This window comes from Heteronotia binoei, chromosome 13, assembly GCF_032191835.1.
Source record: "Heteronotia binoei isolate CCM8104 ecotype False Entrance Well chromosome 13, APGP_CSIRO_Hbin_v1, whole genome shotgun sequence".
NCBI lineage: Eukaryota > Metazoa > Chordata > Lepidosauria > Squamata > Gekkonidae > Heteronotia > Heteronotia binoei.
The window spans coordinates 36,127,789-36,198,851 of record NC_083235.1 but is presented as its reverse complement, the minus strand read 5'-3'; the positions used below and the strand labels follow the sequence as shown (position 1 = coordinate 36,198,851).

Genomic DNA, 71,063 nt, shown 5'->3' with positions numbered 1-71,063 from the left:
GGAGGAGTCTGTTTAAGCTTGCAGAATGCAAAGTGTACTTGCTTGTATTTAATTGTCTCCTTGGTCTTCTGAAAGTCCAAGAATAGATGAGTATCAAAACCAACATATTGTAAAATATATAAATATTTTACAATAAATAGTTAATTAACATTAATTATGTTTACTTGACCCTCATAACAAAATCTTTCATTGTCTCCAGCAATGTTCAGGCTTTTGCAAACAAGTAGGTACAGTTGGCAGGTCAGATGCTGACAATACTTCTTGACATGTTCTTGCAGTTTTAATGTGATGAGAAATACTTCTTACATGTCAGTCTCAATTTTAGTGATAACAGACCACAGTTTTTTGGGAAGCAGTTCTACGCAGGGCTGTAAAAATATATTCAGAACCTAGATGCATTGCAGATCCCCCCCCCCCCCAACCTAGATGGGAAGGTGCTCCTCACAAGGGTGGTGGGATACAGAGGAAATATATGATGTCAATGCTGCTGCCTTCTGATATTGAACTGAGACCTGGTTGAGTGGAGAAAGGAGAGGGCTTACACAACTGTGCCTGCCAGAGTTCTCTGTACAGTAGGAAGTCAAGCATGGTGGGCAGAAGGATGGAGCTACCACAGTCTAGTGAGATTCAGTTTCTGTTGGTGTACTAAACCCTCTGCTGCCTAATAGTCTACTTGTTTGAGCTACAGGCTGCTCCTTGTGTGTATGACCCTGAGGGTGTTAGTTTTGGGTGATACAACATCCATGTTGTGGGGTCATTGGTAGGAACAGCTCAAGGTTTCATAGCTGCCACAGCAACTGGGGTCTATCTCAGGTGATTTTTGGTTACATAGCTCATCATATTCCTGATTGGGTGTTTGAAGCACAGTTGGAGTAATCTGATCTAGAGAGGGGATAAATTAGTATTACTCCATTTACCCTGTAAAGTTTAGACTCAAGATGGGGCTCAGCTCCTGAGGAGTGAGAGGACTATTAGGGTGACTCGCTCCCAGAGAAGGATGGATCCAGATGTTTTCTTGTCACCTGTTAGGGATTTTCCTTCTGAGATGGTTAACTGTTGGCTCAAGGAGCTAGTGGACCCCTGAATACACAAACCCTTTGTGCTCTAGATGTCATTGCTCTTGGGCACTCTCTCCCCCTCACTTCTCCACATTTAGCCTTTTGGTTTGTACCACAACACAGATTTGGAGCACCAGATGTGCGACTAGAGCCATGGTGGATGGAAAATTGGGTGGAATCCAAATAAATGTAGATTATTTATTTAGTACATTTTATCCCACTTTTTCTCCAGGAAGCTCATGAAAGCATACAGTATTTTGTGCCTCTCACTAGATCAGTCTGGGAGAGAATGATTGGCCCAGAGTCACTCAGCAAACTTCATTGCAGGATGGAGACTTGAACCTGACTTTCATAGACTGATCCAGCACTTGGGCTGCTATTCACACACAGCCCACTTGAAAGTCTGCTCTGCATGACTGAAAAAGGAATACTTCTTTGCTACCATTGTGTTTGCTACCATTGCGTCATCCAGTGATCCTGTTTAAGGCTGTAGGAGGCTTGTTACATTTGGAGCAATGGGAAAAATTACAGCATCCTCAGCAGAATCCTCAGCTTGCTAGGAAGTTTGTAGGTGAAATCACAATCGTTTTGACCTGGGCTCCATTTTAACAACAGAAACAGGGAATGTTCCCACGATTTCAGCTTGTCAGAATTCGTATGGATACTTATCTATTAATTGTTCCTGAGGATATGGACAATATTCTTGGAGAAGTGCAGCCTGCTACCTTCTACCTCAATAATTGTCCTTCATGGTTCATGAAACTGGCCAGGACTGTCTTGGCACAATGGATTATACCAATTATAAATAGTTCCTTGGAAAAGAAGGAGTAATTCCATCAGCTTTAAAGCAGGCTATTATTAGACCTTTATTGAAAATGCTTCGTTTGGAGAGCACAGATCTCAATAATAATAGAGTGGGGTCAAACTTCCCTCTTCTAGAAGGTTCTAGAAAGGATGGTTGCCAGGCAACTCCATTTTCTTGGATGAAACATTATCTAGGTCCTGTTCATTCTGGGTTCAGATCAAATTATGGTATAGAAATTGCCTTGATTCCCCTGTTCATTGTTTAGTTGGCCAGTCAACAGAGGCTGTTGGTTCTCACGGGTTTCTCTGTGCCCTTTCATACTACCAACCATTGTATTCTTCTGGACTGATGTATCAGTGCTGTGCTGGCTGTGTTTATGCCTGGAGGGTAGGTCCCAGAAAGTGGTATTGGGGGACTACTGCTCAACCTTATATGAGGTTTGGCAAGGATCCATTTTGTCCCCTTTGGTTTTTAATCTCTGTATGAAGCCACTCAGAGAAATTATCGAGAGAATTGGAACAGAGAAAGCCCTGTCACTTCTTTTCAGCAAAAACTGAGGGAGTAAAAATGCTGAACTAGTACCTATAGTCAGTAAATGAATGGATCAGGGAAAATAAATCAAAACTTAATCCAGAGAGGAGAGAAATGTTTTGATGTGGAATAAAGATGACGGAGGTATGCGTGTTTCACTTGTTTTTAATGGGGTTACGTACTTCCTGAAAGATCAGGCTTTGCAGGAGATTTTGGTCTCTGCATTGTCCCTGAATAGGTAGATATCTGAAGTGATCTGGTCAGTAAAGCTGCCAACCTTCAGGTAGCACCTGGAGATCTCCCACTGTTAACAGTTGATCTCCAGACAACAGAGATCTGTTCCCTGGAGAAAATGACTGCTTTGGAGGGTGGACTGCATGGCACTGTACCCTGCTGATGTCCCTCCCCTCTCCCGAACCCTGCCTTCTCTAGGCTCCCCCACAAAAAATCTCCAGGTATTTCCCCACCTAGAACTGGCAACCCTACTGGGCAGCCATTTACCAACTAAGACTAGCCCACTTGCTGTGTTTATTCCTGGAAAAAGCAGACCTTGCCTGAATCTTTCAAACCTTGGTGACCCTTAGGCTGCTTCCAGACTGGAAAAAGTGCCTATGCTGTAGAAGCAGCAGCTGGCAGAATGTGGGATCAAGCGGACATGGTGTCTGCATACCCTTTTTGGTGCCCACTTGCTGCTTTCCCTGCCCCTTGTGATATCAGTCAGCCCCTTGGGTCAATACGGAAGTGCCAGGGTGATGACCATCATAGGCAATGCCCCCCTTCCTCTTTCACAGCTGAGCTGCGGTGCTCAAGCACCATGACTCAGCTGTGGGAGTGGGGGGTGGGGGGTGGAAGAAACCAGTTAAAGGGCTTGAAGGGAAGGGGACTGCTTTGCCTGCTGCCTGAATCAGTTGCGGGAAGAGTGTTCCTACAGCCACCCTGCACTTTCGCTTTTGACCCAGGTGGAAGGTTTTTGGGTTTTGTTTTTTTTTTAAATCCCATTCAAGGGAAAAAGTACAAGTTGTTCCTGGAATGGGTAGGGCATTGTGTGGAAGCTTCCCCCCTCCCCCAACAAAAGCTGGGGCATACAGCTGGCCTCATGGGGCAAAATCCTTATATGGAAATGGAGCCAGATAAGATTTATTTATTTTTATTGATTTATTAGCATTTAGTCACCACTCACCCAAAAGGTTTCATGGTAACTTGCAACATTAAAACCAACAAGGTAAAACAACATAAAAACAAATAACAAATATAAAATATTATTTTTAAAAATGACTGTCACCTTACCACTATTCAAACAGCCCAAGTATGTGATTACCCTCCAAAGGCCAACCTGTAATGTGCTCTAAGTGGGGCTTCCCTGGAAGACGGCTCAGACACCTCAAGTTGATCCAACATGTGGCCCCAAGTGTCTTAACTGGGATCCACCATGGAGATCCTGTAAAGCCAGTATTGTCCCACCTATGCTGCTTTCCATTTTTTTCCCTCCTGGGACCAATTCAAGGTGTTTTTCTAGACAGCAGCCTCCATCGGATGTGTGAAGTGGACTGAAATGTGACAGGTGCTGTGCTCTATTTATGAGGTGGCAGCCACCTTAGCTGCTGCTTTCTGGAAAGCTATGGAGGGGGCATTTGTGTAAGAGACCCATTGCTTCCTTCATAATTCAAGGACTCTCTAGACATATTCAAGCATAGAGTAGAACATAAACCAGTGAGCATGCAGAGTTAGCAGAAAACATAATCACAGAACACCCAGATAGATGGAGTGCTAAAAGTAAATGCCATACAAAATGGGATTAAATCTGATTTTTCAGATTTGGCATCCGGTGCCCATTCTAGATTGCAGTTCTGTCCTGATCTGAAAGTAAAATGAAGCTGCCTTCACAATTTCTCTCTAGGACGTAAGAACATAAGAGAAGTCATGTTGGATTAGGCTAATGGCCCATCCAGTCCAACACTCTGTGTCACACAGTGGTCAAAAAAACATCAGGAGGTCCATCAGTGGGGTCAGGACACTGGAAGCCCCCCTCCCACTGTTGTCCCCCAAGCACCAAAAATACAGAGCATCACAGCCCCAGACAGAGAGTTCCAACAATACGCTGTGGCTAATAGCTACTGATGGACCTCTGCTCCATATGTTTATCCAATCCCCTCTTGAAGCTGCCTATAAGAACACAAGAGAAGCCTCTCTTTTTGGTTTCTATGAGGAGCTTTGCAATATTTCTGTACCTATCTCTGTCGCTGATTAGAATGACTTTAGGAAGCCCTTCTCAGACATTCCCATGTCACATTACTGACTGCAAAACCGTTCAGCCTTGCCTTTGAAGTTTGCTTCCTTCCTTGTTGGGGAGCCCTTGGGTTCTATTTAGTCTCTTTTATTCTCACAACACCCTTGCAAAATTGTTAGGCTGAGAGGCAGTGACCTGCCCAGGAGGCTGCATAGCTAGGCAGGTATTCGTTTCTGGGTCCACCATGTCCAAACGCAGCCCTTTGCTCACTGCACCTGGTGTTTTCGTAGCCTGGTTCACAGTTGGAGCATCATTTGCGTTGCGCTGTGTGTTCTGCTGGTAGCAGGTTGGGTGGGGGAGGGGGAGTCCTGTGGAGAGAGAGGGTAAACCAGTGACATATTCCTATCTCTGGGATATTGGGCCGGAAGGATTAATTAGCTAATGATTGTAATTGATTCTAGAAATGCAACTGCAGAGTAGGCTGGGAGTAAATGTGTGCGAAAGACTCTGTCTAAACCACAGCACCAAACACCTCCCACCCACGCACATTTAACCGGCAAAGAAAACATCTGCAACCTCGAGAGGGGAAATTCCAGATGCAGCATTCATTACACAGTCAGCCGGGGGTGGATGGAGTGGTTCCCCTCCATCGAGGCATCCCTTGTTGTATGCGTGGCTGTTAAAATCCTGTATCCTCGGAGATAGTAACGGAAATTTAATAACCTGCCCTTAGAGGCATCTGCTCCAGGAGTAGGTGGGTGGAATGAGAAGTACAGCTTCTCTAGTCTTTTTCAAGCCTTTCACTTTTCTGTTACAAGCTCAGTTGTGAGCAGTGTCATGGAAGCAGCTGTGGTTTCTTGAGGCATAAATAGGTTTACAAAAGAAGGGCTAAAAAAGATCTGCTACAACCAGTCTGTTCTATAGGCTATTCAGAGAGGTTCAGCTGAGCTAAACAGGCTGATGGTTGAAGAGTATGTATCTGCTCCAGTGCAGATGTAATATATAAGTTTTCCTTTAACTGAGGTTATGGGGAACAGCAATGGAGTTGTGGATTGTCCCTGCAAGTGAATACCTCCCCCACCCCAATACAATCCTTGTGCCTGGTTTGGCAGAGAAATTAACCGTGCTTAATCTTAAAACATTTTGGTAAATACTGGTTGCATTATTTATTTAGCACATTTTTGTCCTGTCCTCCTTTCAAGGGCAGTGTACACCATTCTTCTTGCCTTCATTTTATTCTCACAACAATCTTGTGAGGTAGGTTAGGCTGAGAAAAAATGACTGGCCCAAAGTCACCCAGCATGCTTCATGACATAACAGGTATCAGAACCTGGGTCTTCCAAATCCTAACCACTACTCTACATTGGCCCACACTTCCTCTAAGATAATTACAGATGGGTAGCTGTGCTGGTTTGCTGTAGGAGAGCAAGATTTGAGTCCAGCACCTTAAAGACTGACAAGATTTTGCACTGATCTGGATAGCCCAGGCAAGCCCGATCTTGTCAGATCTCGGAATATATTCTTCAAATATATTAGAAGCAGGAAACCAGCCAGGGAGGCAGTGGGCCCTTGGATGACCAAGGGGTAAAAGGATTACTGAAGGAGGATAGGGAAATGGCTGAGAAGCTGAATGCATTTTTTGCCTCCGTCTTCACTGTGGAAGACGAGAAGTGTTTGCTCGCTCCAGAACCACTAATTTTGGAAGGGCTGTTGAAAGACCTGAGTCAGATTGAGGTGACAAGAGAGGAGGTCCTACAACTGATAGGTGAATTAAAAACTAATAAGTCACCAGGTCCGGATAGCATACATCCAAGAGTTCTGAAAGAACTCAAAGTTGAACTTGTGGATCTTCTGACAAAAATATGTAATCTTTCATTGATATCTGCCTCCGTTCCTGAGGACTGGAAGGTAGCAAATGTCACCCCCATCTTTAAAAAGGGTTCCAGAGAAGATCCGGGAAATTACAGGCCAGTCAGTCTGACTTCAATACCGGGAAAGTTGGTAGAAACCATTATCAAGAACAGAATGAGTAGGCACATTGATGAACACGGGTTATTGAGGAAGACTCAGCATGGGTTCTGTAAGGGAAGATCTTGCCTCATTAACCTGTTACATTTCTTTGAGGGGGCGAACAAACATGTGGACAAAGGAGACTCAATAGATGTTGTTTACCTTGACTTCCAGAAAGCTTTTGATAAAGTTCCTCATCAAAGGCTCCTTAGAAAGCTCAAGAGTCATGGAGTTAAAGGACAGGTCCTCTTGTGGATCAAAAACTGGCTAATTAATAGGAAGCAGAGAGTAAGTATAAATGGGCAGTCTTCGCAGTGGAGGACGGTAAGCAGTGGGGTGCCGTAGGGCTCAGTACTGGGTCCCATGCTCTTTAACTTGTTCATAAATGATTTAGAGTTGGGAGTGAGCAGTGAAGTGGCCAAGTTTGCAGATGACACTAAATGGTTCAGGGTGGTGAGAACCGGAGAGGATTGTGAGGCACTCCAAAGGGATGTGTTGAGGCTGGGTGAGTGGGCGTCAACATGGCAGATGAGGTTTAATGTGGCCAAGTGCAAAGTAATGCACAATGGGGCCAAGAATCCCAGCTACAGATAGAAGTTGATGGGTTGTGAACTGGAAGAGACTGACCAAGAGAGATCTTGGGGTCATGGTAGATAACTCACTGAAAATGTCAAGACAGTGTGCGATTGCAATAAAAAAGGCCAACGCCATACTGGGAATGATTAGGAAAGGAATTGAAAACAAATCAGCCAGTATCATAATGCCCCTGTATAAATCGATGGTGCGGTCTCATTTGGAATACTGTGTGCAGTTCTGGTCACCGCACCTCAAAAAGGATATTATAGCATTGGAAAAAGTGCAGAAAAGGGCAACTAGAATGATTAAAGGGTTGGAACACTTTCCCTATGAAGAAAGGTTAAAACGCTTGGGGCTCTTTAGCTTGGAGAAACGTCGACTGCGGGGTGACATGATAGAGGTTTGCAAGATAATGCATGGGATGGAGAAAGTAGACAAAGAAGTACTTTTCTCCCTTTCTCACAATACAAGAACTCGTGGGCATTCAATGAAATTGCTGAGCAGTCAGGTTAAAACAGATAAAAGGAAGTACTTCTTCACCCAAAGGGTGATTAACATGTGGAATTCACAGGAGGTGATGGCGGCTACAAGCATAGACAGCTTCAAGAGGGGATTAGATAAAAATATGGAGCAGAGGTCCATCAGTGGCTATTAGCCACAGTGTGTATACATGTGTGTGTGTGTGTGTGTATAATTTTTTTGGCCACTGTGTGACACAAAGTGTTGGACTGGATGGGCCATTGGCCTGATCCAGCATGGCTTCTCTTATGTTCTTATGTTTAAGCAGGACTGACCCTAGCAAGTATTTGGATGGGATACCTCCAAAAAATACCAGAGTTGGGAGGCAGAGGCAGGCTATTTGGCCACTTCTCTGAATATCCTCCATGCCCCAGTAGGAATTGCCAGAGGTTGCCATGACTTCCAGGCATGGGCATGCATGCGCACACACAAGCGTGTTCACAAAAAAGAAGAAAGAACAAGATTGCCAAGATTTTGAGAAGCAAATCTCCCTTTATCAGTTGAAGGGAGCTCTGACTCTCGAAAGCTAGTTATACCTTTGGAATCTGGTTCTTCTCTAGGTGCCACTGGTCTGTAATCTTGTCGTTCCTTTAAGAGGCTCAGAATGGCATACGGAGTGTTCCAAGACGGTTCCGCAGTCACATATTTGCCAGCCCAGACTTGTGATAGAACTACATCTGGCACCTTCAGATCTTTGATTTTTCAACTACAAGGTTATATAAATAGGTGTGGCAGAGATATGCAAAGAGATCTGGGCCCGCAAACCTGAAGGCAGCCCTTAACCTACAGAAACTCTCCTGCCAATGAAAAGCTGTGAGGAATTTGCCCAAGAAGTTTATATTCCTGCCTTCTGTGGTGTTCCAGGATGCTTCCTCTGCTCTCCCAGCCATGTTCTGACTAGACCTATCCCTGCTTAGCTTCAGCAAACTTACAGCATTGCGTTCTCTCAGGCCATGTTCTTAAGCTTCAGGGGTGTTAGTAAGGCATTCTAATGTGTTGTCTCAGCTGTCAGTTAAGACTCACTACAGTTCAGTCCTCCTTTCTTGAAGACAAAAAACATTTTTGTGTAGATGGGCATTTTGGATTTTCTTTATTTATTTTAGTAGTGGTAATGTAGATTGCTGGGGATCTCCCCTCCCCCCTCAAGTTTATAGCTTTGTTTCTTTTAACAAGCTGCCTCAAGTTGCTGTTTTATGGTTAGAAAGTGAAGATCGAAGTTCACTGCACACGGAACCTTACATTCTGAATAAAACTTTGTTGGTCTTAAAGGTGCTACTGGACTCCTACCTTGTTGTTCTGTTGCTTCAGACCAACACAGCTGCCCACTTGAATCTATCAAAATGGAAGGAAAGCTGTCTCTAGTTTTGGAATCTGCCTTGTGGAAACTGTCGTGGTATGAATTTGATTATATTCTACAAAGAGTATAAGACAGACATTGTATGATGAAGGATAGATAGGAATTGTTAAAAAGTATTCCTGGATTCTATTTTGTAGTTAGAGGCTGCAGATTTTTTTTTTTTAAATGTTGTACAATCTTTTTCATTGGAACAAAGTTTGAGTCCTACGGTACCTTTAAGACCAACGAAGTTTTATTCTCAGTATAAGTGTTCATGTGCATTCACATTTTTTTCTATTGTTGTTACTGCCTCTGAGCTTGATGGAATGGGATATATGAGGGGTTTTTTAAAAAAAAACCCTTACCAGTATGTCAGTGAGTACATACACGCTCAGTTGCAAAAGACAGCCATGGTTTGACGTGCACATAGACCACACCCACCCACATGGATGAATTGATTCATGCACACAGTGTTTATTCAAAAGCACACAGGCTCACTGAGTCAGGAGTGCCAATATGCGTTTCTACACATCATCTCAGTTGTAGACACTGACACACCCTCATCTTGACACACCACTTGGATGACTTTTATTAAACGGAGGCCATGCTACCTACACACAGACGCATAGCTAATAATAGACAAATGTATATATCGTATAGATGTATGCATATATGCATAGAGATAGGAAATTGGGAAGCATGGCATTATGTATATTTTCCCTGGAAATCCACAAAGCCCTGCACGGCCTTGGACCCTCATACCTGCAGGACTGTCTTTCTTCCTATGTTCTATCATGACAGCTCTGCCCATCTGTTCAGGGCCATCTGCAGGTGTCACTCTGCAAATGAATAAGATCAACAACTGCCTGTATCCATGCTTTCTCTTCTGTGCTCTCCTACCTTGTGAAACCGCTTGCCTGAGGAGGTCAGGAACTCTACTATATTCCTGTCATTCTGTGAATTATGTAAAATGGAGTTGTTCAGGAGAGCTTTTTCTATGAAGGTAATTGGCCTACACTCTGATGGAGTCCCTATGGAAGCCTGGTTCAGGTAGCTGTCTCACGGTTGACTCAGCCTTCCATCCTTCTGAGGTCGGTGAAATGAGTACCCAGCTTGCTGGGGCTAAAGTGTAGATGACTGGGGAAGGCAATGGCAAACCACTCAGTAAAAGTCTGCCAAGAAAATGCTGTGATGTGACATCACCTCATGAGTCAGTGATGACTTTGTGCTTGCACCTTTATCTTTTATGATGAAAATGTACATTAAAAAGACACTTTTTGAAGGGAAAAGGACTTTGGATTATAGTACTATGTATAGGAAGGATGTATCATTAGTTTGCTGCACATATTGGTATTGTTTCATCTGTCTTCTACTGCCATAATACCACTTTTCTTCATTATATCCACACTTTGTAACATGTTCAGCATGCTGTGCTCACTCAGATTTTGATCATCCTAATTCTAGTACATAGCTCATCTCATTTGATGTCTCCTCATATAGATAATATTGACCTACACTGTGCTTATTAGATATGTCTTTGCATGGACTGTGTAATTTATAGTATATAGGAAATCTATAGTAGTAGTAATTTAGATTGCAGAGGGTCTCCCTAGTGAACTCTAATCTGGGAGAACCAGGTTTGATTCCCTACTCCCTCCACATGCAGCCAGCTGGGTGATCTTGGGCCAGTCACAAATTCTCTCAGAGCTGTGCCTCTCACGAGCAGTTCTCTCAGAGCTGTCTGTTGTGGAGAGAGGAAGGGAAGGAGATTGCAAGCTGCTCTGAGACTGAGTGAAGGACAGGGTATAAATTCAATCTCTCCTCCTCCATAAATTTTGTTTGCAGGGTGGAGAACCACAGCCACTCGTTGCTCACCTGCTTTTGTGCATAATCCCCCCTCTGCATAACAGTAGGCAGCTGCTGGCAGCTGAGCAGTTGGACTTACCTTTCTGCCAAGAAGGAAAACCTTGTTGAAGAAATAAACAACAGTGATGGGTGTAGCTTTTGCCTAAGCCAAGGAGTGAGCATGGCATATGGAATGCAGTTGTTTATTAAGGGCCAGATTTCCTTAAGCATCCAACTCTAGTTTCAGCACTAAATTACGTTTTCAGAGAGTCACCATCAGCTCCTATTTTTGTCTCCGAAGAACAAATTGCTAGAAGAAGCAGCTTAGCAGAACAGGGAGCTGAGCTCTTTGGACAATCAAACCCTGACTTTATGTTCAAGGCCCATTATTCTGCAAAGACGTGTATGAAGTGTGCCTTTGAATGGTATGCAGCGATGGGTTTGTGCATGCAGTCCCAAAGAATTTGAGTAGGATAGTGATTTTTTCTGCAGCTAGTTAGATGAATGGAATTTGGATGTGTAAAATTGCAGTCTGCAGCGATTGTGATTAATCCCTTCTTGCGTGCACATCTGAACTATCAGGGCATAAACCCTGTTGAACTCACTGGGGCTTCTTAGATGTTTAGTGAGCTGGCTACATTCATAAGAATATTTTAATAGGATCGCCAACCTTCAGGTTGGGACTGGAGATGTTCGAGAATTACAATTGATCTCTGGACTGCAGAGGCCAGTACCCCTGGAGGAAATGGCAGCTTCAGTGGGTGGACCACCTCAAATCTCCAAGGATTTCCCAAGTTGGAGCTGTCAGCATAATTTTTTGCACACAACTGCTGTGGAGCCTGCTGTCAATCTGGATTTGTGGCAAACCAGCTCACGTATGCAGTTGCTGTTTAATAAAGGAAAGTGCGCAGATTAAAAAATAATACCTAGCAACCTCATTTAAAAGAGGATCAACTCCTTCAACTTTCAGTGTACTCAAAAGGAGGAGGTTGTACAAAATAACAGTGGCAAGGAGTGTTCTTTAATGTGCTTTTTGAGTGGTGTTATTGTGATGAACAGAAAGAGCTGTTGCTGATGCCACCCAAGTGCAGAAAGAGTGTGTCACGTAAAGTGTAGTCCTGTTTCATAAAGTTGGAACAGCCCCCTTCCAGTTTACTGATAAGATTCTCCACTCAGTTCCTTGAAAGATAGCTTGTCTTCCATTGCCAGTCTTTCCCACAGGGGACCATGAGGTGGATTATGCAGGGAGTTCTCAGTATGAGGTGCAGTCAGCCAGTGTTTTGTGTGGACTTACAAACACATGAAGTTGTGTTGACCACTTCTAGTTCCATACAGGATTTTATTCTCAGGGTAGGCTGATGAGCAGTACAAAACAATTCCCCTTTGCTGATCGTCAGAAACCATTGCAAGTGGAGAGAAGCAGCCTGCCTAAAATCCCTGATGTCTTCATTTGCTTCCAGATGAATGCCCTCCAGGATTTGTAGATCATTACATTGGTGCCATACAGCTTTGCTCAAGAATCACTGCTCTAGACCCTGTTGTGTGTGTTCTGTCTAGTGTTGTCGGAAACCTCGGGAAATGGAATTCTTGCTTATTCAGATCATCAGTGTCTCCATAACTTCTAGCAGAAGATCCTTTAAACTGGAGGTGCCCAGGACTGAATGTGGGACTTTGTGCATGCTAGGCATTAAGCCAGGGCTCTTCCACATAACTAGTTCCCCCTCCCTCTAGAATATACCCCTCAGATGTCCTGCAATATTCAAAGGTGCTCTTGGCAGGCACCTGAGCATGACAACCCCTGCTCCAAGGGGAACCGTGAGGGATGCTTTTTTACTTGTTTGTTGTCTCCTCCAGGAATTTTTGTATGTAACCATTCTCCTCCCCCTCCCCTTTAATTTGTCTTGTTCTTGTGTGTTCTTTATGAAAATAAACTGTTACACATATTTAAGGCTGGAGGTGAGGGGAGTGGGAAAAGGAACAGAGACCCAGAGGAAGATAACTCGGAAGCCAACTTTCCACAGTTCCACCAGGTACCTCAGGAAAAGGTTTGGAGAGATAGATTTGCTCTTTAAAAGCCCTATGCTAATTTGAGGTCAAGTCCCACCCTCTCCGTGGTTGGCCAGTTCTCATCTAGAGGAAGCAGCTCATGTCTTTTTGCCAGTCTTTCCTGCCCTCTGATGTTTCTCTCCCCCGCCCCCCCCCTTTAATGTATACAATGAAAAGCTGAAGGAAAGAAGAAGTCAAAAGAGAATCGCCTTGTGCTGATGTCAGGAGTAGGGCTGGCTCACAGGAGGAGGGTGTGATTGAGTTTGGCTGAGCTTCAGACAGCCCTGTATCTTCTAACTTCCAGTGTGCTGAGACGGGCTGCAGAGCAAGGTACAGAACCCCTCCCTTCTTTCTCCTTCCTTACAGTGACGCTTTGTTGCGGGTGGTGGTGTGTGAGTGTGTGTGGGTGCGCACAGGGTGAAGGAATCCCAACAGGATTGGGGGGAGGAGGGTGGCAGAAGTTGGAGAGATGCAGTGAATAGTCAGTTTCAGGCCGATGCGATTTAGAAATGTCAGCTCCTCTGACAGAGGACTGGAACTGATTTCAAAGCGATAGAAAGCCCCGCTGCTTGGCTGTCTGTGATCAAAGCCGCTGGGGGCTGCCAAGGACTGAAATGTGTACAAATGGTGTGAATCGTAATTGCAGTCCGATGGCATGAGGGGTGGGGGAGTCTGCCTGCTAGGGAGAGCTGCAATCTTGGAAGGTGCAAAAATAGGTTTCTGTAAAATATTTATGACTCCGAGGCGCAACCAGGGGAGCTGGCTGATATCTTCTTATTTTAGCAGCGACTAGGGGGGAGAGGGAGGGAGAACTTTGTGTGCTCTTAGGAGTGGGGGAGGGGGAAAAAAAGGATAATGAAACTTCACAGTGTCTCTGATGAATCACCTCTCTTGCCTTGCCGAAATGGGGCACATCAGTTGCATTGAGAAACAAAGCAAGTCACAAAACTTTCTTTTGTGTGTTGCTTCCCTCGCCACCACCAAGAGGAAGGAAGGCCATTTCAATCCTGCACGTTTGGGGGGTGGGGAGTGCCTTTCATACCACTTTAAACTTGAACACTGTGCTGCTGGTATCAGTTACTTGTTCACTGAAGGCCCTCTCCATTTATCTGACCCTGGGGGAAGGCTTCCCTGGCCTCATTTCCTGTGGAATAAGAGGGCGTTGATTCCTCTGATTTAATGTATTGATAACAGGGTAGTTTGTGTCCCAGTTTAGTGGCACGTCCGTCCAATGATTCCAGATCATAAAACTGAGCATGGCCTCTGTTTTTGTATGTGTGCAATGAGGGACAAAGTTACCTTTTGTTAGTGGTGCGATTCCATTTAGGTATTTTGGCCAAAACCCCAAAAATGAATGCTTGGATAAGTGCTTGGTAAATATCTCTCATCTGGGATTTCCTTTTCTGCAGATGATATTCTTGACATTATGGTTTAATGATACAGCAGCCCCCCCTTTTTTTCAGCAGCAGATTGTAGCACTCTCAAGGTCCCAGGTATGGATCTTTCCTAACTTTGCAGCCAGAGATGGCTAAACTGAAGAGAAATGCTAAACGTGGACCTTCACACATGCCCTGCTGCTCCTGAGCTATAGCCTATCACTCAAGAATGACACATACTTCTTTACATAATGGTGGAGGCTTTGATAATAATAAGTCTGCTTGACGTTGAAACCCCTGCTGGAAAAGGCTCTGTATAAACATGAGAGAATCGTGTTTTGTATAGGATTACACCAGACTGTAGAAGGCAACCCCACACTCAGTGGAAGGCTCTAAGGACCGAATAAGGATGCCAGCCTCCAGATGGGACCTGGAGATCTCCCAAAATTACAGCTTATCTCCAGGTCCCATGTTATTTATTGATTGATAAATTAAATTTATAGACCTCAGTACGCAAGGCTCAGGGCAACTGAACAACAGTAAAAACATTCCTAAGATAAAACAACTCAAACAGTTTAAATAGTACAGAATTAAAACATTCCCAAGTGGTGCTGAACTTCAGATTGTGTCACTAATTTATCGGCAAGGTAGAGAAGAAGCAGGTGGAGGAGGAGGGAGTGCCAGATGAGATAGTACCTGTCGCTGTCCTCAACCAAAGCCTGGCAGGGAACATCTCTGCCTTGCAGGCCCTGCAGAATTGCATTAAGTCCCGCAGGGAGGGGATCAGTTCATTTCCTGATCTGTAGAGATCAGTTACTTCCCCTGGAGAAAATGGATGCTTTGGAGGGTGGCCTTTAGAGCATTGTCCCTGCCCTTCCCAGGTTTCATCCCCAAATCTCCAGGAGTTTTCCAACTTGGAGCTGGCAAACCTGCTTCTTCACCCCCACCAGTGTCTGGGGGGACTTGACCACTTTGGACCAAACTTCATGGCCACCATGAGGATGCTGCTGACCAGGGCCTTTTTTTGTAGAAAAAGCCCAGCAGGAACTCATTTGCATATTAGGCCACACTCCCTGATGCCACCATTGTTTCACACAGGGTTTTTTGTTGGAAAAACCCAGCAGGGACTAATTTGCATGTTAGGCCACACCCCCTGACACCAAGCCAGCCAGAACTGTGTTCCTGTGTGTTCCTGCTCAAAAAAAGCCCTACTGCTGACATTTTAAAGTCATTTAAAAATGCTATGAAGGTCTGATCCTGATTGGGCCCCCAGTGTGCCAGGCTGAGGCAGTCTTCCTCACACTCTTTCAAGTGCTGAAATGGCTGCATGCTCATCCCACAGTTGTTTTGATGCTGAAAAAGGTGGGGGAAACAAGAGCACCTCACTGCTTGGCCCTTAAGATATTTTTAAATGGCTTCAAAACAGTAGCAGCCACCAGGACGCCATCACATTTAGTTTGGCCCCGATACTGTGATGGTTCACCCTTAATTCTTGTGCCTCTGTGAGTCTGTCTGCCTAGAAAGTGAATACTGTGTGAGAGCCAGGAGGCGGGGAGTTATTGAGGTAACTGAATTTATGATGATGGGATGTGTTAAGAATGCAATAAAGGAGTCAGACTGTTAGGTTATGGGTTAGGACTGCAGATAATCATCGAGTGCAATCTCTTTCTCATTTTGTGGGACTTCTAACATCTTAAGATCAGTTGGACTTTCAAAGAATGGTATTACTATTGTGGCGGGAGGCAAAATATCAGATATTGAGTTGGTGTTCAGTCATGACTCTCACAGTGGCCTTGGGCAACTCACTTTTCCTCTGTATAACCTACTTCATGGGGTTGCTGTAGTGAGAAAACAATCATAAAACATTTTGGACACTAGAAAGCGCATAAAATAAATAAAAATTTAGTAGGTGCCCATATGCTGCAAATATCTTTGGAAAAAACTACCTCTCTGTGTTATACCTAAACGGCATAACCTATTTGGCCATGGTCCCTTTTTAGGCTAAGGAAACTAGCTGAGTGTCTCAGTAGACGAGACTTCAGAAGATGGAGGATTTTTCTAGCGCTCTTTTAAACTGACATGGCAAGCCTTATGCAGCTCCAGTTGAGACTCAGATTGCCTAGAGAAGGAGAAGTATGGTTCCAAGCATGGTTTCATCTGTTAAAACCGCTCCCAAATCGTGTTCCTGTCTTGTTGTCATCCACAGACCAATGGCAGTATGTGGTTGGATTTGGTTTGGTGAAACCGTGCTTTGAATGGTCACCTCCAGGACCTGCCTCCAGTGATCAAACTGAGACGTGCCCCATTAGCCATGTTAAGATCTCTTAAGGCTCCTGGAAAGGGAAAACCAAGCAAACCTCTCATTAAACATAATGTGGGCATTCCTCACCAGTTTTTATGTTGTTCCAGGGTATTGCTTTACACTTTACAGTATGTGTTATGATTTCTGGTCAGGTCCCACTATCATATGGATTTTGGACTAGGGATGCCGGCCTCCAGGTGGGACCTGGGGATCTCCTGGAATTACAGCTCATCTCGGGACTACAGAGATCAATTCTGGAGAAAATGGGTGCTTTGGAAGGTGGATTCTGTGGCATTTTTCCCTGCTGTCCTCCCCAGGCTCCATCCCTAAATTTCTGGGAGTTTCCCAACCTTTATCTGTCAACCCTATCCCCTGCCAGTGGCCAAGGGGACCTGACAATCCTTTTTGGGACTTGGGATCTGGAGAAAACCTTTCATGACTTTTCTGGTAGCTGAGGACTTTTCTAAACACTGCTGTAAACGAGCAGTGAAGCTGTGAAGCCAGAAAGCCCAGTAACTGTGATGCTTTGTGTGTATAAAGATTAAGGATATCTTCTGTTCTTGCAGAGATCATCTTGAACATTTGGTCTCATAAACAAGAAGTTCAGTGCATAACTTGTGCTTTTTAAATGTTAATGCTGAGTAAACCTTATGGTTTTTTTTTTTTTTAAACAATGCTGGAATTTGCCAGAGAAACAAATTGGAAGAACAATACTGTTTTGTCCCAGGATTTATTATCAGAAATAATTTAATTTTCCAGGGACATTTCCCTACATTTTTTTTTTAAATTGAGATTGGGTGAAGTGGCTGGAGGGGGGGCAAGCAATGACTCAAACTGACAAAGACCTTATTCTCCTGTTTTGCTATTGGTGCTGTTTAAAGAATCTCCATATGCTGGCCAAGTGCTTGATTTTTTAGCTATTAACACATCAGTGTTATGCCAAGAATAATATCTAGTCTGACAGAATGCTACTTCCCTGTTGCTCAGAGAATATAAAGCACTCAAGAGCGAGAAAGGCGATACCTTTAATTGTGCTAACATATGGTGGTTAAAGGGGTATATATAGGCTTTGGCTTTTTACTCAGTAACACGCTCTGTAGCTCAATATATTTCCAACTCCTCAAGTTGTTTCCTGGCTTGGGGGTGGTGATGGTAATCTTCATTCTGCATTTTGGGAAGGCTGGGGTAAGCATTTGCTTGAGCGTGCGGAAGTAACCCATGCTAAGAAGCAGAATCTATAGCAAATGATACAGGTAACATCATCTCATTTGCTTCTCAACAAGTCGAACTTCATGGTCAAAAGTGGAGCTAGATCCAAGGAGCCCTGACTCATGTGACTTTTCCAGTAGGCATCTTATTGACCATTGAGACCAGCTGGCATGACATTTTCACTTAATGACTTTTTCACAGGACCCCATGGTAACTGTATAGGGTTGCCAGCTCTGGGTTAGGACATTTCAGGGAATTTGGGGTTGGGGAGTTTGGGAGAGGAGGGATCTTAGCAGAGTGTAATGCTATAGTGGCTACCCTCCAAAGAAGCCATTTTGTCCAGGGGAACTGCTCTCTGTCATCAAGAAATCAGCTGTAAGTTGGAGATCTCCAGACCCCACTTTGAGGTTGGCAGATCTGTAACCACATAATAGGACCTAGGAAAAGGCTACCTGTCGGGGAAGCTGGTTATATGTTTATGTCCACTTCAGCACTGCAGATTTCTCAGCAGGGATGTGAATTCTAAATTACTACTGGTGAGCCCAGTGCAGATACTTTATGATTTTTGTAGAAGCTTACACTCTCAATACTGTTTTAAAAAAGGTAAAGATAGTCCCCTATGCAAGCACCAGTCATTTCCGACTCTGGGGTGACGTCGCATCACATTTTCACAGCAGACTTTTTACGGGGTGGTTTGTAATTGCCTTCCCCAGTCATCTACACTTTCCCCACAGCGAGCTGGGTACTCCTTTTACTGATCTCAGAAGGATGGAAGGCTGAGTCAACCTTGAGCCGGCTATTTGAAACCAGCTTCCGCCAGGATCAAACTCAGGTTGTGAGTAGACAGCTTGGACTACAGTACTGCAGCTTTACCACTCTGTGCCATGGGGCTCCTTTTAATAGATGGGCCTTGAAATCATTAAGGTTTAGAAAGTCAGTGAATTTGTGCTTCTTTTTACTCTCCCCAAGAAGAGTTGGTTTTTATACCCCACTTTTCTCTTCCTTAAGGAGTCTCAAAGTGGCTTACAATTGCCTTCCTTTCCTCTCCTCTTACCTTGTGAGGTAAGTGGGACTGAAAGGGTTCTGAGTGAACAGTGATTGGCCCAAGGTCACCCAGCAGGCTTCATGAGGAGGAGTGGGAAATCAAACCTGGTTCTCCAGATTAGAGTTGACTGCTCTTAACCACTACACTACGCTGGCTCTCTTAGAGAGAAATCTTAGATGCCCAGTAGATGTTCAAAACCGTAGCATTGTATGAGGCCTGTGGGTTCAGTATCATCCGCTTTAGGGTGATACTGTCATTCCATCTAGGAATGACAGCCTCATGGTGGGATCTGGGGATCTCCTAGAATTACAGCTCATCTCCAGGCTAGAGAGATCAGTTCCCCAGGAGAAAATGGAGGCTTTGGAGGGTGTACTCTGTGGCATTGTACCCCACTGAGTACCCCATTTCCTCCACAGGCTCCACTCCCAAATCTTCAGGAATTTTCCAACATGGAGTTGGTAACCCTATATCTCCATCCTCCACTGGTGCCTAGGGGGGACCTGGCAACCTTAACTCAAGCACCCTGGTTTCTTATATTCTCCATGCTTCAGATAAATCTCTTTGATTTGTTTACTGTGAAGCAATTAGTTTTCCATTTTTATTAGATACCTGCCTCTTTCAGTATAAACCGTTGCTAGACACAGCGCACTGGCCTGCACATGCAATTCCCTTTACGTTACAAACATAGCACCCACCTCTTCCATTTTTTTCCATTGTTCAGAGGCCTAGCGACAGCACACACACATGCCAAAGTACACATTTACTCAAGAGATCAGGACGCTGTTTCTGGGCAAATATCACAGGACTTTATAACCTTCCAGTGGAGTTATTTTTTAATTTAGTAAAACAAAAGAAACTTCCTGTCTAGAAATGAAGTAGGAAAAACAAACCAGGTACTAATCCATTTGAGACAATTATCTCAAAGCAAACAGTGGATGTAACAAGGCATGTAAATATTTTGTGTCTCTCTGAATTTTCCATACAGATGTAGAATTTGCTATCCAGATACTTGTGGGACAATCCACTATGCAGGGGTGGGATGGGAGGTAAGGTGAAGCAATGTGGTGGCCAATGAGAGTTTTAATACTGAAGCAAAGTATGATAAGAAGGGAGGGTTATCAGAGGTCTAAAATGTGAAATAGTTTATGAACAGTCCAATGGTGGTACCCTGAGAAATTCTTAGTTTCTGTTTCTGTATTTGGTTTTAAAAGCATTTTTCTAGCCATCAGTACCACAAAAGAGAGTTTGCAAATGTTTGTCTTACCTTTAGTCTTTCCATTTCTCACCAGTTTTGGCTGTTCCTTACAAAAACATAGTCTCTGGTCGCTAGGGTAGCCAGCTCTGGATTGGGAAATACCTGGATATTTTGGGGGTGGAGCCTGAAGAAGACAAGATCTGGGGAGGGGAGGAGGAACCTCTGTGCAGAATATAATGCCATAGAGTCCACTTTCTGAAGTGGCTGTTTTCTCCAGGTGAATTGATTTCTACCACTTGGAAATCACTTGTAATCCCAGAAGATCTCCAGCAGCCCTACTTGTAACCCTGCTAGTTTGCAACCCTACTGGTAGCAGAAACAACAAAAGGTCTTTTCAAAGAAAAGTTTCCCCACTATTTGAGTCCAAACTGCAGCAATTTCTCTTCGAGTTTCCTCACAACACCATTTTCCATTTGTTGTTTTTCCATGGTTTCTTTGTCTTCTCCATGTTTTCTTAAATGCCCTCTGTGTGGGGCAGCCTTTGAAGACAACCTGGAAACAACAACTGGGTCAGAATACAGCAGTACAACTGTTATGAGGGGCTCACTGTCGGGACCTAGGTTTATCATTTGGAAACAGCTTCACTGACTGCCAGTGTGTGAGTTCAATTCGAGGTGTTGGTTCTGACCTTTAAAGCCCTTCACAACCCGTAACCCATGTATTTGAAGGACCGTCTCCTTCAGTTTGGTGTAGTGGTTAGGAGTGCGGACTCTAATCTGAGAGAACCTGGTTTGATTCCCCACTCCTTCACATGCACGTACTGAATGACTTTGGGTCAGTCTCAAAAGAGCTATTCTCTCAAGAGCAGCTCTCAAAAGAGCTCTCTTAGCCCTACCTACCTCACAGGGTGCATGTTGTGGGGAAGGAAAGGGAATGAAGATTGTAAGCTACTCTGAGACTCCAAGTGAATGGTGGGGTATAAATCCAATCTCTTCCTCCTCCTCCTCCCTCCATATATCTCTGTGCTCTGACTATGGTCATCAGTTAGCCATCTGTTGGCTGTTCCAACACTTAGAGTGGCCCATCTGGCATCAGTTAGAACCTGGGCCTTTTCTGCCTTGGCTCCAGCTCTGTGGAATGGACTCCCTGAAGAGGTGAGAGAGCTCCCCTTCTTGGAGATATTTAGGAGGTGCTGCAAGGATTACCTGTTTGTCAGGACATTTCAGGAGATTTGAATAGCAAGCATCTTTTAAGGGGGGAGCAGGAGGGATTTGGGGCTTTTTATTTTTAACTTTGATTTTAGCTGGGTAAGTTTTAATTACTGTAAGCCACCTTGAATCAACAGGAAAGGCAGGGATGGGAATTTTTAAATAAACAAATAAACCACCTTTGATCCAGTTTGAGAAAGGAAACCAATGAAGCATGAGGGAACCAACTAAGAAACCATGAAGAACAACAAAATGGAATGTGGTGAGGAAGCTTCAGGAGGAAACTCAGAGAAAAAATGCTGTAATTTGGCGGCACCCAAACCAGGGAAACCCTCTACATGAAAAGATCCATAGAGTCCTGTGACAAATTAAAGGTTAGAACAACAGCTAAGAATGCTTAGGCACAGAAGCTGGTACATTTACTTGGCTTACTGAATTGCCCCATCCTGGTTGGTGCTGGGCTGTAGGCGACGTACAACAAAGAATTTAAAAAATACATCGATAAAACCAATTAGACTGTCTAAAACAATGTACAAACCCTGATGGCGTCTTAATAAAGTGCTGTTGATCAGATTTCCAGACATTGCATCGGGTGCAGGGGACCCCTAAAGAGGGCAAAGGAAGAAGGTGCCAGCAAGGCAATCATCGCTGTCCTTATGCAAAAACATGGTGGAACATCTCTGTCTTAGAGTTTTAAAAAAATAGGAAACTGCATGGAAATGTACATAATTTATTCTTATTGCAGAAGTTGGGTTTGTTCCTTGCTGAATTCTAGAATAGCTCCCAAATCTAGCTTGGATGTCTTGGTGCAGTTGCTTCTGTGCTATTGAGAAGGTGTAAGTATTAGGTGAAAACATTTCTATTTGCTCAGCATTTAGAAATTATGTTTGTTTTTCTTTTAACTTTTTGGGAAGGGGGAGGCAGCTTGTAAAAGATGCTGGAGTTCCTTTTAATCCACAGTTAGAATGTATTTTTTTAGCAATTTTATTGTTTATGCTGCTTAGGGTTTTTTGTGTAGTTTAGTGCTGCTATTTATTGTTCTGTTTTATGCCTTCATTTTATTGCTGTTTTACCATTTGTTGTGAACCATTTCAAGAACATGTTACTAGGAGATGACACATAAGGCTGCAATCCTGAGAACACTTTCCTAGGAGTAAGCCCTAATGAATACAATGGGGTTTACTTCTGAGTAGGCCTGCTTAGAATTGCTCTCAATGTACTGCAGATAAATGAACTACCCCTTTCCCAGCATTGAGATGCAGCATTCTCTTAAAAAGGTAAAAGTAGTCCCCTGTGCAAGCACCAGTCGTTTTCGACTCTGAGGTGACATTGCTTTCACGTTTTCACGGCAGACTTTTTTACGGGGTGGTTTGCCATTGCCTTCCCCAGTCATCTACACTTCCCCCCCCCCCCAGCAAGCTGGGTACTCATTTTACCGACCTCGGAAGGATGGAAGGCTGAGTCAACCTGGAACCGGCTACCTGAACCAGCTTTCGCTGGAATCGAACTCAAATCGTGAGCAGAGGGCTCCGACTGCAGTACTGCAGCTTTACCACTTTGCACCACACGGCTCTTAGCATTCTCTTAGGTGGGCACAAACCATTTGCAGAAGTGGTTGTAGCAATCAGTTGTCAGTGCATTGTTGTTCTTTTGGTGTGTGAATAAGCTTTTATTTTCCATTTCAAATTGTGCAAAGTCCATGAAGGAACCAGTGAAGAAAGCAGGGATGTTTACTGTTAAATTATGCTCGCTGTGTTAGGCATGCTGACTGCCTGGGCAAAGGACACTAAAGCTCAACATTATTATGGATTGGCTGTTGCTAATAACCTATTAGCCAAAAGAAAAAAAAAGGTCAACTTTTGCATGCAATCAGTAGTTAATAATAATGATTTTCTAGTTTAGGGCATGTAACATTTGTGCACGTATGAGATAGAGAAATCGTGGAAGGAAGCAGAGGGGAAATTGCAGCAATCTAACATTTCAAGATTACAGAAGGGGGGATGAAAATACACAGAAGAGGCATGCGGGAGTAACCAGAGAAATAGAAAATGAGAACTTGAGTCCATTTGGCATAGGGCAGTGCACACCTGTCTGCAGACCACAGGATGCGGAAGTAGTTTTCCATCTCCACGATTATAAGGGAGAAAGAAACTGTGGAGGGCTTGGCAAAACTTTTGGTAAAATTCCTGCTTGAAAAATATAATCCTGCACTGAATCCTCTTAAAACTCCATTTCTTCACATAAGTGCTAGGGCAGAAATGCAGTTTACCACTCCTCTGTGGTAGCAGTTGTGCCTGTGTCTCCCTGTCCTAGCCTTATCTGGTTGTTTCCTTGGCTGGGGGGAGGGGGGGAGAGCGCAGCGCTATCCCATGTGCTGGGATACAGTGGAGGAAGAAGCGCAATGCAGGGAACAAATGACTGCAGGAGAGAAAAGGGCGGTGGAGGAGCAGAGGGAGGGGGAAGGGCACACACATAGCAAAATTAGGCTGGCAGGTGTCAGAGCATCAAAGGCTGTTCGAATGAGGGATGACTGGTGGAGATCACCTCATTTTTGCCTTAGGTAAACAAGCTCCTCAAGTCTTTATACTTCTTTCAAAAAATGACAGTGCAACAAGAGAAATGCGTTTGTACTGTGCAAGCGACCATCAGCTCTCTCTTGTCTCCAGTCTTTATTTGCGAAGTTGTGCTGAGGGAACAACTCAGGCATGGGGGGGGGGGGGTGAAGAGTGAGCAATGAAGCAGATGATGAGAGCTTTTCTGAGATGCAAAAAATCCCAAGAAAGCATCAGTCTGTTTTTAATCTCCTTTTCACCTGTCAGAATTTCTAAGGTATACGTCTTTTAGGCACAACACAGAAGAAGGAGCTGGGTCCTAAGAAATGCCAGCATGCCTCCCGCCCCCCCAAGCCGCAAACCTCTGGCCAAAAAGGGACAATGTCACTTTAATGGATGGCTTGTGCTCTTCATTCAAGAGTCAGTGTTCACAGTAGCCTTACAAAAGGAAGACATTGGAAAGAGACCCTGGCTAATTTTCTCAGTCTTTTTTTACGTGCTTGGATTACAGATCACAAGGCTTGTGACGTGAGACCAAAGGCAGGTCCCATGTGACACAAAGAGGCTTGGGGGATGAGGTTCTGACCCAATTCTGGTTTGCAAGGTCAGGGGAGGTGGGGTGGCAAAAGTGTTCTTTTTCCAAGCAGAGAATTTAAAACAAGAGCACGATATGGGGTGGAATGAGTCACTGGTTGTGTCTCCCACTCTCTTCTGTTCTTTGCTTGCAAGATGTCTGCCATTTCAGAACCAGAAATAACGGTCCAAGAAATGCTTCCTTGCCTATGATCTGACCATTAAACCCCATTCCTTCACAGGGATCTGCCACATGCCTAGCCAATCTCTTGCAAGCCTGTTGTCAGTAGTAGGAAAAAGAAGCTGAACAGATGAATTTGTATCTGTTTTGGGCCTTTTATTAATTTAAAAAATTGCTGCAAGACTTCCAAAATCACAGTAATTTTTGTTTATAAGTGCTTGGTGTAAAAGAAAAACACCAATGGAACAGATTTTGCTACCTAAGTGTCTTCATTTTTAGGATTTTTACCCTACTCTACCTCAGGGCTGTTGACAACAAGGATTTAGCAATAAGAAACAGGGAAAAATTAAAACTATAAAAAAGAAAAGTGATTTGCTGTGTTGTAAAGGCAAATGAATTTATCGTGGCATAAGCAAGAGCCCACCCTGTCTGCATCTGAGAATATGAGTTTTTATTCTCAAAAGAGCATATGCCACAAACACATTCGTTAGTCTTCAGGGTGCCACAATACTTTTTTGTTACTTTGATTGTAGTAGGCTAACAGAACCAACAGCATTCTCAAACCAAACGTAAAATGGTCTTGTAAAAATCCTTTATCGAAGAACCTTTCATTTGCCTTCATTGCAAAGTGGAAACAGCCACTGTCTCTCTGCTGCATACCTTTATTATTAAAAAAATATGGTACCAAAAAGAAACTATTCTTTGTACCACTAGTAGAAGGATGCCAACTTTAAAGTCAGTCAGATCTAAGATGTTTAGGACTTTCCAATTTTTTTAAAAAAGCTATCCTGTAATGGCAAGTGGGCAGCAAGGTTCTAGGATCACAGGCAAGCAGTAGGCAAGAAACAAGCCAGGGCAGAATCCAGGGGTCAAGGCAGGAACTGAAGCTGGGGGCTAGAGATGTCCACAAGAGGGGAAAAGGCATTAGAAAACTGGTGCTAAGCAATTGGCTACTTTTTAGGCCAAAGTACGATCTGCTTAAGAGGAGAAGCAAAGGTTGGGACAACAGCAGGTTTAGATGGGGAACCAAGCATCCCAATCTTTTCCTATAGCCTAGACTAGGTCTTGGGGAAGGCAGTGGCAAGTCTGCCATGAAAACGTTGTGAAAGCAACGTCACCCCAGAGTAAAAAATGACTGGTGCTTGCACAGGGGATTACCTTTACCTTTAAACTAGGTCTAGGTCCTGCAAAGATCTGCAGACTAGTGTTGAGGTTTCCTCCTGAGAGAGGCTAACTTGGGAAGCCTCAGGCTGCCCAGTGTGCACCTCTCCAGGTTTCTGCTCTGTGTCCCTCTGTCTTTCCCATTACTAGGGTCACAGGGGAGACTTTGGAGGTGTAGGAGGTGGCAGGTCATAAGAACATAAGAGAAGCCATGTTGGATCAGGCCAATGGTCCATCCACTCCGTGTCACACAGTGGCCAAAAAACCCAGGTGCCATCAGGAGGTCCATCAGTGGGGCCAGGACACTAGAAGCCTTCCCACTGTTGCCCCACCCAAGCATCAGGAATACCGAGCATCACTTGCCCCAGACAGAAAGTTCAAACAATACACTGTGACTAATAGCCACTGATGGACCTCTGCTCCATATGTTTATCCAATCCCCTCTTGAAGCGTAGTCCTCTCAGGAGGACTAAGGGAACTTCAACAGAAACCTGCTCTTGGAGGGGAGGCATGGGATCCTCCCAGGGAGCTTCTGGAGTGCATAAGCCTTAGATAAAATAAAAACCATGGGAAGGCCTTCTTCTAAGGAATCTTTGCCCCCTGTGCAGGAAGGGCTAGGACAAACCTTGACACCAGCAGCTTGAACTGTGTGATGATAGGATTATAATGAAGAGGTTCAAAGACTGTTACCCTGAGCTCTTGGAGATCTGTTCTTTTGGTTCCCTGGAACAAAAGTGAGTGAAAAGTCTCTGGTTGTATTCTTATAGGAGAATCCTGTACTGGCATCCATTCCTATGTTCGTGCAGATACCTGGTTGAGTATCAGGGCACATCCAAGACACAACTGTCCCCTGGATTTGCAGTTAAGCAGATACAACTTCCCTTGCTGGTTATTTTGCTCCAACGGCAAAGAAGAGGAGAGTTTACTGTGGCCTCAATTTGGCTATTGGCACAATGTAACTGAGCATCAGTTAGTTAAATGTGTGTGGGCAGAAGTATTGCAAATTGGACATGGTAACTGTTCTCTGAGAACTGACTTAATCATTTGTTCCATTTGCTCAGTATATTTCCTGCTCACCCTTCTCTAATAACACAGAAACGAATTAAAAGATACTGATTAAAACACCATAAAAATAACCTCTTGTTAAAATATTCAAAGGGACTTATTTAAAAAACATTATCATTCCCAATACACTTGCTCTTTTTCCAAAGATAATCAAAGATCGACCTCTGCAAGGATCCTGAGGGAGAGAGTTCTACATTGTGCCCCTGCAGAAAAGGTCCTGCTTCTTGTAGACATCCACCAAATCTCAAAGATGACTGCATTTGGCTTGGGCTTCTTCAAATGACCTAAAAGTCTGAAGAGGTTCATATTGGGGAAGATGCTTCTGAAAGTCAGGATCAAAATAGTGTAGGGCTTTAAGCATCAGTACCACTACCTTGAATTGAAAAGGGGCTGTGACTCATGGTTACAGTGAATGCTGTGCAGGTGGAAGTTCAGTCATCAGCACCTCTAGTTAGCAAGTGCAGAGAAAGACCTTTTTCTTTCTGAGACCTTGGAAGGCTGCTGCCAAGACAAGACTGTGTGAGACAGATCAGTGGTTTGATTTGGTTCAAGGCAGGTTCATATTAGCCTGGAAGCAAACTTACCTCAAAAGAAACCAACAATAAAAGGCAAATAAACAGCATATACAGTGAGACAGGGTTGCTTGAACTGCAGGCAATTGAGGCCTACTCTAATAGATGTCTTGTGCCCTCAGTTTCTCTCTAGACCCATCATAAAGCAAACACACCAGCAGTAGATGATGCTATATTTTTGATTTTGTTAGGCATTTCTCTGTCTCCAGTTGAATTCAAAGCACACAAATATAGTTCACTGTGTTGACAAAGCTGGAGCTGAATTCTGAAAGTCCACTGGATAGAGACTGTGGAAGAAAGCTAATGGGAATGAAACAAAGCAGTAGCAGACAGTTCAAAAGTGTAGATGGGGGGAGCCCAAGAAAGCCTCTGAAGTGGAGCATCCCTTCCTCTTAATACTGACATCTTTTATGTCTACAAACTGAAAATGGGCTGTGGCCCAGTGGTAGAGCATCTCTTTGTCATGCAGAAGACCCCAGTTTCAGTCCCCAGCATCTCAAGTTAAAAAGATCCAGTAGTCAGTGATGTGAAATACCTGTGACTCTGGAGAGCGCTGCCAATCCTAGTAGACTGTCCTGACCTTGATGGACAGGTGGTCTGATTAAATGAATAAGGCCGCTACATATGGCCATGCTACTTCAAGTTTGTGCCTCAGTTTGCCCTTTGGATGGCCACAGAATAGCAGAAGCTGCTGGATATAAACATAATTCAGGACATTGCAGCAATTTTGGCATCAGCCCATGCATAGGCCACCACTGTTACACAAAAAGGTTCGGTTCTGAAGGGTGGCTTTTTCGCTAGAGGTCCACTTGAGATATCCTTAGGGTGTGAGACTGCGTTTTGCTGCACATGTGAGGAATTTTGCATCCTGCTGGATGCTTGGCGTGCATGTATGAGAGTGTTGACCCTTCATAGAACATAAGAACATAAGAGAAGCCATGTTGGATCAGGCCAATGGCCCATCCAGTCCAACACTCTGTGTCACACAGTGGCCAAAAAATACACACACACACACACACACACACACACACAGTGGCTAATAGCCACTGATGAAACTCTGATCCATATTTTTATCCAATCCCCTCTTGAAGCTGACTATGCTTGTGGCTGCCACCACCTCTTGTGGCAGTGAATTCCACATGTTAATCACCCTTTGGGTGAAGAAGTACTTCCTTTTATCCATTTTAACCTGACTGCTGAGCAATTTCATTGAATGCCCATGAGTTCTTGTATTGTGAGAAAGGGAGAAAAGGACTTCTTTCTCTACTTTCTCCATCCCATGCATAATCTTGGAGATAGTATCCTGGAAGGCCTGATGCTGAGAGTGGACCAAGAAGGACAGAATAACAGTCATGGGAGTGGGTGGAGAATCCAGTGGGGGCTGTTTAAGAGAAGGGTTGCTAACTTTTAAACTGGTCTCTCTCTGACTGTCCTTTTAATATCAGTTTGATCAGCGGTAGTTATCAGAACATCTGATTTAGCTCCATCCATGAAAAACTTAATATGCAGATTTTTGCATATTAAACTTCTATTAAAGGGACAGGACCTCCCCCCCCCCCCCGCCAGCTGGTCAGCTTTAAGCAGGAGTAAGGCATATGCTCTAAGCAGTGGTGTTTTGGAACACAAGGGGTAGGTCTCACTGAGAGATGCTAGGCACAGATTGTGGTGGAGGGACAAAGCAGCTGGCTGGGACAGCTGGGGGAATTCCTGCTACAGTTGCTGAAGCCCAGGAACAGGTGTCACTGTTTAGGCTACACAGCCGAGAAGCTCCAGAAAGGGAAGACAAAGAACATTTAAAATGCCATCGGGATCCCGAGAACACAACCCATATAACTGCTTGCTTTAAGACTAAATCAGCCGAGGCTCCATTTCTTCTAGTTTGTGGTTGCTCGGATCAAGTACCATGAAGGGTTAAGCTTTTCTTTCTTTCCTAAGAAGTTACTAAATAAGGGAAATGGGTTAAAGACCACAAACTCTCCCCAGGGTCAGTGGGGAGCCCTGGCTGTCCTATAAATCTCTAGCAAAGAGGCCCCTGTGTTGGGCAAAGAAAATCTTCCTCCTCTGCTACTGCCACTGGATGTTGATAGGTCTGGGATGGTGAGAGAGAGAGTCAGTGCACAATCAAGGAAGGTCACTGGCTTAGGGCTCAGTTAGGCTGCAAAACTTGACTGACCTTATGTGGAGCAGTTTAGAAAGACTGGGATGGGAGCTTAGCAGCAAGCAGCAGTGCCCGGATAGGCTGGTGATGGGCATAGCTAGAGTTATATCATTACAAGCAGAAACCAGGAATCCAGGCTTCCTTCTTGCTTTTCTTGCATCTAACCACATTGCCCTTTCAGGTTTGCTTCCAATTGTACAGGGTATGCATTTACAGAACATTTTGTTCACTTTGAATATTTCGTTGCAAATTCAGTGGTTGCATGCACATGGAAATGGAGAAGTGCTGTGTTCATATGCACGTTTTATGTATTGGGCATTTGGATTGCTTATTTATGTTCTTTTGGGGTTTGCGTGTGTGTGCCCATGCATCATTTGTGGTCATTGTCCGTTAAGAAAAGCAAAGGTGTTAGTATGTCTGTTAAGAAAAGCAAAGGCTTTAGTATGTTTTAAATGTTTCCTGAAATCCCGGATTACAGAGGCTTTAGTATGTTTTTAAAGTTTCCTGAAACCTTGGGTGAAAGCTAGGGATGGGCTTTCAGAGCAGGTGAAATGTATTACGCATGTATACATCAATAGATGCCATCAGGGAATCCAGAGTTTAAAGCATCCATTTAGTCTGACATGTTTGTATTTCTTGCTGTGTTGCTCCATTGTTCTCATGAAAAATACATGTACATGCTTGCTTCATACTTTTAAAAATTGGCTGTCTGTTTTGTTTTTAAAACCTTGGAAACTGGAGGAACCTGGTTGCCGACTGAACTTAATTAAATATACTGCTTGAAAATATCTGGCATGAAGCATAACACAGCCTAGATGCTGCTCATCTTTAATCTGCCCTCCTTCAGAATTCATTTTCTGTATATAAGGTGCAGAAAATGAAAAGTATGGCGCTTTCACACATGCTAAATAATGCAGTTTCAATCCACTTCAGTGACCATTTGTGAGGGGATTTTGCCATTTCACACTGCAAAATCCAGTTGCAAAGTGCACTGAAAGTTGATTGAAAGTGCATTATTTAGTATGAGTGAAAGTACCATGTTATGTGGGGCTTGCAGTTGCTACTTCCTCCAGCCTTTTAATTTAAATACAAACTTCACTCTACATATAGACTAGGGTATACATTTTTTTTAAAAATGCCTTGGCTTGTTGATAGCACATTGCTTGTTGGCAATATTGTGGTGTGATTGCCTCTCTTGAGCAGTGTGTAAAGCATCCCCAGTGACTCATCCCACTCCCACTATTATCCCAGATCATGTCCGCCGCACTTTTGATGCTTCTGTGATTTTCTAACCGGGAGAATCCTTCCAAGCTCGAAGGTAGGAATATCCAGGGGTTTCCTCCTCTGCAGTCTGAGATCCTGTGGAGGGACAGGGAAATCAGACACTGATCTCTGGCTTCTCTCCTTGCAACATCTGGTTTGCATTGTGCACTCCTGGCCCCTGGAGCCAAGGGCATCTGCCGCTGAACTAAAATTAGCTCAGGATGTTGATCTAGTTAGCTGGGCTTGGTAACTCCATGCTCCTGGGTGGACTCCAGAGATGAGTCAGTTCTCCTACCCAGCCCTCTGTGCATATTGGATCCAATTCATGTCTTCTGCAGCGATGCTTTCCCAGACCTGCTGTCTTTGCCTTGGTTTGTGCATCTATCAGTCGGTAGATGCGGCTGAAATAAAGACAAGCTTGAGCCACGTCATTCTGTCTCAGTTGTTGTGGGCTGCTAGACTTGCTGCCGGGAGCAGAACTTGGGGTATTACTGAGGGTCTTGCAGCCGAATGCTTCCTTTGTCTGTGGTGACACATGCCTCAGTAACTATTGGCAGGGCTGAGGTGTTTATGTAGGTCAGGAGTTTCCTAGACTCCTACCGTAGTGCTTGTGAGGGGGAAGTTATAGAAGATTTTGTCTTGTGTCTGTTGTTCCAGTGTGGCAGTGTTGAGGCAAGAAGCCATCTTTGGGCTGAGTTAGGATAAGAAAACAGCACTCCCTTGCGCCCTGCCCAAGTGTCCAGCATTCCCCCATAGTCACCAGTTACAGGGCTGATAAAATAATCAGCTAATTCTGGATCCAGAGAGAAGGGGTCTGATTTCTTCCATCCCATCCCTGGGATCCCCTGCTGACATCACAAGCTGCTTTGCTTGTGCACAAACACAGTCTTTGCTTTCCTTCTGTGTGGCAGACTTGTTAACAGAGTTCTTTGTGCATAGGGAGTAGGTCCTAATAGCCTGGGAAAACAAAGAGGCAGAACTCTCTCATCCATGCATAGCCCTGCCACATATCACATTGTAGACAGTTCAAGTATACAAAAATGTCTGGCAGGAACCGGTCCTGGTGCTGGTTGCATAGGCTGGATGTGCATCCTGGGCTGTTTCCACAAGGAGGCTCCACTCATTCTGGGCCTCTTTTCAACAGTGCTGTTCTCTGCAGCATCCATATAACATTATCCTCTATTCATCCAGTTTCCACGTTTCCCCCCTTTTTGCTGTGAACTTTCCCAAACCTGTTTCAGTATGCCGTTTTTAGAAAACTTTTGTATGGTGTATGGATGTGAAGGGGTACATTTTTTCAGGTGCTGCCCACACTGCCATTTTCTTTTCTCTGTCCTTGCACTGGCCTTTAAATCTCCAGCCCTTTTGAGTGCAGAGTTATAAGAGGAAAGGGTTGCTTGTTTCTGCTTATAGATCTGCAAGCGAAAATGGTAAGAGTTACTTTTTTAAAGGAAGCTGAGAATGAGTACATTGTTACAATAGATGATTATAATGTTTATATAGAGTCACTGCCTGTTTTTGAAGCCTTCTGGTGTTGGAGGGGGAATTGGCAGACTCAGAGGGCTGAGGTAACAAAAATGAGGCGGGAACTTGAGTGTGGATGCTCTGTTGTCACTGGGAATCTCTGCATCTGAAGCAGCAATGAAAGTGACGCAGAATTTTCTCACTGTAGAAGGGAGCTCAGTTTGCAGGATGCAGTCATATAAATGCAGCATTAGCTTCTGCACTAGGCTAACTTCTTGACAAGCCCTCCTGGCTCTTCCATGAGGCTTCTGTGCTGTTGCCTCCATGGCCACACCCCAGCTGCCATGTTCTCTCCTCTCACATGAGCCTTCTGTATTTTCCCCATTAACTCGCCCTTCCTGCTTGCCTCCTCCCCTCCCACCACATCTGCCCTCTTGTTTCTGCTGCTCTTTCCTCAGCTGCCTGAATACACACCCTTTATTTGCCTCACTTTCTGGAGTAGTGGAGGAAAAGCAAGGGTAAACACTGTCAAGCCAGAACTTTGGCTGTTAGGAGAATTGTTAGTATGGGCTCAAATGCTTATAAACGTTATGAAATCAAATAGACTTGTTTGCAGTACTCTCCATCCTCCTTGCTAGCCTCTAATTTTTAACTCCCAGTACTGGACCCTGCAAAGTCATCTTTCCTTTATGCATCTGCTCCAGCCCCTGGAGCGATTTAGGTCTTTACTGAAGTCCATAGAGGAGCCTGAAATCTATGTTTTTGAGTAGCTGGGAAATCTGATTGTCCAGATAGAAATTGTAAAATTCCAGGATATTTAACTGGAATAGTTTACATTACTAGCTATGCTGCAATTTCTGCAAATTGCATTTTGAAATCATTAAGGTTTAGAAAGTCAGTGAATTTGTGCTTCTTTTTACTCTCCCCAAGAAGAGTTGGTTTTTATACCCCACTTTTCTCTTCCTTAAGGAGTCTCAAAGTGGCTTACAATTGCCTTCCTTTCCTCTCCTCTTACCTTGTGAGGTAAGTGGGACTGAAAGGGTTCTGAGTGAACAGTGATTGGCCCAAGGTCACCCAGTAGGCTTCATGAGGAGGAGTGGGAAATCAAACCTGGTTCTCCAGATTAGAGTTGACCGCTCTGCAAATTTCTGCAAATTACATTTTGGGGTTGAGCAGGTGCGAGCAAAGAATATATTTGAAGAATATATTTACCTTTCTGTTACCACATGGATTCCCTAGAATGAGCAACAGAGAAAGAAACAGACATGTAATCTACTGGGAACCTCTCTGGTACATGTTTTGTTGAAATACAGGAGGACTCGGGAACTAGAGCAATTCCTGAAGGGGTTCTGCCCCATTATCTTTTAGTGGGTAAGCTCATTAGTTGCCATCTTTGAACTCCTAGGGTTCATCCTCTGTCAAAGGAATTGCCCACTTACCTCAATTTATGTATGCAGGAAAAGGCACCAAAAATTGTGTTGGATCCTATGCAAATTCTACCACTTCACAAAGCAAAACTGGAAGCTTTTTGTCCTTTTAAGGAACCTTCCTCCTGCTGAGATGTTTCTTCCTCCAAAAGAAGGGCCACAAATTGGAGGAAGGCTCCTTGAATTCATGTCAGGGTGTGCAGTATTTCATACTTAGTGCTAGTGTCCAGTGTCAGTCCTGTTACTTCTAAAACAAGGTAGTCTCCAGCAACAGGTAGCCAGTCGAAGCTTTGAATGCTACGGGGAGGGGGAGGGAGAAGTGGAAATTGGAAGGGGGTTTAAAACAGCGTCACTTTGACTGTAGGTGTTTGAACCATTCTGCAAAATCTACAGGTTTCCACTGCTGTGGGCATTTGAAACATCCCCCAAAGCAGTTTCTGAGTTTTGATCCAGCCAATCTAGTTTAATTTAAACAAGGGGGAATGGCAGTTTCATTGAATAATGGAAAAAGCAGTTGAAGATGTATGGCTGTTTGGCAGGGATCCTTTTATCTTTTAATTTACAGGAGTGTACAGCTGGAACAAAAACTGCCTTCACCGTTTTAAAAAAATTAAGTATGTTATAGCTTGTCATCATTCCAAATAACAAATGCTGAGTGTTGGTTTTCAAACCCAAACGTCAGGGAAAGCGCTAAGTAGAAGCACGAGGCAAGAGAGAGGCCTGTTGATAATAAAAGGACTGGGAAAACAAGTCTACAGGCTATTATTTGTGTTTGCTGATCTGTGAGATGCCTGGGAAGAGAAGGAATCTGCCATTTGGCTATATTCTGCTTCACAAATAATGTTTTCTGAATGTTCAATGATATTGATTGGCTGAATTGACTTTTTCTCATTATATAAGAGGTTTTAATTGCTTAACATTTGAGAAAAGGGAAGCCCGCCTTTAAATGCCTACGCCAAAGTCAGTCTTTCTCTGCTACTCAGTCCCTCTAGACACAGATATTTTGGTACACCAGAGTAAAAGTCCAAATGGCACCCAGCCATGGTATTAAAAACTGATAATATGCTACCCTTGGGTACTCTACAAACTTGCTGACTTATCCTGCTGTGGCTACAACTTTACATGTAATACGTTCCCTGTGTATCCCAAGCATGCTTTCTTCCCCAACCAGTGAAGTTGGGAACCCTTTTTTGTAATTCAATACTTTTAAACACTCCGATTAAAGTTTGGAATGCTACAAAGGGCAATGGAAGTTGGGTTAAAAAAACTGGCCCTGGATGTCTGTTTCTCCTTTCCTCTGAGGACTTACCTTCAGCATCTTCTGTTCCCAATGCTACATGCCTTATCCCCAAACCCTGTCCCTGTTGTCAATCCCACACTCTCCTGCACCTCTTTCCCCTTATCCGGATATGTTCATTTGGGAGAAATAATCATTCATTCTCAGACTGATTGCTTTGCTGGCTGATTTGCTGACATCAAGTTGCCTAATGCAGAATGACTGCCGGTGGAAGGAAGCCAGGATGACCAGCAGCTCACTGGCCAGTGCATTTTTAAAAATAAATTTCTTGTTATATGGGTGTGTGTGCTGTGCCCAGAACCCAGAATTCTGTCCCCAGTTGTTGAGGAGGAAATGAGGTCTAGTAGACTCAAAGTGACTGGCGGAGGTTTGCCACAGATAGTCCTTGATGCATTATTCATTCTCATTGTTGCATCCTTCAGTGGGCCTTTTTCATATGTCTCATTTCCCCTGATTATGAAAGGATGGCAGAGCTACTGCATGTAGCACACTGGCAGACCAGGGAGGGGGGAAAAGCATCACAGCCATCTTTGACTTAACAAATACTGTGCCCTAAGGGACTGCTATTTCCCAAGGATCTGTGAGCTTCCTCGTTATGCGTAATCACCTGGCAAGTTAAGAGTCCTTGAGTTGAACAATCCAAGTTCAGATCATTTTAGGCAGATTTCAGGGAGAGACCTCCCACAAAGAAAGCTTACTGTAGAGGGGAGGAATTAATGCTAAATGTATTAGATCGCATATATATGACTCAGGTGTCCCTTGGTCATGTTACAGTATGACCAAGAGATGCAGAGGGAGAGTGGAAAGAAGAAGACTGCAGATTTATACCCCGCCCTTCTCTCTGAATCAGAGACTCAGAGCATCTTACAATCTCCTATATCTTCTCCCCCCACAACAGACACCCTGTGTGGTGGGTGGGGCTGAGAGGGCTCTTACAGCAGCTGCCCTTTCAAGGACAACTCTGCAATAGCTATGAATGACCCAAGGCCATTCCACCAGCTGTAATTGGAGGAGTGGGGAATCAAACCTGGTTCTCCCAGATAAGAGTCCACACACTTTACCACTTCACCAAACTGGCTCACTATATCAAACTGGAAAGCAAGGGTTCTTTCTAAACTTTGATTGTAATGGCTCTGCCATGGCTGGGGATGAGAGGCGTAGAGTTTCCAGATCTGTGTTGAAAAATACCTGGAGACTTTCAGGGGTGAATCTGGGAGAGGGTGGGGTTTGGGAAAGTGTGGGACCTCAGCATGGTACAGTGCCATAGCAGCCTTCAAAGCAGCCATTTTCACCAGGGGTGATGATCTCTGCCAGCTGGAGATCAGTTGCAAAAGTGGGAGATCTCCAGACCCCACCTGGAGGCTGGCAACCCTAGCAGGGATGTGGGAATGCTTTCCCACCTTCTTTTCTTGCAGCAGAGGCCTTGGTCTTAAAGGAAGAAAACATTCTCATTTTGTTGTGGTGACTGAAGCTGTATCTCATCTGGGCTTAAATAGATGAGGAGGGAACTATCTCTCTCTTGCCCCACCTGGTTTGAGTCTTGGTGAACGGCTTTCACCACAACTGGCGACAAGGACTCCACCTGGCAACAGGGTTCCGGTTTCTCTGGCTTGGGTTGCTTGGTGAACGGAAAGAGAAAGAAGCCTCTTCTCGCCCAACCCAGCTACCAGATCTGCTGCTGGCTGGTTGGCTGGCAAAACCCTCTGCCCACCAGCCTACCATGCCAAGCCACAGTGGAGGAGGGCCCACTACTAACAGGTGACTGTCAGGAGCTGTTGCAGAGGGCCTGGGACCTCCCCCTCATTTGCTGATTCCCATTTAATGTGTGCTGGTAAATAAGAAGGTCTTTTGTTGTTGTTTACATTGTGGGTTTTCTACCCTTATCATCAGGGATCACAGCCATATGAGTTAGGGCTGCCAACCTCCAGGTGGGGCCTGGAGATCTCCCACTTTTACAGCTGATCTCCTGCTGGCAAAGATCAGCTCCCCTGGAGAAAATGGCTGCTTTGGAGGGTGGACTCTATGGCATTGTACCATGCTGAGCCTCCTCACCGCCCCCCTCCCGGATCCACTCCCAAAGTCTCCAGGTATTTTCCAACACAGCAATCCTAAAATGGATCTTGTTCTTGGGCATTGAGAGTGCTCTTTGTTGGCTGTTGAAATGGTTTCTTAACTTGTGCAGGGAGTCTTAACTTAGCTCCCAAAGACCAGAGGAGATTCAGTGGCTTAAGAGAGAAAAGTTTCCACATCAATTATCTCAATGCATCCTTCTGACCTTAAAAAGTATGAAACTCTGGCTGAGGCCCCAGAATACACGAACTCAGCTCCCAGAATGCACTGGGTGGGGTACCCTGTGTGTGGCGGTATTGTTACAGCAGCGGGAACTTGTGTTCTTATTTCCAGCGGCAGAACTGCTGTAATTTAGTGGCTACAATAACCTTGGCAGATGTTGTTCTGGTTGCTAGGGAAACGTTTCCTTTGTTGTAGCCCACGAGCCACCGCGTGAAATTTATTGTTTTATTTAGTTTTAGGCTCCTGACAAGCAGGTTGTGGTTGTGGTGGGAGGAGTGTAGGATTATAGCCTGGAAAGGAGGAGTCATCACTTTAGCCCTAGAGAAGCAGGGATGTGTAGGCAGAGCAAACCCCAGGGTTTAGGTTGGGCCTGCTTTTATGTCCTGCACTCCTTTTCAATACCAGCTCAGAGAATAGGGATTCTGTGCTAGAGACCTCAATACAACCCACAAACCCAAACCCATCTGTTAGGAGGAGGGTGGAAAGTGTGAGACATTTATATATGTTTTACTTAATTTTCAGGTTGTTGATACAGTTTGCACAGTTGCATAATGAGGTATTTTTAAAATTTAGAGTGTTCCCCCCCTCTTATTTTCATAGAATTATAGAGTTGGAAGGGACCTCCAGGGTCATCTAGCCCAACTCCCTGCACAATGCAGGGAATTCACAAATACCTTCCTCAACACCCCCAGTTACCCCTGCTTCATTCCCAACAATAGCAAATAAAAACTAACTTAGCACTAATGCAACCTTTCCTGTCCTCCCTCTCACGATCTGCCTTAGTTCACAGAATCAGCATTGCTGTCAGATTGTCATCTAGCCTCTGTTTGAAACCTCCAAAGAAGGGGAGCCCACCACCTCCCAAGGAAGCCTGCTCTGCTGAGGAACTGCTCTAACTATCATGACGTTCTTCCTAGAAAACTCTTTTGATTTAATTTCAACCCATTGGTTCTGGTCCAACCTTTTGGAGCAACAGAAAACAACTCTGTATCATCCTCTATGTGACAGTCCTTCAAGTACTTGAAGATGTTTATCATATCATTTCTCTGTTGTCTCCTCTCCAGGCTAAACATATCGAGCTCCTTCAGCCTTTCCTCATTGAACCTGGTCTCCAGACTCCTCACTATTCTCTGTTGTCCTCCTCTGGACACTTTCCAGTTTGTCTATATCTTTCTTAAATGGTGGTTCCCAAAACTGAACACAATACTCTAGGTGAGGACTAGGCAGAGCAGAGCAAAGTGATGGCATCACTTTGCATGATCTGGACACTGTACTTCTTTTGATACAGCCCAAAAGCATTTGCTGTTTTAGCTACTTCATCACACTGCTGACTCATGTTCAGTGTATGGTCCACTAAGACCCCAAGATCCTTTTCACACATACTACTACCAAGACAAGTCTCTCCCTCCTACCTAAATGCAGAACTTTGCATTTATCCCCATTAAAATTCATTGTATTTGTGTTAGCGTGGTTTTCCAGTCTGTCAAGATCATCTTGTATCCTGACTGTCTTCTACTGTATTTGCTACCTCTCCAATTTAGTATCATCTGCAGATTTAATAAGCATTCCCTTTATTCCTTCATCCAAATAATTTATAAAGATGCTGAACAAAACAGGCTCCAGGACAGATCCCTGAAGCACTCCACTTATCACTCCTCTCCAAGAGGATAAGGAACCATTCACAAGCACCCTTTGGGTGCAATCTATCAAGCCTGCCTTGGCGGGGAGGGCGGGGTATAAATAAAAATTTATTATTATTATTATTATTATTATAGTTACAGATCCACCTAATAGGATCCAAACCACATTTTACCAACTTGTCAACAAGAATATTATGTGGAACCTTATCAGCCATACTGAAATCAAGATAACTATGTCTATAGCATTCCCTGATCCAGCAAGGTAGTAACTTTCAAAAAAAGATCTATGATTAGTCTTACATGACTTGTTGTTGAGAAACCCATGTTGGCTGATAGTGATCACAGCCATCCTTTCTAAATGCTGAAGGAGCATGACTGTTTGATGATTTGTTCTAAAATTTTCCAGGTATAGACATCAAGCTGACAGGTTGGTAGTTACCTGGATCCTCCTTTTCCCCCTTTCTGAAGATGGAGACAACATTTGCTCACCTCCAAACTTCCAGCACCTCACCAAGAATTCTCAGAAATAATGGCCAGAGGCTCAGAAATTGCATTCACAAGTTCTTTTAGTACTCTTGGTTGCAATTCATCTGGCCCTGAGGACTTAGTTTCACTTAAAGAAACTGGTGTTTATGTATTACCCTTGTGCCAGTCCTAGGTTCAGCTCCCTTCCCTAATCATGTGTTGTTTTTGCCATGGTGAGCATTGTTTCCCTCAAGAGAAGACTGAGGAAAAGTAGGAATTGAGCAATTCTGCCCTTTCTTCATCACCTGTTACAATTTCACTTTCCTGTCCCTGCAATGGGCCTGCCATTTCCTTACTCTTTTTCTTATTTTAAACATAAGAGAAGTACCCTTTTTTGTTTTTAGCATCTCTTGCTAGCCTAAACTCATACTGAGCTCTAGCTTTTCTAACTCTCTCTCTACAACCACTGGTTATTTGTTTATGTTCATATTTGGTTATAGGGTTGCCAGGTTCGACTCAAGAAATATCTGAGGACTTTGGGGGTGGAGCCAGGAGTAAGGGTGTGACAAGCATAACGGAACTTGGAAGGGAGTTCTGACAGTCACATTTTAAGGGACCACATGCCTTTTAAATGCCTTCCTTTCATTTGGAAATAATGGATAGAGGCACCTTCTTTTGGGACTCGTAGAATTGGACTCCCTGATCCAATTTTTTTGAAACTTGGGGAGTGTTTTGAGGAGAGATACCACAATGCTGAAACTTTGGTGCTTCTGTCTCAAAAAGCAGCCCCCCCCCAGAGCCCCTAATACCCACAGATGAATTCTCCATTATACCCTATGGGAATTGGTCTCCCTCCCCCCTTTTCTGATAACCCTGAAGTGGGGGGAGGGCTTCCAAACCAGGTGATTCCCTGCCCAAACTGGAGATTGGCAACCCTATTTGGTTTTAAGGACCTCCTTCCATTTTCTAAATGAGTCTTTAGCTTGAAGTGTATCAATTGCATGCAGAGAAGGAGGACTTCCCATCATTTCTCATTCCATTGTCTTCTCCCTGCCCTTTCTCCCTCCTGCTGTTTGAAATTATAAATGTAACTTCTTCAGAGCAAGGCCCTGCCTGCCTTTATCTTACTTTGTGAAGCAATGGTTGCACAGAGTGTACTATAGAGTTAGATTCAAGTCCAGTAGCACCTTAGAGACCAGCAAGATTTTTTTTGGGGGGGGGGGGGCGGTTGGTGGTATAAGTGTTCAAGAGTCAAACCTTCCTTCATCAGACTGTCCAGTAAGCCTGATGTCTCTGCTGGGGAAAAAGGAAAGACCCACATCGTCCTCTGGACACTTGAAACTCTTAGGCAGTGAGAAAAAAATGGTTCTCTGAGGGCCTAACTACAGGATACACATTCCCGTGGTCAGGTTGGGAAGTTCCTGGAGATTTTAGGCTGGCTATAGAAAGGGAAAGAACATTAGCAGGCTGTATTGCCATAGAATCCACCCTGCAAGCAACCATTTTCTCCAGAGGACCTGATTTCTGTTGTCTGGAGGTCATCTGTCAAACTGAGAGATCTCCAGGCCCCTCCTGGAGGTTGGCAACCATTGCCTGTGCTTCTTGGTTTCATGTGAAGTGGGGGCTTAAGCCTTCCCCCCCCTCATGCCATTTTCCTGATCCAAAATGGTCTTGGTGAGCTGGTATGTGCCCCCTTGGGGAAACTTAGTTGGTGCCCATCAGTATCCCCAAGGGGACAAATAACAGCTCCCTGGGGCTATATCAGGTCAGGAAAATAGCATGAGATGAAGGCAGGCTTAATTTCCACTCCCTAGGAGTCACGGTCCTGAACTGGATTGGTGATGCCTGGGAAGCTCCTAGACCACATCTGTCGACGCAGCAATGTACTTGGGAAAAACATGTTTCATATGGTTTGGATCTATATGATGTCAAACTTTGTCTTCCAGGCTGAAATCTACTGATTTAATGAATAAAGCTCCAGTCGCCTAGGGCTTGTGTACGGATGATTGCTTTTCAGAGATGCAGAAGAGGTGTATTTGATCGCAAAACACGAATCTTCCCTTCCCCTCCCCACAGATTCCTGGAACACAGCCTATGATGCGCATGCACACTTCCCACAAAAGCCTAGAATGACTTTTTGAAACTGGTATTAAAGGATTTTTTAAATTACAAAGCTCCCCAATCCCCTCATTACATTGGTACAGTTGACGCAGCCCTGATTTGCAGCAAATGCCACAGTAGAGCGAAGGGAGAAATCTGTTGTGCAGAAATTGTCTGTACATTTAATGAAGCTGTCCACCCACATGATATGTATAAGTCTCGTCAGGGCCAGGCCTGGAAAAAGCATTCCGGGTTACTTGCAGTTTCTCTGCACTGATTCAGCCTTCATACTAAGCATTCTCTGTAACAGCTGTTGGTACAGGTTTGGTTTTCAAGGGTACTGCTCTTTCTTATGAAGAAAACTAAATTGCAAAGGCTACCCTGGATATCTCCTCACTTTGAGAAAGAGGACCCAGCCCTAGTATGGGAACCAGGGTTTTTGTGGCTCCGGCATCTGTGTCTATGGGAGTGGTTGTGTGGTGCTAAAATTCTCCCTCCTGTACTTACTTATCTGTGATCCCAGGGCCCTGACCTTGTCTCGTTTTGTTGAGAAGACTCACTGAAGCATGTGTGTACAAGAAGGGGGTTGGGATTGAAAAGCCTAGAAAGAAAATAGCAAAATGGGATCTAAGTTAAGGACTGAAGGGGGAAGGGGTTCAGGAAACCTGGGGCAGGGGAGCGCAGAGAGGGAGAGAGAGCTCTGGGCTGCCAATCCCCAGTTGGGTTAAACCAGAAATAGACAGGCTTTGGTGTTAATGTGACACTGGAAAAATCTAAGTAAAATGGTTTAAAATAACCACCACTATTTACTATAATTCATTAAAGAGAAATATACCACCACATACATGTACAACATTCACAATAAAGTATCGTACAAAATACAATTCAGTGGCAGTTTATACCTATTTACAATAGCTACCATTCTGGAATTCCATACTGACTCACTCTTTAAAAGTTTTACAGCCCAAATTTGTACAAAGGGAGCTCAAACAAGCACTTTTTCTTGCTCTCAGTATTCATATCGGTATCTAAGCTCCAGTCGTCTCTTTAAGTAAAGTCCGTTCCTTATAGAGTGATGAGGAGTGCTAGTGAGCAGATAAGAGAATCCACGGAATATAAACAACAGGAGAGAAAGAGAACTTGTCCTTCTGGAACTTAAAGATGGTTTTGTATGCCTTTGTCAGCTCGATCCCTCATAGTAATAGAAATATTCTTCTTGTAGCTGTAGAGAGACACCATTCATGGATGACCTTCAGATGATCTCCATCCAGCTCCCTTTGAAGTCACAAACTTGCTCCTGGCTTCACTCCAAAAGTGCCCAGATATTTCCTGTGTTGGACCTGGCAACCCTAGCTCTGGGACAGGGTTAGGGTTGCCAGGTCTGACTCAAAAAATATCTGGGGGCTTTGGGGGTGGAGCCAGGAGCAAGGGTGTGACAAGCACAACTGAACTCCAAAGAGAGTTCTTGCCATCACATTTAAAGGGCTGCATGCCTTTGAAATGCCTTCCCTTTGTCTGGGAATAATAAGGGCACGTTCTTTTGGGGCTCATAGAACTGGACCCCCTGGTCCAATCTTTTTGAAATTTGAGGGTGTTTTGAGGAGAGGCACCGGATGCTATGCTGAAAATCTGGTGCATCTACCTCAAAAAACAGCTGCCCCCTCCAGCCCCAGATACTCACAGATAAATTCTCCATTATACCCTATGGGAATCAGTCTCGATAGAGTATAATGGAGTGCCCAGCAGACATATCTCTCTCCCCCCCTGGTAACCCTGAAATGGGAGGGAGGGTCTCCAAACTTGGGGATCCCCTGCTCCCAACTGGGGATTGGCAACCTTAGGCAGGGTTGATGAGACTTATTTTAATGGCTCTGGAAATGGCTGTTAGAGTTAGGATGAGTCCTTTTTTCTCCCAGTCTTTCTGCAGAGCTAATTGCAGTTAGTCCTATTAGCACTAATGGGTCTGAAGACAGGGCTTTTCTTTCCACACCCAGTGGGGAGTAGGTAGCATTTGTTGCTGTTGCTCTTCAGCTCTAAAAAGTGAAGTGAGGATCAGACAAAGTATGAATTAATGATGCTTATGGGAGGTTCCTGCCTGCTGGGAGGTAAATAACCCGACTGACTGAGTGCGGCAACAAAACGGGAGAAAAATCTGACAAGATCTTGACTCCAGTTTTAAGCAGGGTGAAGCAACTTGTCTCATGAGATTGGGATACTGAGATTCCACAGACAGGGGGACAACAGGATGCAAACTTGCCAGAAACAAGCAAACTTCTGATACTCAGACTCTGTGAGAGTTGCCAGTTCCAGGTTTGGAAATACCTGAAGATTTGAGGGTGAAGCCTGGGATTCAGTTAGGGTATAATGCCATGCAGTACAACTTCCAAAGCAGCCAATTAAATAAGCATTTGAATAAATAATAAATATGCAATTTATGTAGTCTGGAAATCAGTTGTAATTTTGGAAGCTCTACAACTCCCACCTGGAGGTTGGCAACCCTCAGTCCTACAGCTCTGTCTGTCTTTCTTTCTCCCCCCACCCCCAGAAGTCCTTACTTGCACTTTCTTAGTCCACCCCCAGGACTGTTATCTCCTCCCTTCTCAGGAGCAAGGGGTATTATATGAAACCTCCATCTACTAAATCAAAGTATTGGCCCATCTAGCTTAATGCTCTCTACTCTGACTGATAGTAAGTCTGCAAGCTCTCTGGCAGAGAAAGGTCAACACAGACTAACCGAGATTCTTTTAATTCAGCATGCTGGAGATTAAAGCTGGAACCTGCTTTGTGCAAAGCACATACCCTACCACTGAACCACAGCCCTGCCTCTTTACCTCGTGTCTCATTCTCTTCCATAACTCATGCGTGCCTGTTGAATTAAAGGTTGCTATTAATACGCTTGAGACAGAATAGCGCAGAATGAGTCCAGCTATAGTATTAACACTACAGCATCATTTAATGTTCTTTGTAGTGTACGAGCATCTGACGTACATAATTATCCTTACAGTTGCCCAGTAAGATAGATCATTATTATAGCATAGGTAATGCTGAAGCTGAGCGAGAGTGTGGTTTGCCACCCAGGGACTTTCTAGCAGAGGCAGAACCTGAGGTTTACAGTGCTGTCTTGTGCATGCTTACCTGGGTGAAAGGCCCACTGATCACAACGGGACCTGATTCTGAGTAACATGCATCAGATTGCTTGGTTTACAGTGTGATCCTAAACTGAATTACAGCCTTCTAAATGTTTAACCAGTTGTTTTAGAATGACATAACTCTGCTTGGGACTGCACTGTTAACAAGAAAAATTAGATTTCTGTATTTAGAAGAGATTGCACAAACTGGTTTTTGCATGCATATTTCGGGGGGTTGTACCATTCTGAAATACTTCTGACTTTTGTGTGCCCACCTATACCTCCTAGCTTGTCAGCATTTAGCAGAAACTGCCCATGAGTTTAGATATGATTGCAGAAGTAATGCATGAAAAGCCATACAGCCAAAGGCATTAAAAGCAAATGAGCACCTAGGGGTCTGGTGCGGGGCTCTGATCAGCCCATCTCAGGAAGCACTATAGGGGAACTGAAAAGAACTTTAAAGGGATTGTTTGGCTCCAAGGAGAGTCAGCTGAGAAGGTGGGAAAGTACCCAATCATAGGAAAAACTGAATGGTGCTTAAAGCTTTTATGTAATCCCAGGGGTACCTGCTGAAATTAAACAAAAGGCATTTTTTTTCATGCAGCATATTGATTTGTGGAACAGACTGTCATGGAGTCATTGAAGGCCTACAGTATAAATTAGCTAAGAAAAAAAAGAGAGAGAAATAACTGAACAAGTTTAATGGGGGATAAAGGTATCAGTAGCTGTTAGCGAGGTCAGGGAGGGCAATTTCCGGCTCAGATCCTCTTTCTAAGCATTAGATTCCTGGAATTTGTGAGTGAGGAACAGGCTGGGGCACAATTAGTGCATTGCTGAGTGTGTCTTCTGCAGCATCCAGAATTGCTTTTGCTGGCCACAAGCTGTTGGGTGAGATGGACTCTTAATTTGACCCAATCAGAAAGGGAGGTTCTTGCATTCTTAATTGATACCATTCCAGAGCCGTTCTCCATAACTTTCCTCCTGGAGGCAAGCAGGTAAAGAGTGCCAGCCCAGCTAGCTCCCTGCAGATTCCCACCTTTGCACTAACTGCTGGGATCGCATCTTTTCCCAGTGAGTGTACAAACAGTGCAGCATTTCCAGCAACACTGCACAAAATGTTGGCGCGGTGACACTTCTCCATTAAATATTAATGGGATTGGGGCTGGCACCATCCGCAGCAAAAGGGTATAAATTGCCAAACTCCTTTTTCCTCCACCTTCCAGTGTGGACAGCGTCAGCCTGTTGCTTGGCCTGCGAGCCACTCTACTCTGTTTCTAGCCCTGGGTCTGTGTGGGGAGGTTAGTCGACAGCAATGGGCTTGCTCTGGGGTAAAAGATGCAGGAAGTGCTCTGTCGGCTGTCCACCTACTTATGCAGGTAATGGGGCACTGTTCCTTTAAGAGGCTGCATGTGTGAGCATGTCAGAGATGAAAGGGATGAGGTGCAAGGGGTGTAAATGTGGAGGCTGTTCCTGGGAAGGAGCAGTGCATTCCCAATTTGGCAATGCTCACCACCCTTTTTCTCTCTGCTCCAATCACACTTCTGACTGGATTGAGAGCCAAGGCATTCGGATAACTGTGTTCCTCCAGGGGTTAAATCTGCCAGTGGCACTTCTCCCTTTGCTCGCCGTGCCGCTGGAGTCTTGCCTGCTCTGTGGCTGCATGTGCTGTGGCGAAATTCCCAGTTGCTGCTCTGGAAACCAATTGTGCCAGTGAAGAATGTGCCGGCTCAGCGAATCCGTCAGGAGAGTGTGAGAAGGGAGAGGGGGAGAGAGAGAGTGCGAGCACGAGAAACTGAGCCCAAAGCAACCTCTCTCTATCTGTTTCATCTCCATCCCTTGCCGCCTTACAAGATCTCCTTGACTCTCCCGTTTGCAGACATCAAGTGGAACAGGGAGGACGCGATGTCCAACAGCAAGGAATGGGCCACGCTCAGCCCGGAAGAGTTCACCCAGCTGCAGAAGTACATTGATTGTAAGTTGTTTTTCCTTCTCACTCTGCTGCTCTAGTTTGGTCCCATCGCCCTGCGGGGAGGAAGAACTGGTAGGAATGACCATGGTGAGAGGAAAGCTTGCAATATAAAAGGGGACTCCCTATCTGCAACTGAAGGTCACTCTGGGACACAAGCCCCTAAATCTGGTATATCAACCTATCCTGTGTCATTGAGCTATGTGGGATTGAGAAGGGGGAACCAGCCATCCCTGTGCCAGTCCAAGAGAGGCTTGCAGGGTTATCAAAGGGTCCATTAGTCTTGAAGATCACCCACCACCACCCCAGCATGGTGATAACTGACTTGGTGTGGCATGTGGGAGACCAAAGCCACGGTGGGTAACCACAGGAAGTATGGGGGAAGGTAGTTTGTAAAGGAGTTTTTGGGGAGAAGACTTTGGATTCTGCTGAGCTTGGCAAGGTCAGGAGGGCTCTAGATCTCTGCTTCTCTTGGACTGAAATTCTTGGCCCACCATTCCTAGCTGATGCATAGGCAAACATGAAATTTCATTGTGCCCCACTCCCATGATCAGGCCTGTCAAAATCCTCACGCCCTGCGGTTTGTTGTCTTGCTGCAGCTTCCCATTGTCCATTTCCGAATCAGGAACAGCCCTTGGAGCTCTGATTGCCAGCCTCCCCCACTCTTCTGCCTCCTGCATCCTACAGGCATGGCACTTGCCAGGGTTCCTGGACTGCATCATTTTCTCTGGTTTCTTTGCCCTGCAGACACCAACAAGAAAGTGCAGGATGTACTTCAGGAATTCTACGGAGAGGGTACCTTGTCCAGGCACTTGCAGGGAGATGTGAGTAGGCTCTTTTCCTCCCACCTCATCCTCAAATCACTTACCTCGCCAGGTTGGAGAGCAGTGAATCTCTCATTCCAGGAAAGGAATTTGCCTCAAATTTTTATGCACACAAGGTGATCTTGCAAATGTACCTTCTGTTCCACTCCCGTGTACCACTTCCCATCTCAGCCACTCTGGGACCAGAATATCCAGCACGCTCTTTCCATCTCTTTTGCTTCCTGCTTGGTCAGTCGAGACTTCCCTTCTGCTTCCTTTCCTATGTCCTGTGACAACCCAAAACTGCCCTGTGGCTTCACCCACTCCAAGTGCTTCTTCCTGCCCGATCTTAGTTTCTGACTGTCAGTTTCCTGCTCATCCTGTGTGTCAACTCCTCCCCATCCAATCACCACTCTTGTTATAGTTCATTTATCCCCATTAGATTGGGCAGAAAGAGGGAACTTTTCCTCTGTCAGCTCTGTCAGTCAGTCACAGAAGTTAACTGTGGTGTTAGCCAAATCGATAGTCTGCCAACTTGGTTTTGCAATAGACTGCGCTAATAGTTCTAGCTGCATTTACCTTTGTTCCTCCTCTCCATCCCTTTCTCTGTTTCCTCCTCCACCGATGATGTCGTTGCCAGTCAATAGACTTTGAAGGTTTCAAGCTCTTCTTAAAAACCTACTTGGAGGCAGAGGAGATCTCCGATGAACTTTGCCGCCACCTTTTCATGTCCTTCCAGACAACTGCTGGGCAGGACACAACAGAACCAACAACAGAGTCTGGTAAGGAGACTGGCATGATTTCATCTTGCAGAGGGATGCAGGGAATTCTCCCGTCCTCCGTGAAATTAAAATATATATATATATATCTGTGCTTGCAAACTGGGCCAGAATGCAATACTAATCATCCTTGAGCTCAATCCACACTTGGCATCAGAAGCAGCAGTGAAATAATCTGGACATTTATTTGGAATTTGAAGTTATTGGCATGGGGTGCATACAAATTGGGGGGGGGGGGGCTAAGTTCTTTAGTCACTGTTTCCTCAAACCTCTCTCTGCTTTTCAGCCCATGGTTTTGTTTGCGTCAATGATGTCTCCTGTTACTTCTCGCTGCTGGAAGGTGGGAGGCCAGAGGACAAGCTTGAATGTAAGTATTGCAAAAGAGCCAAGAGGGAAAAGCAGTATGAGACCTGAGTTCCAATCCTGCCCTGTTTTGCATGGGGGGGGTGTGTGTCAAATGTTAACAGGGAGAAATCTGTCCTTGGCACTTCCTCAGTAGAGCCATCACTCCATTCTCGTCTTGCTACAGTTAGAACATCCTTGTCAGGGCATCAGTGACCAGTTCATTCTGTACGCAGAATCTTGCAATATAAAAGCCTCCTTTACAGCTATGTTTTCCCCCCATAGGACATAGCTGTGCCATGAAGGAATGAAGGCTTTTGTGTTGAGTGTTAAGCAGGGGGTCTGATGACCTCTAATCCAGAATCCCTCATTTTTCTTACCCTTCCTTCTTCTCCCACAGTCACCTTCAAGCTCTATGACAAAGATGGCAACGGCCTGCTCGACAGTTCAGTGAGTAGCCCAAGACATTCAGTAGCTATAGGTTAACCCTTTGGGATTGCAGCCTGTCGGTTTGGTTCTTTCTCTTCCCCATCGTTCAGACAAGTCTATCCCTGCCTCTTCCAGTCTTACAATGCTATGTCTCGGGAATGGGTTCTTTTAATTCCAAGGCTGGGACAAGTAGAAAATGGAGATGGCATCCTGCCCAGGCACGCACACACACAGAGAGGCAGGAACTAGTGGAAATGTTTTTCTTCACAATAAGACTGTACAAGAGAACATCCAAGCATGCCTTACGGGTCAGATTTGTCTCTCCACTTCTGCTCTTGGTGGTGCCCCAGTGGTACTGCCTGACAATCAAGCTGGATGTGACAGCATGGCCACTACAAAGCCCCCGCCATCATTTTAAAGTCAAGAAAAAGAAGAAGAACTGCAGATTTATACCCCACTCTTCTCTCTGAATCAGAGGCTCAGAGCGGCTTACAATCTCCTATATCTTCTCCTCCCACAACAGATACCCTGTGAGGTGGGTGAGGTTGAGAGGGCTCTCACAGCAGCTGCCCTTTCAAGGACAACTCCTGCAATAGCTATTGCTGACCCAAGGTCATTCCAGCAGCTGCAAGTGGAGGAGTGGGGAATCAAACCTGGTTCTCCCGGATAAGAGTCTGCATGCTTAACCACTATACCAAACTGGCTCTCCTTTCTGTGGAAACAGCCTAACAGAAAACATGGATAGTTCTGTCCTGCGTGTCAAATGTCCTTTTCAAACTGCTACATTAATGGAAAGGGCAGAAGCAGGAAGGGCTGGAATCCCAAAAATGTGGCAAGGCCGCAGCATGGTGCTCTTGAGAGCTGGTTTGGTTAAGAACACAGACTCTAATTTGGGAGAACTGGGTTTGATTCCCCACTCCATCACATGCAACTGCTAGGTGACCTTGGGTCAGTTACAAGTTCTCTCAAAGCTGTTCCCTCAAGAGCAATTTTTGAAAGAGCTCTCTCAGCCCCACCTACCTCACAGGGTGTCTGTTGTGGGGAGAGGAAGGGAAGGAGATTGTAAGCCACTCTGAGATTCCGAGTGAAGGGCAGGATATAAATCCAATCTCCTTATTCCTCTATTCTTCCCTGTTCCTTTTCAATTGCTGAAAAAGCCATGGGTAGAAGTGCAACTGTTTCAGTACTTGATAAGGCACTTTCGGGGGTGGGGGTGGGGACGGAGATCTCCTCAACCTGCCATTGTGTCCTTTCAGCATTTTCAAATGACTTTAAAATGGTGGCAATGAGGACACTGTAATGTATGGTGTGGTCCTGAGCTGCTGTCTTCCCCTCTGTTTTATGTTCATGAGGACTCCCCACTCTTAACTGCCCCTTTCCCACGAGTCCTCTTTCTTGGTAACCTGCCCTGATTTCTGGCTCGCAGCCTAAGTGGTCTCAGCTTGGCTAGGATTCCAGCCCTTCTTGCTTCCACCCTTTCCATTAATGTAGTTTTGAAAAGGGCATTTGACACGCAGGACGGAACCATCCATGTTTTCTTTTAGGCTGTTTCCACAGAAAGGTTTTGCTCCAATATCTTGTCTAAACTCAGGCACATCTTTTCCTGAGTATCCATGTGACATTGTCTTCTATTCATTCTGTTTCTGTGTATTTGCCCTCCTTTGTTGTGATTTCTTTTTTCATAGTCTGATTTGTTAGTTTTTTGGGGGAAAGATCTCAGCCCAGCGCCTCGGCATGCAGGGTGGATATGTGAAGGTGCATGTTTGGGCAGGTCCATGTCTCCTTCTCCCATCAGTGCTATTTCCCTTGCCTCGGTCCCCCGCAACTGCCATTTCCCTTGTGCCTACCAGAGGGCTGTAGCTTAAAATCATTGTGTTGTTACTGATTTTTTAAAAGCCTCTCTGGTGGCATTGGGTGGGTGGGAATGCCAGCTGCAGGGCAATGGAGAGAGGAAAGGGCTGGGGAAACTGTTGTGTGAGCCATCCGTTGATGCTGCAAATGCCCCTGAATTTATAGTGGTGGTGGAAGAGAAATCATTGCCATGTGGATGCAGCCTTAAAGAAGCATGACTGGTGTATCCTCCCATCCTAGTCCAACCAAAGTCAGAACCGTATCTACCACATGTGTACCTGCCTGGTTTGCTGTGTGCCTAGCAGAAGATCAGCAGGTGACGCTGTCCTCTATCACCGCCTCTCCTGCCAGAAATCACCCTGTTTCTGCAGATATTACACTGACCTTGGCTTCTCCTCTCCCTACAGTGAAAGGCATCTCCTGCCCCCTTCAGGCCCTAGCCCTCATAATCTGTTTGTGTGCCCCCCAAATTTTTTTCTCTGGCCTTTTTAAAAAAAACAGACTTTTCTTTAATGCTCTTCTTTTAAAGAACTAAACTCTATTCTTTGGCAGGAGGTGGACCGCATTATCACGCAGATGATGCGTGTGGCTGAATATCTGGAATGGGACGTCACTGAGCTTAAACCAGTAAGTACAAAGCTCCCATGCCCCAACTCTTGTTCAGCAGATACACAGCCGACTACCAGGAACTACAGGCTCTGGAACATGTGTACACCTCTGAGATTATCTGCTGGTGTTAATGGGGAACATACGAGGGAAGGTGGGCGGGCTGTTGTCTTCAGTCCCAATATTTCACCTGGCTTCAGGAAGGGGAGGCACCAAAGCTGCGTGCATTCATGGAGGAGGAATGATCATTAGGGAAGGAGCTGCAGAGAAATGATCTAAGGCAGGCAATGGGGCTGGAGTATGAAATCTGTCCGCTTAATGAGATTATCGTCAGAGGATAGCCTCTCCTTGCTCTAAATTTTCCAGCAGAGTAGCCATGTAAGTCCCGCTCCCCTCATCCTTCTGTATATTCTGTGCCGTCACATGAAGCCTAGTGTTCGTATTCCACTGTAGAAGGTGGGAGGATTCTAGACTGATACGAGTGGAAGCGTGGCATCTCTATATTCTGCAGATAATTGCAAAGAATTTGGTACATGTTTACAGGAAGAATGCCTTGCCCTCCAGGAGACTTCCAGTTTAAGCTGCAGGGGGGAAATATATATATAATATGTGCCGAACTGAACCGCCATTTGTACCTTCTTATGATTTGTTAAATTGTATTGCTTGATTTGGTTTTTAACTGTTGTTTTATACTGTTTTTAGAATGTTGTCATTCGCCCTCATTTTTTGGGAAAGGGCGGACTATAAATCGCCTAAAATAAATAAATAAAATAAAGAAGACAAAGCTTGCCCGTTAACCGGAGCTGAGCGCGGCAATCACTGATACTGCTCTCGCTTCCTCCATCTGCCTTCCACTCAGATTCTGCAGGAGATGATGCGAGAGATTGACTATGACGGCAGCGGCACGGTGTCTCTATCTGAGTGGCTGCGCGGTGGCGCCACCACTGTCCCCCTTCTGGTGCTGCTGGGACTGGAAGCTGTAAGTGCAAGAGGGGAAGGCGGGAGGAGAGATGGGCAGAGATCAGAAGTGTATGATCTTCCGTGATGTCTGACACAGGAGTCAGGAGTTTCTCCTTTCCCAAAGCACCCAATCAGTTATGCCAAAGGCTGCCATAGAATGGTTTAAAGCTGACACCCTGTTCGGAAAAAAAAAATGTCAGAAATGAATATATACAATCACGTTCTACCTTCTGTTCGTTCTTCTAGCATGCACAGTTGATTGTTTTGACTGGCAGTGGCTGTCTCGAATCTGCAGGCCAAAACAGACAAGATACTGGAAGATCTGTGACTAGATCATCATAGCAGTGTTAAAGATAAATGAGCCAGGTTATTTTGGATTGGGGGTGGGACATGAAGAAAGAAGAGCTTAACTATTCCCACTCTGTGTCTTGTAGATTGAAACCAACAAACCCCCAGACTATTACTGGTCCTGGAAAGGGGGGGGAAGAAAAGCAAACAGCTAACAACTAAACAAGCTGAGAGATTCATCCATGTAGAGTTGAAGGGGCAAACCTCTTCTCCCCTTTTGCAGTGACCCTGATCTGGATGCCAAGAGCTGCTCTCGGCTGCCATGGCAGAGATTGCCTGAAGCCGATTATGTGCTTGCCACCTTGGGTGGTTTAACTGGTGATGCCAGGGATTGAGTTGGAGACTTTGTGCATGGGAAGCATGTTCTTTACCGCTGAGCCATGGCCCCATTCCACTGAAAGCTGTAGCAAACAGCAACACACCCATTGCATTGACCCCAGTGCTGATGTGGCTTGCTGAGTAGGCATGTGCACAAACTCCTCTCCTCCCAGAAGCTCAACAAGGCGTTTGAATTTATGGGAAATGACAATCTGTGGACCCAAAGGTGTGCGCTCTTACATATACACTTGTAACGTCCTTTATCTCTTCTCATCCTTCAGAAATTTTGCAACTATTGTCCGAAATTCTGACCTGTTTAGAACTTCTTTTCTTGTCTTAATGAGCCCTGCTTTCTCAGTGAGCTGCACAAACTCAGCCCGCCGTTCTCATAACCACTGCCTTTCTCTGCTGCCTTCAGACCATGAAAGACGATGGGCAGCACTTATGGCGCCTGAAGCACTTTAACCGCCCAGTTTACTGCAATGTGTGTGAGACGCTGCTGTTGGGGTTGCGCAAGCAGGGGCTGCGCTGCACATGTGAGTGAGTCACTGTGTCTGTGGGTTACAGGTGGGAAGAGGTCAGACGCATTTATTCTTTTTTTTCTAGCAAAGGATTCTCTAGCATCTTTCCACCACTATGTCCTGGAAGGGACTTGGGAAGGTTCTGTTTGAAATGAAAGAATCTGAGGGCAGGGAAGGAAGAAGGGGCCACTCCGTGTGTGTGTGTAAAAAGAGAGGTTGTTGGAACATCTCAGGGCAGAATTAGACATTGTCAGAGGCTTGGGATTGCCCCGCCTCTCTTTCTCTTGGTAGCATCTAGCATAAGGTGACAGGTTGATGTTCATGTCACATGTTGTGTTATCCTAGATGCTACCAGAAAGAGCAGAGCAGGAGGCACAGCGTGACAGCAGCTCTGTAACTCTTGTAATGTTTTATTAACAAAGACCTACTACTTAAGATTCTGAGCAAATGTGGCTTTAAGGTAGCTTAATGTCAGCAATTGTCATGTTGGTTTCATCCACATGGCCCCCTTCTGACGTCACTTCAGTGACATAGGAGATGTTGCCATATGGTTTTTTCCCTTGACAATCTCAGGTCACAGGGGAAAAGCTGGTAACACAGCTACTTCCTGTGCATCGTGCTTCCAGGGATGCAGGGAAAGGGGCCATATCATGATGTTTTTCTCACATGATGTCAGGCTTCTGACATCACTGGAGTGCTTGGCACATTGCAGCAACTTGTCCTGAGAGTGTTGTAAAGGAACCATGACATGAATTGTAAGACATGTCATGTGTTTTTACTGTTGGCCCAAATCCAGAATTCTGTGAATAGTTAAATTTTGTAAGTTTTCTGTGGATTAACTGGAATTTTTTTCCAGTTTGCAATTTCAAGAACTGATAACATAAAAGCTTAGCTTCCTTTGTTTGGCCACTATTGTCACAATAGATGTAGCAGAGGGTAGGGTGGGGAATAAGTGTGTGAGTTTCCCTTATTGGGAAATTTAATGGGAGATTGACTAGACCAGAAAATTCTAGCAATTTCCAGAGATCAGAAATGATTGTGATTCCCCCCTTGAAAACCGCTCACACAGGTGCATTAATTCTGGACACAACTTGTAGTCCTACTTTGGACTCAGAATCTGTGTAAATGTTTTCTTCCCCTTGTAGAATGTTTCTCATAGAAGCCTGCCTGTTAAAAAGAAACCAGGAGTAAGGTTCCCAAGACTCTCCTGATTAGTTGTTTGCTACTTTTTAAGGGATTTGGAAGCCTCTCTGAAACTTGGCAAACAAGTGGTGCTGCCATGGAAAGGGGGGAGTGGAGAGTTCGTGTGGTGATTGGTTGCCTCTTGTCATTAATTATATCACAGGCAGTGCCCAACAATGATCTTGTCTATTCACATTCTATGCAGCAACTAATGAGTTATCTAAGAAAAGTACTTAATATTTTTCCTGGTACAAAGTATTATGATTTGCATACTCAGAGAAATGCATTACCTATTCAACAAGAAAGTGTGTAGGATTTACAGCAAAAAGGGCTCAGATATATATTTATTGCACAGAAACTCATCGTGAGACGTGCTCTTTAATATCTCATCTCCTCCTCCCAGAAGTTTTAGTTGGGTTAAAAGAAATACGCTGATCAAAGAAAAGGAGCTGCAGCAAGTGGGACCAGGGTGGGAAAGGGGTTTTTAGAGCCAGTCGAGAGGGGGCGGAATCTAGGAGGGAGAGCCATGGACTCCTGTGGACAAGGCTGTAGAGGAGTGCATTCAGTCCCTCAACAAATCCACCCTTCCTCCTTGTTCCTGTTTCTGCAGTCTGCAAGTTCACTGTTCATGAGCGCTGTGCCCGCAAGGCCCCGCCAAGCTGTATCAGCACTTATGCCAAAAGCCGTCGTGACACCAGTGTAAGTGGTATGGGCAGGGGGAAGGTGTTGCATCCAAAAACCAACATTTTGTCCTCTTGCCTGCTTTATCCAGTTTTTTTTCCTGCAGGCTTCACCTGTTTTTGTTTTTTCCATTCCACCTCCACTCTCCATCGATCCTGTTGTGACTTCTTTCAAAGACAGAGAAAAGCCTATCTTTTCCTCTGGTCTCCTCTGTGGACTGTCCCTCTTTCCTTTTAGGGGCTGTGTTTATCTGATTTTTTGAGCTTTTGTTATGGAAATGGTATTTTGGTGGTCATCACCCTCCATTTCTAGGCATTATTCCTTCTCTTCACACTTCTGCTAGTAGATTACCTCCAGATCTTTTTGGCCCTCTTTTAGTACTTACTAATCTCCTATTTCAAGAAGTATAATTGCAGTAAATAGAAGGTGACTGGCTAATTTCAGCACCTGTGTCATAAGTGGTGGAAAGTGCTATCAGATTGTACCCAATTTATGGTGACCCTGTAAGTTTTTAAGGCAAGAGATGTTCAGAGGTGGTTTGCCATTGCCTGCCTCTTCATAGCAACCCTGGACTTCTTTGGTGGTCTTCCATCCAAGTACTAACTAGAACTGACCCTGCTTAGCTTCCCAGATCTGGTGAGATTGTCCTGCAGGGTGCTGTATCTTTACTCCTGGACAATGAATTACATCAGTTCTCTTAATAGCTGGAAAATGGAGCCCAAGAACTGAAAGAGAGACAAAGGAGGACTGACTGTGGTAGCTGTGAACAAAGGAATCCTGGCTCCTGGCTCCTCTCCTTTCCTCCCTCCTTGTAGTCCCTTGGACCTTTCTGTGTTCTAGAAGTGTCAGGGGTAGAAACGTGGCGGTTCCACTGGTCCCTGCCTCTCAACTGTTATCACTTGTTGCTCTTTGCCTGTAGGCACAAGCCCACATCTGGGTCAGAGGTGGTTGTGATGGCAATAAATGTGACCGGTGTCAAAAGAAGATCAAGAGTTTTCAGAGCCTGACAGGCATAACCTGTGCCTGGTGCCATCAGACGGTGAGTTCTTATTTCACGGGGTTGCTCCACATACGGTAGAGCAGATTACGTGCATGGATTCTCTATACAGTTGACACAGCTTCCAATGCAGAAATGACTGTTTTGTAAATAACCCTTCACATCACCTCTAAAATACATTTGGGTGCAGACTTTCAGAGGAAGACTGGGGAGCTTGTCACTAAGATTTCATGCTCTTCTAGCAAGATAATGCATCACTGTGATAAGTGGAGATATGCATGGAACGAGGGCTTGCGTGTTGCAAGCATCCTTGAAAGATGTACCGCAACTCTGGGACTCCTGTCAGTGAGAGGAAGGTTGCCACTGTCAGGAATGGATGACAGGTTTTGCTGTCATTGCAACAACATTCTTTAGCTTATCACTTTACTTTTCCTTTAGGAATAAGATGGCAATCATTCTCCTCCATCTGTGGAAGTAAAAAGAGTGCAATGGGGGATATTGTTTGCAAAAATTGCATCTGCCTTCAGGGGCTCCCAGTCATTAAAAGCCCAACCTGTCCTATGTGTATAGCCAAATCTATCCTAGAATGTGATGGGACTTGGAAATAGAAGTGATGGGTAGTTTAGTGCTGTGTGCACATGACAGATAAAAGTTTCTCTGTGCCGATGGCTATTTCACATGCATGCAGGCAAGCATACCTCTCAGTGCACTGCAGCAGTAAAAAGAGTTCTGCTGGAGATTATTGGAAAAGGGATTAAAAATAAAACAGCTAACATCATAATGACCCTGTAGAGATCTGTGGTTCAGCCTCCTTTGAAATACTGTGAGCATCTCAAAAAGGACATGACTATGCTGGGAAAAGTACGGGAGAGGGCAACCAAGATGATGAGGAGGTTGGAGCACCTTCCCTATGAGGAGAGGCTGAAGAGTCTGGGATTTTTCAGTTTAGAAGAAGACAAGTAAGGAGAGGACATGATAGAGATATATTCAATTATGCATGAAGGTAGAGAGTGTACTGAGAGGACTTTTTCTCTGTCTCCCAAAATACTAAAACTCAAAAGCATCCAATGATGTTGATGTGCAGTACATTGAGGATGGATGAAGAAAATTCTTCTTTACTCAGCAAGTGATTTAAAATGTGGAATTCACTGCCAGAGGATGTAGTGATGGCTGCAGGCATAGACAGTTTTAAAAGGGGATTTAACAAATTCAAAGGGAATAGCTCTGTCAGTGACTACTAGACGTGGTGAATAAAGGGAGTCTCCAAATTCAGAGGCAGTAAACCTCTGAATATGAATGCCAGAAGGCAACATCAGGGGAAGGCCTCAGCTTCTTTGCCCTATTGTTGGCTTTCAGAGTAACTGGTTGGCCACTGTGTGAGACAGGATGCTAGACTAGTTGGACCTCTGGTCACATCCTACTCTTCTTGTCCTTTAGCAGTTCAGGTTCTGGATGAGTAGTCACATTAGCCTGTGATGTCAAAGACAAATACAGAGACAGCTCTGTCTGCTTTGGTGTAGCCTTTTGTAGACCACTGCATACTTTGTAGTTTACCACATAATATAATGTAAGTCTTTCCTCTTATGCTTCTTGCGGGGGAAGGGAAGGATAGTGAGGGGCAGTGCATAGTTACCTACAGGGATATACAGGGGCAGGAGTGGGACAGGAGTCGGGGGGAGAGCAGAAAGGACTGGCTTCTAGATATTCTATATCTGATGAATGTTGATATTCACCATTAGTTGTGGCAATCCTAGAACAGTTTCATGAACATCTTAAACACAAACATTTCTCTGCTGTTCAGATACAAATGAATGAACACAGGCCATCATGTTTAGGGCATTGTCAGCATTCACCAGTGTATTTCAGCTTTCAGGTATTTACAAAATGTGTCTGGGATTGTTAGGGTTCATAAAATGTTAGCTGTTAACTGCAGCATACATTTATCGGTGGGTGTATTGGGTTAGTGGGCAGGTGAGTAGGAAGTCTTTGTAACACAGAGACAATTAGCATTGAAAATAACTCTAGAAATATTAATTTTAAAAAGCTATGGAGGCAAGAGGCCTAATTAGGCAGCAAATAGCATTATAAAAAAATAGCTAATTTCAGAACAATATAACACTGTCCATGATCACCCTTGGTCTTAAGTGCAGGAATTGCAACAGTGTAAGAAACTGCCATTTCTTCTCCTTACTACGAAAATTTGAAACGTAGGCCATGTTTGTGTTATGTCCTGCTTTGATAGCAATTTTTGTCTTGACACAGAGAGCAGAAGTGTTAAACTGTGTTCCAGAACTGGTGTTTTGGGGGAAGGATTGTGCTTGAGGATTTGGGTAGAGTCTCTGTACTTACCCATGCTTGGCAGGGGTGTGTGTACATGGCATTGAACCCCTGAGAAATTCCTGCTCTGTTACTCTCTGTAGATCCATGATGAGTGCCTGCCCTTCATGTCTTCAACTTGTGATTGCGGGATCCTCAGGGATCATATTCTGCCACCTTCAGCAATCTACCCTGTTGTGCTGGTGAGAACAAGAGACTTACTCAGATATATGGACTACACTCAAGTCACCCATACACACATACAGACATATAGTCTCACTTGCACAGGGTAGACACAGACAGCGTTTACTGATCTGAAGACCTGGCACACAGGCTATACCTTTTTTTGTAGGCAGTGTTGTTGAGTTGTCTTTGCCCATAATGTGCGTGTTCAGTGTTTACATCCTGCTTTGGTCTCTACAGCCCAAATTACACATTATGTTTGTCATGAGATTGCTACAGGAACTTGTGAGTTCCCCATGGAAATTCCATTATGAAGTGCCTCAAGGGCCTGATTTTCGTCACAGCCATGGTAAAGTCATGCTGTGGTCCCAACCTGAACTCTGGGTCCCTGTGGTTAGTTCTAAATTGGGTTCCTAGAGGGAACTTGCAATTATTGCATGGCTGCAAGTCCCCATGATGCTAGTGTGGCAGATGAAATGTATACTTTGGCTCTTAATCACCTGATTTTCTATATTCTCTGAGCTCTTGGAGCTGTACCCTGGGAAAAGTGGAGCAGGCCTTCAAAAGTGCAGTTGATACTGTTGCAGTAGATGTGTTTTGATGCAGTTCAGTTTTTGGCAAGTACGCATGATGTGTATCCTATTTCTTCTTTGCCCCTGAGGCCCAAAACAGTTTTCAAACTGTGTTTGAATTTTTGAATTTTTGATTGGTTATCCACATATTATTAAACTGATGAAAAGAGGGCAATTCCATACTAGACCTTTAATCCTGGTTTGGCCCTGTCCCCAAACTGATTTCTACACTAGAATCATAGAATCATGCACTCACAGAGTTGGTTTCTATGATTCCATGATTAAAGCGCAGAATGTCAGTTTGAGGACAGGGCTGAATTAAAGGTCTAGTTCAGAATTCAGTCTCAGCAACGCCCTGCCATCAAGTCCATTTGTCGTTTTCCTTCAGAGCATAACTGACTCAGCTAGGGAGTATTTGTGGTCTGCTCTGCTCTGATGCTTGTCCCTGTCTGTTCCAGGAGAGGCAGAACAGTCAGAAGAACGGAGTCTGCGGGACCCCTGGAACTCCTTCAGAAGAGCCAGCTCAGCCCTTCACCACCCCTGAGGGACAGGCATTGAGAGTGAGCTGGGGATCATGACGAGGGGTGTTACCAAGTTTCCCCTGCCCCCATTAACTCTAGCTGACATGGACACTCTATGCTATCTGAGCATCCCCTGCTATGTAGCATAGAATAGTAATAACCAAATGGGGAGGGACGGTGGCTTAGGGGTAGAGCATCTGCTTGGTAAGCAGAAGGTCCCAGGTTCAATCCCTGGCATCTCCAAAAAGGGTCCAGGCAAGTAGGCATGAAAATCCTCAGCTTGAGGCCCTGGAGAGCCGCTGCCAGTCTGAGAAGACAATACTGACTTTGATGGACCAAGGGTCTGATTCAGTATAAGGCAGCTTCATATGTTCATATGTTCAAATTCGTTGTCCATGGGAGAAAAGTCAGGCAATAGATAAGCTTCCCCAAACCTTTGATTGTTTTCAACTGTGTGGCTACAAAGCACATTCAAACCAGTCTTGTAGATAAATCCAAGAGGGCAGCCGTGTTGGTCTGAAGCAGTTGAACAAAGCAGGAGTCAAGTGGCACCTTTAAGACCAATCAAGATTTATTGAGAACATAAGCAACTCAACTTCTGCTTTGTTAAGCCAGTCTTGTATAAATTGTGCCACACGTGCAAGTTGTTGATGCCAGAAACTGAATATACACTCTTGTCAACATGGGTTTCGTATTCAGTTTTAGCACCAGTTTGAGCCTTGCATGTGGAAACACCCGCCATCTGAGACCGATGGCCTGTAGCTTGCCTTGCTTACTCTGGTGGAGGCCAGATGTTCAGTCATATGTAAATGCTCCCCCCTCCAAGCCTAAAGCAATTGTTAGACGGTTGTGAGTTTTGCAGAGGAACAGGGAGTTGAGGGACTTCTTAACTATCGCCCCATTTGTTCACTTAAAATGTCACTCCTACATGCTGCTTTTACACCTACAGAGGAAAAGATATATAATCTATATGTCTGGGGGGGGGGAATGTTGAGGGGGAGAAATTTTTAAAGGGGGGAAACAGCCAGAGGGAAAGCGTTAATTGACTCTATACTTCCCCATCCATCCATTCAAATTCATAGCTTCCCAAGGCTGCTTTTGGATTGAAAAAAAAATGTTGCGTGGCCAAAGTAGTGCATGATTGTATGTGATGTTTAATTGGACCCTCTCATGATGACCCTTCACTTCCCACCCTCTTTTGTATCCTTCCCTCCCTCAAGCAGGCCTTTTCTGGGAATTCATAAAAGGCCCAAGGGCTCCCCCTTGTGATGCAGAAACGGCAAAAATCCTTAGCAGCTGCTATTTGGAACCTTCCTCATTCCACTTGCATCAATACCTTCAGTGTTTTTCTCCCAGGGGCCCCTGGGAATTATAGTTCTGTGTGGTGTGCTGCGAAACTATTGTGAGAGATTCCTAGGGCCTTGGAGAACTAAAATCCCCACGACTGGTCAGAGACTGAGTGATGGGGACAGAAATTATACTAGTTAAAACTGGTGGATGCAGAGTGTGCTCAAAAGAGAAGAACTACAGTTGGGCGACAGGGAATGATCCAAAGTTTGCCCTGCCCTGGTAAACCTATAAGCCTGTGTCTCAACTCCTGCTTGTCTTGCTGAATCCTTTCTGCAGTTTGCTCGTCACAGTCCTGGACAACCACATTTGGCTCTTGACCTAGCTGCTGTTCCAAACCTTTTCTTGTTCCCATCGCTCTTTCCACAGATCATCCCAGTGCCTGACACTCACCCCTTGCTTGTCTTTGTCAACCCCAAGAGTGGTGGGAAACAGGGAGAGAGGTGAGAGGGGAATGGCGTCTGATGCGATAAGGGGAGGGAGGCTAGGCAAACCCCTCTTTTCTGAGACCTGTGTCAAACCATTCACTTTGGCTTTCCTTTTGGATGTTTAGATGTAGGACTGTTTTGTGATTATTTCTTCTGAGGCACTTCCTCCCCAAAATGGCTGTCCTTGCCTTCAGAATTAAATTGATTACAAAAGTAATCTTAGCAGGGATCTTTTAAAGCCCTAGGCTGTATAGCTGTGTTTTCTTCTATATAATGTTTAAAGCAGGCTCTCGAATTACTTTCGTGTGGCATTTATTACTGTCTTCTGGAGTTGGTGATCAGTGATATTGCACAAAAAGTAGAATCTTAGCAACAGTCATTGGTAGGGAGGGGCAAGTACAGTATTCTCTGGTGTCATATTACTTCCCTGGCAGTGTTTCCAGAGACTCAGTGTCTTTTGCAGTACAAACAGAGACTGATTTTGCATTCACCCTACATCGCTCTGACGTTCCTCTTTTCAGCGTGGTGTCCTTCCAATTTCCCACTATCTGCCCCAAGGCTTCAGCTTGCATCACCATTTTTGCTAGGCAAAAAGAAACCGCTAAAAACCAGTTTCTCTTTGCCGTGCAAAAACGCCAAAGCAAGCTGAAGCCCCAAGGCAGATAGTGGGAAATCAGAAGGACTCTGCGCTGAAAAGAGGAACGTCAGAGCAGCGTAGAGTGAGTGCGAAATTGGTCACATTTACAAGGTGGTACTTTCTTACAATAAAGGCATCACAGTTAGAAAGCCCATATATCAAGGCGTTAATGTATAAAATCCAAACACGGACTTTCTCAGTTTCTTGCAACATGATTTTTTTTTTCTTAAAGCAGTGAGCAAATCTTCCCACACTTGATTTAAACCACAGCTGACAGGGATCTGATCTGATAAATTGTGCAGGGTGGACCAGGAGTATGTGGGGGGGGGGAGAGGGGGAAACCTCGTCTGTAGACTGCTTGGTAGCAATCCTTAATTTATGAGATTCAGTCATCCATAATCCTGTCCAGGAGTGAATAGATATGTGAATTTCTATGTGAATTTCATGGAGGCGGCTTCTGATTAGCTGCCTCTGTCCTGTGTTCCCCTGGCAGGGTGCTGCGGAAATTCCAGTATCTCCTTAACCCACGGCAGGTCTACAACTTAATGAAGGGGGGGCCTGGACCAGGGTGAGTAGCAAGGAACTGGGGGCATATTGGCCTGATTTCCCTGTTGGACATTTCCCTGTGTTTCCAAGCCTCTTTTGAAGGCCGGAGGAGAAAAGAAGTGCATAGATGGAAGATAGATGAGCACTTTGGCATATTTGTGGGAACCTGAGATCTTTAGCCAGGGCTGGGTAGGTTGCAATTTAGGAGCAAGGGGGTATCCACAGCACTAGTTGGTCAATTCTTTTTTCCCCCCAGGCTGAATTTTTTCCGGGATGTGCCAGATTTCCGTATCCTGGTTTGTGGTGGTGATGGCACAGTGGGATGGATCTTGGATGCCATCGGTAGGTGCTCAAGAGACACTAAATGCTGAAGTTTCCCTAGTCTATGTGGATAGAGCAGTCAGTTCAGAAACTCAAAAGCTCACTTAAAAGGGCCATCTCTCTGGCAGTTGGTATTGCCACTCAGTTCCCCGCGCTTGCAAAGCTTTTGAGTTCCAACACCATTTTCCTTTCCCCTTTCTCTCCAGATAAGGCAAATCTACCAACTCGGCCTCCAGTGGCGGTGCTGCCTCTAGGAACTGGCAACGATCTGGCCCGCTGCCTTCGCTGGGGAGGGGGTGAGTAAATCACAGTATTACAGTTTGATGTATTCCAATCTACCTGCATGTCTAATCTGCATAGATATGGGCCAGTTTATTCAGTGGAACCTTTTCCCTGCCTCAACAAAGACTTGTTAGCCATGTAACATTTCTCCTTCAGTCCTGAGAACTTAGGATCAGTTGGTCTGCATCAGGGATCCTCAGTGTTTTTGATCCTATGGGCACCTTTGGAATCCTGACATATTGTGGGCACAGCCACAAAATGACTGTTTCAAATCTCCACTCAGCCAAGAACTCTTAGCATAATCTGCCTAACAGAACTGTTGTGAAGGAAGAATGAGGTGGTCCCATGTTAATTGCCCTGAGCTTACTGGAGGAAGGGCAGGATCCAAAATCAAGAAAAATAAGGGGAGAAGCATGCATGAAGGAAAACTGCTAGAAATACTGAAGAGCATCTTGTCAGACTTTGGGTGTGTAACCAAAGGGCAATCAGTTGGGGCTAACTCTTATCCCCAAGTTCTAACAACCAGTGTTCCCTCTAAGCTGAGTTAGGTTGAGCTAGCTCACAGATTTTTACCCTCCAGCTCACACATTTTTGTCTTAGCTCAGGAAGGATGACCTCCAGCTCACACTTAATTTGTGCAGTAGCTCACAACTTTAATGCCAGTAGCTCACAAAGTAGAATTTTTGCTCACAAGACTTTGCGGCTTTGAAGGAACATTGCTAGTAGCAACTCAAATGTTCTAGTGTGTGAGAGCTGAACTAGTATGTGGAAAAGTGCACTCTACTTGAGTGCAAATAACAGATCCAATACAGCACAGCAAATAGGGATTTGTTTAGATGGTTATTAAATGCACTGATCATTCTTTATTAAAAAGGCTCAAAATACTACTTTAAAAAAATGCAAGTGCTGATTAGGGCACTGCTCACAATGCATTAAAAAAGATCAACATTAAGCACCACTGAATGGACTTTATTAAGATTCTGAGTAGGCCTGCTTAGGATTTCTCTCTTAGCCTGCAACCCTGAGCACACTTAGTAGGGAGAAAGTCCCTTTGAACTCAGAGGAACTTTGTGTTCAAGTAAATGATCTTAGGATCAGATAGTCAGAACTTGAGATGATCCTCTTGAATTCACTGAAGGAGTGTGAAGCCATTGCTTGAATGAATGAGATTCTGCAGGGTTTGCTTCAGCCAAATCACACCTGAAAAGCACATCTTGCTGATTAACCTGACAAGATACTCGAGTATGTTTTGGGGAGAACCAGAGGAGACTTTCCGGCATTTCTTCTTCCCTCTTGTTTTTTCTCAAGATGTGCAACCACTGGGCAAGTTTAAGGGGAACAGAGTATATGAAATGTACTTCATTGTCTTGACCCATACTTAGGTTAAGCTTGGCTGGCCAAGGAGGGGATGTGGAGCCCAGGTAACTCATGATAATTAATCCCTGTCCCCACCAGATTATAGTCAAGGTTCATAAATTAGTTTGCCCTCCCACCAACTTAGTCATAAAGCCTCATCCTCCTGCTCTTGTTCCTGTCTAATGCACCCATTTCTTCCCAGGATATGATGGCGAAAATCTGGTGAAGATACTGAAAGATATCGAGGCTAGTAACATCCTGCAGATGGACCGCTGGTCAGTGCAGGTGATGCCTGATAACCCTGAGGAGAAGGGTGATCCTGTCCCCTATGAGATCATCAACAACTATTTCTCTATTGGTGTCGTAAGTATAAGAAGGGGCAAGGGAAAATTCGAGGGAGGGAATGACTTCTTGTTTGAATTTTTGGAGAGCAGACATTTTCTTTTATGTCTGCGTACCTTGAGAAACAGGAGTAGTGGAACGCACACTCTTGCAGGCTCTTGGTGTGCTAGTGCCCCTGAAGTTGTTGGTAGCAGGAAGAGAAATCACCATACCTAAGTGTAGGGGGAGAGAGAGAGATGCCTGCAAGTTCTGGGAAGCCTGAAGCAAGGAAAGCACATGGTGGACAAATTGAGGGGAGAGCTGAGAGGGGAGTTGAAGAAGAAGATGACGAAGAAGAAGACGACGGTGACGACTGCAGATTTATATATCCCGCCCTTCTCTCTGAATCAGAGACTCAGAGCAGTTTACAATCTTCTATATTTTCTCACAGCAGCTGCCCTTTCAAGGACAACTTCTGTGATAGCTGTGGGTAACCCAAAGCCATCCCAGCAGCTGTAAGTGGAGGAGAGCAGAATCATAACTGTTTTTTCCAGATAAGAGTCCGCATGCTTAACCACTGCACCCAACTGGCTATAGAAGGAGAGGGACCATTAGGTTGTTTTAACAAAGGTATCTGCAGTAATGGCGGCTGAGAGGTGGGAAATAGATACGCACACCCTGCCACCTCCTTTGTTACTCTATGCTCAGTTTTCTCCCCTCCTTCAGAGGGCACCCCCTCCTCTCTAATTGTCCTCTCTCTCCAGGATGCCTCCATTGCCCATCGATTCCATGTCATGAGGGAGAAATATCCAGAGAAATTTAACAGCAGGTGAGACCGGCAGGTGGGAGGACCCCTCACTCTTCTGCTGGCTTCCAGCTAGAATCCTCTTGGCGCTCGCTTTGCTGGCTTAGAGTCACAAAACCTCATCTGTAGCTAGCCTTTTCTGCTTCATCAGGAAGCTCTTGGGCACACTATAACTTTTTGGTAGTCCCTTGGGGGAGGGCTGTGGGCTGTGTAGGGTGGCAGGTGGGGTTCCCTACCAGCAGCAGGATCCTGCCATGTGTTCCTCTCTCCCTGCCCTGAACAGGATGAAGAACAAACTCTGGTATTTTGAGTTTGCCACGTCTGAGACCATCTTTGCCACATGCAAAAAGCTTAAGGAGTGTCTGTCTGTTGAGGTGAGCTTCTCTCTTGTGGCCTTTGAGTGGAGCAGCCATGGGTGGGAGCGTCCTTTGGTGATCAGCTTGCCTCCTTGTTCAGTGCAGTGACTTCTGCTTAATTTGTACCCTTGGAGCCTCTTGTGAATGCCTGAAGTCAAACCAGCCCATGTAAAAGAGAGTGAGCATGTCCCTTATTGTGGAGTAACCAGAAAGCAACCTGGAGTCTCCTACCCCACATGTTTGGGATCAGAGCTTCCACAGTATGGTTGCCAGACAGTGGCTGAGTTCCAGTGTCTTTTGTTTTAAAAAATAAACATACTCCCCACCTCCATCCCTTCTACAACAGCACCATCGTATTCCCTACAACTTCAAGAGCCCCGTGGCGCAGAGTGGTAAGCTGCAGTACTGCAGTCCAAGCTCTGCTTATGACCTGAGTTCAATCCCGATGGAAGCTGGGTTCAGGTAACTGGCTCAAGGTTGACTCAGCCTTCCATCCTTCAAAGGTTGGTAAAATGAGTACCCAGCTTGCTGGGGGTAAAGTGTAAATGACTGGGGAAGGCAATGGCAAACCACCCTGTATTCCCTACATCTTCCATTTTTTATGCCCCCACCTGGGGAGAATCTGGTCTTCCATCTCAGTGTTGTTTTAAATGAGGAACTACAGTGGGAAAGTTCAATACCAGGTCACTCAGTTTATTTTTCCGCTTGCCTCCCCAGTGCTGTGGGCAGCCCCTTGACCTCAGCGGAGCACTTTCTGGAGTGGCTATTCTCAACATTCCCAGCATGCATGGCGGCTCCAATCTCTGGGGCGAGACAAAAAGACCCTTGGGGGAGGCAGCAGCCCGAAGCACAGCAGGGGGGGCAGCACAACCCCAGGTGATCACTGATGCTGAAACCCTGAAGAACTGTGTGCAAGGTGAGTTGAGGATGGAGACAGGTTGGACGGGCTGCTTGGGTCATGAAACGTGAGGGTAGCTTGGGAGAGTAGCAGGGCAGGGAGCAAAGCTTTGCAGGTGACAGGCTGGACTGGATGAGCCAGGCTTGTTGACATTCTCGAAAGTCCCACCAGAGAGGATCGGGGAGAGGAAACTCACGGAGCTTGGGATACTTCCCAGTGTCCTCTGCTCCTCCCGCAGATCTGAGTGACCTGCGCATGGAGGTGGTTGGCTTGGAAGGTGTGATCGAGATGGGACAGATCTACACGGGGCTGAAAAGCGCAGGCAAGCGGCTGGCCAAATGCTCTGAAATCACACTGCGGTGAGTAGCCCGTATATTCAGGGCAGCTTCTCCTCCTCTTCTCGCAGTTGTTGCCTGGAACATCAAGCAGTCTAAGGTGAAGAATGAGGGTGACAAATCTCTGGACTTGCCAAACCACCTTCCCAAAGGGGGCCAGATAAATGATCGCAAAGGGGTGTTGTGTTAGTCTGTGACAGTAACATAAAATACAAGCCCAGTAGCACCTTGAAGACTAATAACATTTATTATCTGAAAAAGTGTTCATGCATACAAAAGCATATACCCCGAACTACACTTAGTTGGTCTTAAAGATGCCACTGGACTCAAACTTTGTTCTAACATTTATTTCAGTGCAGTGTGACCTTTTGTGAGTTGCAGCTCAGATATGTTGAGGGAAGTTTTCACCAAATGCATGCCTCCTGGCTGGGAGAGCAACATCTGTGACTTAACTTGAACCAGGAATAAGTCTCACAACATTGGCGTCGTCCAGCAGCTCTGCTCTGTTGGTGGTGGAAAGTGCTGTCAAGTCACAGCTGACTTATGGCAACCTTGTAGAGTTTTCAAGGTGGTTCAACGTTCAGAGGTGGTTTGCCTGCCTCTGTGTCCTGACCCTGGTATTCCTTGGAGGTCTCCCACTCAATTACTAGCCAGGGCCAACCTTGCTTAGGTTCCAAGGTCTGACAAGATCAGGCTAGCCTGAGCTATCCAAGTCAAGGTGACTCTGCTCTGGGACATGTGGAAGTTTCTTCACATATATGGCATGAACTTTCAACACCACCCACTTGGGTTCCATTCAACATAATGTGGATGATGTCAGTAAGCCACACCTATCAACCCCAGCCATTTGGGAATAATAATATTGGCCGGCCTCATGGGGCTGTTGTAAGGATTATTGCAACCCTGTTTGAGCATGCTTTGTAAATACTAAGTATGATTAGGATAGGTTGCCATAGCAGGAAGCCAGAGATCAGTACGATGGCATCAGAATGGATTGATCTCTAATCTGCACAACTCATTCCTCAGATGGTGAGATATATACTTGCTTGAAACCTGTGCCTTTGTGATTATGTGCCAACCTCCCTCCACCGAGTTTCTGTCCTTTGCAGGACCTTCAAGCACCTCCCCATGCAGATTGATGGAGAGCCATGGATGCAAGCACCATGCACGGTAAGCATCTGACAGGAATGGGACCACCGCTGGCATTTGCAGCATAAAAATCTTGCAACTGCAGGCTTCTCGTCCCCAGCCTGAGGCTGCCTTATCCAGAGTTTGCCTCCCCCTCACTTAATGGCTGTCCAGTTAGAATGCTGCCAGAGCTGCAACGAGTTGCCTGCTGGGATGGGAGGTGGTTAGGGAAAGGGCTTCCGATTTCAAAGCTGTGTTTTTGCTTGACAGAAAAAGAAATGAAGTCAGGTAATGATCTCTGTGCCCAGTGGCAATTGCATGCTGTTCTTCATAGTCAAAAAGAGAGGAGGAAAAAATTTAAGGCATGCCTTCTTTTGCACATTTTCAGATCAAGATAACCCACAAGAACCAAGCTCCCATGCTCATCGCACCACCTCCACGATCCTCCAGCTTCTTTGGCCTCAAGAAGGGACCACAGGAGCCCTGAAGGTGCTTCGGTGCCTGTCGGGGAACAGCAGCTTCTGTGGCGATGCAGCCCCCGGGCCCGGGCTTCAGATGTCCCGCGTCCTGCACTGCTGAGGGGAGAACTCTCCTCAGTCATCGCCACACGAAACTGAGCAAACCAGATGGCGCTTCTTGCTGTCTCGTCCATGGCAAGGAGACGGGCAGCAGCCTCAGCCACACAGACCAGCCTCACCAATTCCCTGGCCTGGGGAGGGGGGTTTCCAAGGCTCTCTGCCCCTTAGGCTTCGCAGTGCCCTCGTGTCTAGTGTTGCCCCTCAGGCTGCCTGACTGTGCCATCACCCTCCTCCCTTGCAGATGCCAAATCCTCTGTCACGGCCTGTCCCGTGGTTCCCTGAATTCCCAGCTCTTGCCCTTGTAATTCCGCCCCTTGTAGATTCCACCCCCTGCACTTGAGGTAACTACTGAGAGACTGTGGTGGCACCAGCTGTTCTCTCCCACTCCCCCTTTTATTTATTGCATCTCCATTCCAAGTCCTCCACTTGCAGTTAAGTTATCAGAAGTGCCTCAGCATAGTAATAAAGGGTAGGGTTTTTTTCTCCTTCTGTTGTATCTGATTTCTTTAAATGTGGGGGCACACAAGAAACCTGGGCTGTGGGGTTCTGAGACTTTAAGGCCTTCACGTTGAACATTGTGTTAGTAAAACTGCATGTGCAAGTTCATCGAGTATGTGCACGTACCTAGAAATAAGTGTTCACTAGACCAGTGATGCCTATCATGGTGGCTGCCAATGAATCGTGTAGTGCCTTTTTGTCGCGTCTCCAAATCATATCTTCCTGAAAGCAAAGATCCAATCCCCTTTTTCCTGCACCTCATTGAAGTTTCAAAACAGGGTTCTGCTGTGTTTGCAGGGAGCATCCATTCAGAAACACTCATCTCCATTGTAGGAGGCTACTTGGCTTGCAACTAGCCAGCATCTTGTGTTTGGCTGCCCTGAGGAGCTGGGGCCACTTTGAGGTGGTGCCCACTTTCCCTTCTCAACATTCCAAATGATCAGCTTGATTGTGAATCCTTACATTTGACGGGGGTATGTGTGTGTAATAGCTAAGAATTTAGACAAATGGAATTTTAAATAAAGCCTTCCTGCTTCTTCTCACACATTTACACTTGCACATTGGGATGTTTGCTGGGTCAGAGTTCAGAATTGTGCAACAGTCTCTACTCCATGCATGGAATGCTCAAGCATTTCACTGCGGTCAAGCAAAGGAGTCAAACTGCAGATCAGCTCACAGCTACTGCTTTTCCTGGAGCCATGTGTCATTGTAGAGGAGAGGTTGGATTTATTCCCTCCCCTTCACTTGGAGTCTCAGAGCGGCTTACATTTTCCCTCCCCCGCCCACAACAGACACCCTGTGAGGTAGGTGGGTCTGAGAGAGCTCTCTGAGGACTGCTCTTGAGCAAAACAGCTCTGAAAGTTATGACTGTCCCAAGGTCACTCCAGCAGTTCCACATAGAGGAGCAGGGAATCAAACTCGGTTATCCCAGATAAGAGTCCACACACTTAACCATTACACCAAACTGGCTCTCCATGGGAACACCGCTCTTGTTTTGAGGGATATGCCTCATTTCTTCCTCCTGCAAAGCAGCAGTGTAAGGTGGTGGAGCAGAAACGACATTAAGTTAATTTCAGGTGCTATTTTTTTTTATGCACACTGATCAAATGGTATCAGTTTTGGTCACTTGGGTTTGCTTCCCTGATTTGCTCCCGGATCCATTTGTGACACCGGCAGCCTCAGTCTGTGAACAGTTCTATCTCGGGAGATGTGGCAGAGCTTCCTTC

General features: G+C 45.1%; 1 protein-coding gene across 4 annotated transcripts; it reads left to right on the top strand.

The window, feature by feature from the left end:
- The first annotated feature begins 13,034 nt into the window (after positions 1–13,034).
- DGKA (diacylglycerol kinase alpha) lies at positions 13,035–69,830 on the top strand. 4 transcript variants are annotated; one of them, XM_060253345.1, is made up of 24 exons: positions 13,035–13,283; positions 46,503–46,598; positions 47,340–47,416; positions 48,036–48,177; positions 48,461–48,541; positions 48,917–48,966; positions 51,349–51,423; positions 52,262–52,381; positions 53,447–53,564; positions 55,342–55,430; positions 56,332–56,451; positions 58,830–58,928; positions 59,939–60,040; positions 61,718–61,791; positions 62,907–62,981; positions 63,216–63,301; positions 63,487–63,576; positions 65,121–65,281; positions 66,004–66,068; positions 66,328–66,418; positions 67,118–67,316; positions 67,537–67,657; positions 68,743–68,803; positions 69,150–69,830. In XM_060253345.1, exons 2-24 carry the CDS (start codon positions 46,529–46,531, stop codon positions 69,246–69,248), a joined length of 2,265 nt encoding a protein of 754 aa, XP_060109328.1. In that variant the 5' UTR covers positions 13,035–13,283; positions 46,503–46,528; the 3' UTR covers positions 69,249–69,830. The 4 variants fall into 4 exon arrangements, with proteins under 4 accessions (XP_060109328.1, XP_060109329.1, XP_060109330.1 ...); XM_060253346.1 differs by lacking the exon at positions 13,035–13,283 and having other exon boundaries at positions 46,104–46,598; XM_060253347.1 differs by lacking the exon at positions 13,035–13,283 and having other exon boundaries at positions 46,561–46,598; positions 48,043–48,177.
- Positions 69,831–71,063: the final 1,233 nt, after the last annotated feature.

Bases quoted from the DNA above. Each gene is read 5' to 3' on its own strand.
- DGKA (XM_060253345.1), top strand. From the start codon at position 46,529: ATGTCCAACAGCAAGGAATGGGCCACGCTCAGCCCGGAAGAGTTCACC. The intron at 47,417-48,035 runs GTGAGTAGGCTC...TGTCGTTGCCAG, and splicing joins CCAGGCACTTGCAGGGAGAT to TCAATAGACTTTGAAGGTTT. The intron at 55,431-56,331 runs GTAAGTGGTATG...CTTTGCCTGTAG, and splicing joins AAAGCCGTCGTGACACCAGT to GCACAAGCCCACATCTGGGT.